Source organism: Pinus tabuliformis, chromosome 6, assembly GCF_031772625.1.
Source record: "Pinus tabuliformis cultivar Carrire ecotype Pingquan chromosome 6, CPIR1, whole genome shotgun sequence".
NCBI classification, from domain to species: Eukaryota; Viridiplantae; Streptophyta; class Pinopsida; order Pinales; family Pinaceae; genus Pinus; species Pinus tabuliformis.
This window is the reverse complement of record NC_142292.1, coordinates 366,558,499-366,630,587: the sequence shown is the minus strand read 5'-3', so window position 1 is coordinate 366,630,587 and position 72,089 is coordinate 366,558,499. Positions and strand designations below refer to the sequence as shown.

Below are 72,089 nucleotides of genomic sequence, written 5' to 3'. Positions count from 1 at the left end.
AGGGGGATGCAGCTAGGGGCTAGAGGGAGATCGAGAGGGAGGAGGGCCTCTAAAGGCCATGGTAGGGGACGAGAAGGGGGTTCGAGGCCATAGAATGGTTGGAAGGCTCCTCCAAAGGGGGTGTGCAGACATTTTAGGCCCGTGAATAGCCCTAAACATTTGTGGCCTATGCAAAGGAAAGGGTTTGGGGCCCTGGGAGGCTCGTAGGCCTTTTGGCTAGGTTGAAAATGGAAAATAGCTAGGCCCAAGACCTTGAAAAAAAATTCAAACCCTGAAAACCAAATTTTGTCCAAAAATTTGCTACAAAAATGGCTGACGTTGGGCCTGGAGGATGAATGGAGACTAGATCTTGCCTTCCTAGGCCTAGATCTGCCTCAAAATGCTAGTGAAAATCTTCTAGAGAAACTTAAAGTTCACGTGCAAAAATGAATCAAAAATGTCAAACACCAAAAATATATACAAAAAATTAAAACCCTAAAAATAATAAAACCCCAATTGTTGCAAAACAAATACGTTATAAATAATTTACAAATATACAATATTTACAAAATTTTAAAATTTTTGGAGAAATAATTTTGGATAAATAGGAATGGATGAGTATATTTTCAAAAAATAAATATTGGTTGAATCCCTCCTACAAAATCAAATACCATAAAGAAATCTCAAAGCCCAAACATAGTCATCTTTTCCCCGTAGTCTATGAACTTAGAGCCCAAGGGCTAGGGTACCTGTAAATATCTATTATATTCTCAAGAAAATTGTTAGATCATATAGTGAATCAGATCACCTAAGATAGAATGTATCAATAGAACGTTCTTACCGTCAATAAATGAAATAACAATTATTAATCAATATTCAGCTCACAATTTGATCACCGATATCTAATACATGCCACAGATCAGTGGAAGAAAAATGTTATGAATATTATATATAAATAATACAAATATAAATAATACTAATAATACTAATAATGATTAATTAATTAGTGATTAGTTAATGAAGATGCATGTCTCTAAGGATATGACCATTGGTGAGCAGGTACCTGCCTAGGGTATATAAGTAGGCCCTCACCCTCATTTGTAATCATCTCATCAATTATTTATACACTATTCAATATACATTATTTGACTTGTAATGTATGTTTACATCTTTGAAGTATTTTGAAGATTATTCTGTTGTGTAAACGAACTTTGTTCGTTACATTGGTATCCTAGAATTCCTCTGAGTATGCGAAATTTTTTTGTTACATTAGTATCAGAGCCACGTTCTCTAATTCGAGCCATTGGCCATTGAATTCTTCTTCAACGTATTTGTCATCGCAATTAAGAATTGTGCTATATAGTTGGAGGTTCTCCATTCTACCAGATTCGCCATCAGGGATTTGGGCATAAATTTATTAATAATAATAATAAAATCAAAGATCTGAAAGGAAAAAACAAAATAATAATAATAAAGGAGAGCTACTTATACATTCATAAATAAAAAGAAAAAGAAATTATATAATAATAAAAAAAAATTAAAAACTAATAATATTATTAAAAAAAATGGACTTGAAAAAATTAAAAAGAAAAAAAGAAAACAAAATGACAACTTAACTACCTGAGGTCTGTAGAAATTTTGAATAATAAACACTTATTCACAGATATTATCCCAATTATACACTATTGCGGAATACATGCATAATACATAAGCTCCTCTACATTGATCATCAATTTAGCAGCATCAAAAACAATGAAACATCAATAGCATGCACACATTAACACAGTATGTAACCCGGGGAAAGCTTACAGCTGAAAACCCCACACTATCTGTATCTTAATGATTGAGAACATGTAACAATACATAGTACAATACTCCTCACAAGTACTCAGTACTATCTCCACCTGTTACACACAAAACTAGCTCAGATCTAAACAAGTCACAGGTTCAAATCTTCTCCACTGCTTTGCCTGCCTCTATTTCACAATACCAAGTGAAAATCACTCAAACTGGAAATCACGTGAGCACAGGCTATTTCACTGGGAATATACTGAGAAATACTCATGGGCATACTCAATCCATTGATTGTGCAAGATCTCATGCACAAGTATAGTCACAACTGATAGCAATCTCAACCTCTAACACCTGTCTCCACTGAACTATACATGCACTGAGTTAAATGATGTATTCTTCATTTGCTTTATGAGTTAATAATTAGTGAATTAATTTAATCAATTAATTCACATCACTCATCACTAGTCTATTTGCAGTTAGACTAATTACAACTAGTTTAACCAAGTCAAATTGACAAAACTCCACATCCAACTCCACAGAACTCACATGCATGAGTTCTAACTGATGTCCTACATGCAATAGCTCAACTGACTCATAAGAAAAGCGTATTTCCTTCTGACAGCTGCATGTGCCACATCTGTAGCTCAAACTGAAGTGCTCCAAGAGGATAAGATAAAGTTTATAGTCTAAATATTATTATGAGACAATAATATTTGACTTTTCTATTTTTAGCCTGGCAGTCTAAAAATAGACTTTGATCACTCCGTTGTGAACCAGAAATAGAAGTTCATCTATTTTTCCCAACATGACCAATCATCCATAAACAACATCCTGCAACTCATAGACCATGATCCATATGTCTAAAAATAGACATAGTCTAAAAATAGACTTTGCGCCAAAAATACCCTGCGAGCCCACTTAGTGAAGGCGACTTCTTTCCCCTAAGCTCCATCATCTTGTTTCATTCTCAACACTCCCTCTCAACAAGATATGGATTATCAGCAACCCCTATCCTACCTCAGTGGTATTCGAATTTGCTCCTGGTGAGCGCCTTCGTCAAGATATCAGCATCCTAATCCTCCGTTGGAATGTATGAAAGTAACATGATTCTCCGCTGCACACAATCTCTGATATGATGGTACCTGATGTCAATGTGCTTAGATCTATCATGAAATATAGGATTAGCTGAGAGTTTAATGCAACTATGGTTATCACAGCAAATCACAGTAGAATCCAAGTGAGAACCAAACAAACCAACCAAGATCTTCCTCATCCATATAGCCTCGCATGCAGCCAAACTTGCTGCCATATACTCGGTCTCTGTTGAACTGAGTGCCACGGATCTCTGCTTCCTGCTATACCAAGAAACTGTTGTCGACCCGATACTGAATACCCCTCCTGATGTGCTCTTTCTGTCCGTTGGACTCCCTACCCAATCTACATCCATGAAGCCACATAGCTTCACCTCATCCTCCTGTCTGTACCACAATCCATATCTCGATGTGCCTCTCAAATAATGCAATGCATGCTTGCCCGCCTTCCAGAAGAGCTTGGTAGGCTTAACCATAGCTTGTGAAAGTTGGTTAATAGCATAGCATATACCGGGTCGTGTATTGACCAGATACATAAGCGACCCCACCAACTGTCGATAAACAGTGGCATCCACTTCTTCTGCCGAGGTGGCATCCTCCTTCCTCCAACCTCCAGGAAGAGGAGTATCAACAGGCTTGCAGCCATGCATGTTGAACTTCTCCAGTATCTCCCGAGCATACTTACCCTGAGAAACAAATAGTCTATCACTGCGCTGCCAAATTTCCAATCCTAGGAAATAATGAAGGAGGCCCAAGTCCTTCATTTCAAACTCCTTAGCAAGATCATCCTTGCATGAAAGTATCAACATTTCATCACCCATTATAATCAAATCATCTACATAAAGTACAATGATAAGCAGCTTACCCTTCACCACAATCTGGTATAGGTTAGGATCCGCCTCACTCTTAGAGAATCCAAGTCCGGTGAAATAGATGTCTATCCGTGTGTACCAAGCACGTGGTGCTTGTTTCAACCCATAGAGCACTCTCTTAAGCCTGCACACATGCGACTCACTGTTGAAGATCTCAAAACCTTCAGGCTGCTCAATCTACACCTCCTCCTCAATGACTCCGTTGAGGAACGCAGTCTTCACATCCATCTAATGAATGTGCCATCCCATCTGCGCTAAGAGAGCAAGAATCGTCCGTATGGAAGAATACCTTGCGACAGGTGCAAAGGTCTCCTCATAATCAATCCCCTCTATCTGTGAAAAGCCTCGGGCAAAAAATCTTGCCTTGTACTTCTCCACACTCCCGTCAGCTGCCTGCTTAACTTTGTAGATCCATCTCGAACCCACCATTGATTTCCCTTCCAGTCTAGGAACAATCTCCCATGCACTGTTTCTGACAATCGAATCACACTCTTCCACCATGGTGTCTACCCATGCAGGATCCTCCACAGCTTCCTCGAAAGAGGATGGCTCAGTCACAACACATTTGCTCACAAGAGCCATGTATCCAGTGTACCGATCAGGTGACTGTCTCTGCCTGCGTTGGGCTGTAGGTGGTCCTACAACTTTCTCTGCATCTTGAGCCAGTCGCTAAGCTTCTGTCAAGCGCTTTCGCCCTCTGATGGTTGGCACTGCATGAGTGGTTTCTTCCACTCCATGAACCTCATCCTATAGCTGATCCACGTCCTGAAGCTCATCCTTAGGAACTAATAGCTCCTCATCTGCATGCAAGTGTAGCTCCCTCTCAAGCGAACACTTCATGTCTTTCTCCTCCTGAAATTTTATATCCCGTTGCACAACAGTCTTACCACTGTCTAGCAAATACACACGATAGTTGTGGGGCATATCAGTGTACCCCAAAAATATCCCAACCTCTGCAGTCGGCTCCAACTTCTTCCTAGCATCCTTCGTCACATGCATGTAAATGTTAGCACCAAAAATCCTCAAATGAGAAAGATCAGGCTTCTTACCAGAATAAGCCTCCTCGGGTGTACTCATACCAAGTATCCTGTGAGGATAACGGTTCTGCACATAAATTGTTGTATTGCATGCTTCCGCCCACAAGTGAAGGGGTAGGCCCTGATCATGCAACATCGCCCGTGTAGCACCCATGATCATTCTGTTCTTCCACTCAGCAACCCCGTTTTGTTGTGGGTTATGGGGAGCTATGAGCTCTCTTCGAATCGCTTCTGCACTGCAGAAATCCTTGAACTCACCAGAGATGTATTCACCACCATTATCTCTCCTAAGAGCCTTCACCTTCTTCCCCGACTCCTTCTCGACCAGTGCTTTGAACTCACAGAACTTTGAGTATGTTTCACTCTTCTTCTGCATGAAGAAAATCCAGCACTTATGAGAGAAATCATCAACAAAAATCACATAATACCTGTGTTTTGTTGTCGAAGCTACTGAGAAAGATCCACATACGTCTGTGTGAATTCTCTCCAGGATCGTTGTGGCGCGACTATCCTTCTCGTGAAATGTGGCTTTCACAAACTTTCCCAAAGTACACCCCTTGCACTGATCTGACTGTGCAAGAGTGCCTTTAGGAATCCCTGTAGTGATCTGCTGCAGTATCTTCAAGGCTCCATGGTGAAGGTGACCCAATCTCCTGTGCCACATCTCACCATCATCCCAGCTCACCAATCCTTCTGCCTTGCATGCCATTTCTGCGCATCCATCTACATGCAACTGATAAAGGTTCCTCACTCGAACCCCTATCTTCCAGGTTTCTCCAGTTGTCTTGCTGCGCAGGAAAGCCTTTCCCTCGCTGAAAACAACATCATATCCCTTGTCTTCTAACATCGCCACAGAGATAAGATTCTTGTCCAATCCTAGAACATGCATCACTTCCTTCAATACGAAGGGTTTACCAGACTCCCTCTCAAAGGAAATGGTACCGATACCAGTCGCACTGTATCTACCATCGTCGCCCATCTCGATGTGCACTCCAAGATCTTTGTCCTCCAGATCAGAAAACAAATCGCGATCTCCTATCATGTGAAAAGACACACCACTGTCCAAGAACCATACCGATCCCATCACACTTGAAACTAATCATGCGATCAATGAAAAATCAAGCTCAAACTGCAAGGCTAGAGCCTCTCCTGCTGCAGATCCAACAGCTTGCTTGTTCTTCTTCTTTTGCGAATAATTAGTGGCATAGTGTCCGTGCTGGTGAAGTGAAAGCACTTCACCTTGGACATGTCCTGCTTCTTGCCTTTTGCACCAGATTGAGAAGCTTTCTTGTTTTCCCCTTCTTTGCTTTGGCAGCCAAAGCGCAATTTTCTTCATCAGGTCCCTTTGATGAAGATCCGTCCCTGGTATTCCGCCTAATCTCCTCCTGCACAAGATCGGACCAAAGTCTCTCCCATCCTTGCAATTTCTCCCGACCATTGACAGAGTCCTGATAGGAATGCCAACTCTTCAGAAGATCAAGGAGAGCCAAGCTCACCAAGTCCTCATCATCAACAGTCACCCCCACACTTCCCAGCTCATCCCTTCACTGAGTGAACTTCATGAGATACTTGGGCATACTGTCTCCCTTCTCACATTTGATGTTTGAGTTTATCCTTGAGCACCAGCTTCCTCTGATCGCTCTTGCTTTGGAATAGATCTGTCAACGCTTTCCACATCAAGTATGGAGAAGCCTTTCCATGCAGGCTAGACACAATGTGATCCTTCACGCCCTCCAACAGAATCCTTCGACACTTTGCTGTATTCTTTTGCTAAGCATCAACTTGCGCAGCATCAGTAGGCTTTGGGACATCAGCCTCTATGAAATCCTTCAGCCCATTATCATCCAACACTACCTCCATCTTGTCCTTCCATGCAATATAGTTTGAGCTGCCCTCAAGAGCATACTCCAATCGCAATCCGTTGAAAGACATTGCCATGTTGATACCAAGAAAACACTGCTGCAAAATCGAATTCCACCAGCTCCAAACTCAACCGCCTCTGATCTAAGATTCGTGAGAACAAAGTATTTCTCATACAGAGATTGACTGTATGGGCTTTTACTGGATATCTCACCTTCCAAAGGAAGGATGAATCCAGAGGCTACCTCGCCCGATTACAGACTCTGCCTGAAGAAATAGAATGCAAACACTTCCTGAATAGTAGATCCGATGATCAACAGCTCTGATACCATGTAGAAATTTTGAATAATAAACACGTATTAATAGAGATTATCCCGATTATACACTATTGCGGAATACATGCATAATACATAAGCTCCTCTATGTTGATCATCAATTTAGCAGCATCAAAAACAATGAAACATCAATAGCATTCACACATTAACACAGTATGTAACCCAGGGAATGCTTACAACTGAAAACCCCACACTATCTGTATATTAATGATTGAGAACATGTAACAATACATAGTACAATACTCCTCACAAGTACTCAATACTATCTCCACCTGTTACACACAAAACTAGCTCAGATCTCAACAGGTCACAGGTTCAAATATTCTCCATTGCTTTGCCTGCCTCTATTGCACAATACCAAGTGAAAATCACTCACACTGGAAATCACATCAGCACGGGCTATTTCACTGGGCATATGCTGAGCAATCCTCATGGGCATACTCAATCCATTGATTGTGCAAGATCTCATGCACAACTATAGTCACAACTGATAGCAATCTCAACCTCTAACACCTGTCTCCACTAAACTGTACATGCACTGAGTTAACTGATGTATTCTTCAGTTGCTTTATAAGTTAATAATTAGTGAATTAATTTAATCAATTAATTCACATCACTCATCACTAGTCTATTTGCAGTTAGACTAATTACAACTAGTTTAACCAAGTCAAACTGAACAAAACTCCACATCCAACTCCACAAAACTCACATGCATGAGTTCTAACTGATGTCCTACATGCAATAGCTCAACTGACTCATAAGAAAAGTGTATTTCCTTCTGACAGCTGCATGTGCCACATCTGTAGCTCAAACTGAAGTGCTCCAAGAGGATAAGATAAAGTTTATAGTCTAAATATTATTATGAGACAATAATATTTGACTTTTCTATTTTTAGCCTGGCAGTCTAAAAATAGACTTTGATCACTCCGCTGTGAACCAGAAATATAAGTCCATCTATTTTTCCCAACATGACCAATCATCCATAAACAACATCCTGCAACTCATAGGCCATGATCCATATGTCTAAAAATAGACATAGTCTAAATATAGACTTTGCGCCAAAAATACCCTACGGGCCCACTTAGTGAAGGCGACTTCTTTCCACTAAGCTCCATCATCTTGTTGCATTCTCAACAAGGTCATCGTCCATGTTGTCGTGGCCATAGTTGCCCAGCACCATTGTTGTCGGACACGTCCACAAACGTTGCCTCAACTACAGTGACAATTGTAGTTGCAGCTTGGGTACCACCAATGTCAAGAAGAGTTTTGGTCACAATAAAATCTTCCAGCATATGCAGCAACAACACTATTCTACCGGTTGAAACACTGCACAGTCCCATTGTTTCCGTATTCAGCCTGTAGACTCCATCCCAAGCTGACGCAGCCACCCGACCCCTGTCGAATGCCCAACTACCACTGCCGCCTCCAACAAATCCTTGTCTCAATCATCATCCCCTACATGCAATGTCTTCAACCCAACTTTCGTTCCAACCTACCACCGCATTTTCCATCACAAGCATCCATTCCCCCTACTTAACAGTCGCAACTCCCCGCGCAACCATCACCCGACAGAGTCATGACCTTCGCCATCTGATCCATCTTGGCTTGAGCTTAGTCAATGTATGGTTGAATAATTGTCATTCATCCCTTCTGTGTTGTAGAAACCACCACCATTTGCCTACTCTATCGCCAATTTCCTTGCAGATAAGTCACTACACCCTCCACAAGTAGTTGAGCCACGTCCATGCAAAACCTATCTATAGTTTGCCTTGACCTTGCTCTGTCATCGTTGTGCCACAACAATTTCATTGTCCGCAATTTTGAAATTTCATTTGGTATAAGACACGACATTCTAACCACGTCATTTGGAATCTTGCACTTGAGTAAACATTGAAATTATTGATTTAAATAACTTATGAAAACTTCATATCATAAGAAAATAATTAAAAGGAAGGCTTACATATATATATTTTTTTGAAGGAAAAAAAGATTATTTAAAAATAAAATAAAGTGAAAAAATAAATATAAGAATTAAAATGTATATTAAAGAGGGAGAAGAATATTAAGGAGTTTGGAAGTCTTTGAAAATAATTGGAATCAATTATTTAAAATAAAATAAAATAAAAAAGATTTTAAAAAATGTGTTATATTATAAAATAAAAAATAAAAAAAGGGGTCAATTGAAATTAATAAATAATCTTAGAATTCAACTCAAGAGTGTTGATCAAGTTGTGAAGTTATAAGGGGAATTTAAACTAAAGATGAATTCCATAAACAAGTCAATATTTTGGACTAGATGCCCATTTTGTAAAACATAAATTGGGTACCAGTGGATTCAAAATATTGCAATTTATGTTGTCCAACATGTAGGAAATTATTTAGTATAGAAGAACGTCAAGATAACGAGCAGATGCAAATGAAAAGATTAAAGGAAGATCTCTCGAAACTATAACAAAGGAATGAAGCATCGGAAAAGAAATACAAAGATCTCAAATATCATTTTTATAAAGAATCAACAAAAAGTAATAACGAAATTTGGCATCTAAGGGACCATAATCAAAAATTACTTGAGAAGGTTAAGAAGTGAAAAGTTACAAAGAATAAATTAGGAGAATAAAAAGAATGTCTAGAGAAGAAATTCAACAAGAATCTATTAGAAAAGAAAGAAGAAATTTTTAGTTTAAGAACCCTTAATCAAAGGTTATTAGAACAAATCAAATTTAAAAGGTGAGGAGGATACTAAGAATAAAATCAACAATCTAGAAGGCGAAAAGATATTACGCCTAAGGAATCATAACCAATCCCTTCTTACCTAAATATAGAAGCTCAAAAGTGACAAAAAATCACTAAATGACAAGTTATAACAACTTACTCAAGAAGAAGTAGTGAAGTCTCCAGTGGTAACAATCCAAGTAAAAGATAAAGGAACAAATACCGATGCATTCAATATCACAACTCAAGAAGATGAGAACCCAATAGAAGTTAAAACATATTCATATGTTGTAGTTCAAACAATGGGAATTCCAAGTGATGATTTAGTAGTCAACTCTACAACAACAATACCTGAAGTAAATTGGGTAAATTATTGAGGGTCTATGTGTAAAAGTGTGTTTAGGAATAATTTAAGCACATTTGTTGATGAAATAGTAGAACACAAAACTAGATCTCAAATATTATCCATCCGCTTCTATAAATATCAGCAGTTCCGTTCATCGCTAGACTTTCCACCATGCCACTCCTCCGACCTCTGATAAGCGATCACTCTGATCGTTAATTGCCAATCGGCACTTTATCACTATCAGTGTATCACTATTTTGGCCATCGCACTATCGGCGTTCCATAGTCTGTCATTGCATTGTCCCTTGACTGCTCCGATATGCGATTAGCAATTAGATCTGGACCATCGATCTGAATCTCGATCCGACGGTTCACGATCTATTGCATCATCACAATCGCAATCGCCCCACGGCTGGTTCCATTAATAACCAGGGCCTTCCACCGATGCGATAAAGCCTTACGGACCTGATAAGGGTATAGGTTCCCGTCTATAAAATTTCAAGTCCAGATTTCCAAATTCGACTGTGTTTTGTGCTAAATCTTAGTGTAAGTTGGATTTACGTTCGCGGAACCAAAACTATGTCAAATGACTTCACCGACGCGATATGACTCCTGTGCATTCATTCTTCAACCCTTCACACTTCTTTTGATGGATTTCTGTGTTAAACATAGTTCTCTGCCATGCTCTGCTACGACACACACAACATTCATTAATATATATCTTTGGATCGCCATCGATCCTTCAGTGATCGATGGTCGATCAACACACTCACAACTGGGATTCAAGCTCTCAATGCACATATACATAACAGAATTGAAAAAGGCATAATTACATAACACACAGGTGCACACTTAAACACACACTTTCTATTATACACGACATAGTTACATGCTAAGGCATTTCAGCCTTAGTAACAGTTCTCCTCTCAACTACATTGGGAATACTCTGTTTTCACAGGTTTTTGTCTATTACTCTCTATATCTATCACACACACAGACTTCTCTTTTTATAAGAGATTACAACAGTCGTGGATCATTTAAGATGCACGATTTCTCCCCACAATTACTCAACTAACCTTAATTCTACCTGTATGCATACATGCATATGTGGGAAATTACATTGAATTAAGTCTTTGAGAGACTTATCCGCTCCATCATTTCTCTGTTTTAAACAGAATTATCCCCTGTTTTTCTCGATGGTCCACATCCTCCTTGCTTCCTCTGCTTTGTATTCCTCTTTAATGACAAGTGCCGGATTCTCCTGCATCATTTGTAAAGTGATGATTCTGCCAATAATTTACCCAATTTAGCTAAATGTGCTTAAATTATTCCCAAACACACTTTTACAAAGACTCGATATAACACTAGGACTCCCCAAAGACGTTGTGAATAGATCCCACCCTAGCTTTGGGGTTTAAGCTGGAAGAAAAACTTTGTCGATTATCCGTGTTTAGAAACACACATAATTTAGTGAGGTTAAATAACTTCCTAGTGTTGTAAATACTAAGCAGGGGGGCTGAATCAATATTTATTTTATAATTGTTACTTTACCGGTATAGATCACTTATAAATAGAATATGAAATGAACAATATAGAATAAATAATTTTATTAATCAGGTTGACGAGGACTCTAATCCGATATTTGTTTTAATATATTAATAAATGAATATTATAATTTAAACATTATTGTTCAAATATAGCCGTTACTTGAAATTATGTCTCTACATTGCTCTCTATTTAAGCCTTTGCCATGGTCTGCCTCTTCATCTAGTCCTGATGATGAACCACACGTGTTGGTTCGAAACGCGTCGTCCAAAAAATTCTCTCATGTGATTTCTACCAAAAGACTTTGTTTAATTCATTATGGATCACAGAAGCTTAAATACAGAAAAGAGACTCTAATCCTCTTTACAAAAAATTAAGAACAATAATGCTTTAGGGCTCCAAACCTAGATGAAGAATCCAATCTTCAATCTACCACGCTCCAACCTGTATGGTGCCAAGCTCCAACTTGTTCTTTTTCTGAGGATCAAACCTTGTCTTTATGAGGCTCCAACCTCTAGAGATCCAACCCTCTTCATTGATACAGGCTCCAACCTGGTCTTTTTGTGGACACCTATCCTCTAGGACACCAACCCTATCAATCTGATTCAGCTCTTTAATGTAGGTTGAATGGTTCTTCAAGGCCTTCTAAAAACTTCTGCAATAAGCCTTACCAATGTCTTCAACAATTCTCTCAATCAATCTTCAATAACCCTTCGTTCAATAATGACAACTTTATGATACACAAAAGGTATCTTCAAAACTCTTCATATTTCCTACCTAATTTTCTTCAAGGTCATTCCATGAGAGCTTCAATCATGCTCCAAAGGTCTCCAAGAATGCTTCAATTAGGGTTTCCAAACATCTTCAATGTCTAGTTCCAATCAACAAGCCAAACGTATGTTTCTTCAGTGCTTCAAGAAGTGATTTACTAGTGCTCCAAGTTCTGCTATATAGGTCTTCAAAAATTTTACTTAACGAATGCTAAAAAAAGGACTACAACAACTCTTTAGCTTCAAAGTCTATCAAAAGGTTCTACACATATAATTTATAAAGCATGCTTCATCAAATATCGCCGAGAGGGATTCTCCAAAAGTATTCAAGTTTGCTTCAGGTTTCTCCAAGTTGAGTTTGTTCCAGGTTAAATATGCTCTAGGTCAACTCTGCTCCAAGTCAAGTCACAGATATGAGGTATAATCACTGGTCCTCTACTCAGTTCCACGCTTCCACAAGATTGAATCTATTACTTTTCAGATTTGAGTTACAAGACTTTGTCCACAAGGCTGCAACACGTTGTCTTAAGATAATTACACTATCCAATAGACTCAATTCTATAGGTCTTGTGACAAGTGTTAATACTTTTCCACGGGTCCTCTTGTTCCACGCTTCTTTCTTTCAATAGAAACAAGGCTTCTGTTTGAATTTTTTAACCCTATACAGCAATTTCTTGCAAATTAATTCTTAAAATAGAAAATATACAAGGGCAAGAACATAAAAAAAATACATAGAGAATTTCCCGTGGATCCCAAAATTGGGGCTACCATATTTACTTTTCATTATATTCCTTTCAATGTTACAATACATATATATACATGTCGAAACATTCATAAACCTCAATCCATTAACCCTGGATTAGAACATAACCCTAGTTCCCTTGACCAGATCTACAAAACACAATGGGTAGAAAATCATCATGCCGAAAACCATGTGCAAAACCCATGCACAAAACCATAGATAGGTCCACCCATGTTAGGGTCCCTCCCTAACCCCCTTATTTATGTAATAGGATCGAGTCATAGTTATAGTTAGTAAAGAGTCAATAAAGCCCATATTAATAATTGTAAGTGGTTAACCTGGATTTAATGATAGGACCACAGTTACTTGCAAATGGGCCATGGTATTAGATAGATGGTATTAATAAGAACCATGGTATTGCCCCATGGTATTGCATCTATGAATCCTATATAAAGGATAGCGACTCCCTGCGAGGAGCATCGTGTCTTATTTTGTAATTGAGCGTTGCTCTATTGGAGGTTGCCCCCTCCAAGAGGCAAGTGAACATTGCTTCTGAATAATAAAATACTTGATGTTATTTCTCACTGTTCTATGTTCTGGGTATATTTCTTCGCATAATTGGTATTCTGGTATCGTCTTGTAGGTTAAGAGCATAACAAGTGGTATCAAAGCACTTTCCAGGGCTGGAGGGATCTCCATTTTTTAGCAATTTTTTTTTTGGCTAGAGACGTGTTCCGGCATCTTTAAACCACGGGATCTGTCATTGAGCACATAAACCTGCGGATTTGGGGAGGCATGCGCACAGGAAATACAAGAGGTGGTCATGCTTGTTGGACTCCCATGTAACCCCTGTGGGTACCCCTTCGAGTAGTAGCGCATTAGACAGAACCGCGCACGGACTATCTTCCAAGTACCTTCTGGGTATATAAGAAGCCCCCTAGCTCCCTTGAAACCTCGCCATAGATAAATCGTCGGCCGTTTTGCTGCTACAGTACACCGAGAACAACACTTGGAGAGATTACTCGCCCGTACGATAGGGTAGTCGGGTTGTACAGCTAAGGGTACGGTTGATCCTCCTTGGTTAGTGCCCTGAAAAATTGGGCCGAGTACTACTGTCAGACCCTTATGTATATTGCGATCTATAGCACCTGACACTCCTGGAGACCATAGTTCCCTTCTCTATCTCGGGATCACGCATAATCTCTACCAGATCAGATCTCGCAAGTGGGGTTTTGCAGCAGTAATAGCAATCAGTTCCGCCGTTCAGATTTATCAGAACAGCCATTCAGATCTATTAGATCCATCAGATCCGCAGCAGCAATCAGTTCTGCCATTCAAATCTATCAGATCAGCCATTCAGATTTCTCAGATCCCTCAAATCCGCCATCCAGATCTGAGTAGTTGTGTGGGTTCCTATACCTAGGTGCAATTTTCGCAGGACTTTTGGCAGCATTGACATTTCCGGGATTCGGCGACTGCAGTATTCCTAAGCAAGGAGTAAAACTCCGTTAGGAGTAAAAAAAAAAAATTCTGAGACCCCCCGGGGCGCTTATTAGTGACTTAGCCCATAAGAATCAGGACGACGAGTTGAGCAAGGTGGTACCATTCAATTGTTAGTGCCAAAAAATTCGGGCGGTCCCAAATTTCAAGTAAATCGGCTCGGTGCATGGTACAAACTAGAAATCAAGCTATGGTGAATGAGAGGATGGACAACCTTGAAGCATCCTTGAAATACATCCAAGCACAGCTGAAGGGAATAACTACAGCACTCTCTATGGGCAAGGCGGAAGCCCGCGAGGAGGCATATATTGGCACTGAACACAATGAGGGTGAGTCTAGCCAATCTCTTCACCTCTTTGGCACCCACCAACAATCTCGTCCATGGCCACCCAAGCTGGACATGTATAAATTTGATGGCTCTCACCCGGCAGCATGGATAGCACAAATGGAGCAATATTTCAATCTGAATTACATCCTGGATAATGACACTCAGCTTAGTGTATGTATCATGTACTTGGACAATGAAAGATGGCAATGGCATCAACATTGCTATGGAAGGCCCTTGACTTGGGAGACATTCAAAAAATCTCTTATGGATCGCTTTGACCATGACTCTACCTTTTTGGGTCGTCTCACTAAGCTTCAACAAACAGGAATAGTGGATAAATATATTACAGCCTTTGAAGCCTTAGCTTTCCACACTGGAGGTCTACAAGATGAGTTCTACACGGAATGTTTTATCAGTGGTCTAAAAGAAGCCATACAAGCCCACGTCTGACTGCACCACCCTCCCTCATGGTTGGAGGCTTGCAGGATAGCTCGTGAAGTAGAACGTACGTTAGCGGCCTAGTTCAATCACCCAAATTTCACCAAGGGTCGCCCCCCATAGGCTCATAGCACTACCCAAACACTCAAGGTTCAAAAGGTGTCACCTGTAGAAATGGCGAAAAGAAGAAAGCAAGGATTATGTTACTACTGTGATGAAAAATACTCCCCAGGGCATAAATGCAAGGAGCCCAAATTCTTTCAAATTGATGCTACTGATCACAGTTCATCGAAGGAAGCCCCACCACTTGAGGAACCAGAGGAGGAAGAAGAGGACAACCAGAAGGACAATGTACCTGAAGAACTAGTTATTTCGCTGCATGCCTTGGCAGGGATTTCTTCGCCTCAAACTCTCAAAATCAGAGGTTTTATTAAGCATCGCCCAGTAGTAGTCTTGATTGATAGTGGAAGTACACATAATTTTATCCATCAAAGAGTCGCGGAAGTAGTGCATTGTTTTGTACGAGCAGTTTCTAACTTCCAAGTCCAAATTGTTGATGGGGGAACAATGAAATGTGAAGGCCGCTATGAAAATGTCAAACTTCAAATGGGGAATTATCAGTTAAAGACCCACATGTTTTCCATACACATGGGCGGGTGCGACATTGTCCTAGGTGTTGAATGGCTTCGCACACTTGGCCCAATCACAATGGATTTCCAGGAATTATATATGAGCTTTAAGCAGAACAACCACACACATACCCTCTGCGGACTCCAGGCGGGAGCTCCCTCTATCATCAGCTCACATCGGATAGAAAAATTGTTAAAAAAGGGACATCATGGAGTTATAGCTCAATTTAATTCCATCTAGGCCTTCGAACCCAATTCTCTTCAGATTCATCTTGAGATGCAACAGATCTTAAATAACCATCTGCCAGTCTTTGACAAGCCTCATGAGCTTCCACCCTCGAGAGGGGAACATGATCATAGCATCACTTTGGTCCCAGGGGCCCAACCACCAAATGTGCGCCCATATAGGTATCCGTTCACCCAAAATAATGAAATAGAAAAAATAATCAAGGAACTTTTGGAAGCAGGCGTCATTCGTCCTAGAATTAGTCCTTATTCATCACCAGTGGTCATGGTGCTCAAGAAAGATGGCGAATGGCATATGTGTCCAGACTTCAGGGCCCTTAATAAGTTTACAATCAAAGATAAATTTCCCATCCCGGTTGTTGATGATTTGCTAGATGAACTAAATGGGGCTCAATTCTTCACTAAGCTTGATCTTCGCTCAGGCTACCACCAAATTCGCATGAAAGAAGTCGACATTCCAAAGACTGCTTTCCGAATTCATGAAGGCCATTATGAGTTCCTGGTCATGCCATTCGGACTTTGTAATGCCCCATCCACTTTTCAGAGCCTTATGAACCACCTGCTCAAACCATATCTCAGAAAATTTGTCCTTGTTTTCTTTGATGACATCCTCATCTACAGTCGCACTTGGGCCGCACATCTTCAGCATGTAGATCTGCTCTTGCAACTGCTCCGCGAGCATAAATTATTTGTTAACATGTACAAGTGTTCTTTTGGCATGGAAGAAGTTGAGTATTTGGGCCACATTGTGTGGCGTGAAGGTGTTAGGGTGGATCCCAAAAAGATCCAGTCAATGCAGGATTGGCCTCAACCTAAGACCTTGAAGAGCTTGAGAGGATTTTTGGGTCTCACGGGCTACTATTGCAAATTTGTCTGCAATTATGGTCACATTGTGAGGCCTCTCACTCAAATCCTCAAGAAAAATTCATTCCTCTGGAATGATGAAGCAAAACAGGCCTTTACAGCTCTCAAAAATGCCATGTGTTCCACTCCAGTCTTAGCACTACCCGACTTCACCAAATCTTTTGTCATTGAATGTGATGCTTCGGGTACGGGTATTGGGGCGGTCTTAATGCAGGAAGGTCAACCCTTGGCCTTCACAAGGCAACAACTAAGTGGGAAGAATCTGGGACAATCTACCTACGAGAAGGAGATGATGGCCATCTTACATGCAGTAGATACCTGGCGACCATACTTATTGGGGCGATGCTTCCAAATCCACACAGACCATCAAAGCCTTAAATATTTTTTGGAGCAATGCCTATCCTCACCACAACAAAATAAATGGATCGCCAAAATGTTGGGATATGATTATGAGATAATTTACAAGAAAGGGCGCGAAAATATTGTAGCAAATGCATTATCTCGCCAATTTGAGGAGGAAAGTACCCTGCTCGCAATTTCCCTTCCCATTCCAGAATGGATTGAAGAGGCTCGCAAGGAATGGTTTTCACATCCCTAACTCTCCCAACTCATTAATCAATTGCAGGTGGATCCAAATTCCACAGAGGGCTACTCGTCGCAGGATGAGATTCTTTGCTACAAGGACAAAGTCGTAATATCACCAACATCCACCCGCAAAAGCCGTATTTTGGCGGAGTTACACTCATCTCCCACTGCAGGACATTCAGGCTTTTAGAAGACGTATGCTCGCACTCGAAGATCATTTTTTTGGACAAGCATGAAAAAGGACATTCTTACTTTTGTAGCTGAATGCGACATCTGTCAGTGCCACAAAGGAGAAACAGTCAAAGCACCAAGCACATTACAACCATTTCCATCCCGGCATCAATATGGATGGAGGTTTCTATGGATTTCATTACAGGTCTTCCAAAGTCAAGAAATAAGTCAATCGTCATGGTGGTTGTGGACAGACTTTCTAAGTATGCTCATTTTTGCACCCTACCCCACCCTTTTACACCGACTTTGGCCGCTCAATCTTTCCTGGATCAGATCTTCAAATTGCATGGCATGCCCACTTCCATTGTGTTTGATCATGACCCGGTCTTCACTAGTAACTTTTGGCAGGAACTCTTCCGACTACAAGGTACCCAACTACAACTCAGTACTTCCTATCATCCACAAACTGATGGTCAAACTGAAGCAGTCAACAAATGTCTGGAAACCTACCTTAGGTGTTTCACTTTAGAAAAGCAACATCTCTGGGTACAATGGTTACCTCTAGCTGAATGGTGGTATAACACCAACTATCATGCCACCACCAAAATGACTCCATATGAAGCAGTTTATGGTCAACTCCCCCCTTCCCCTACTTCTTATATCAAGGGGTGCTCAAAGGTACAAGCAGTGGATCAACTCCTACAGAACCACACAACCATGCTGACCCATCTTAGAGAGAATCTTCATCAAGCTCAAAACCGCATGAAGCAACAGGTAGATCAACATCGCTTAGAATGCCAATTTCAAGAATGGGATCAGGTATTTTTGAGGCTGCAACCATATAAGAAAACATCACTCAAAGACAAGGGTTGTCAGAAACTCTCTCCAAAATTCTACGAACCGTATCAAGTACTTCAGCGCATTGGAGAAGTGGCCTACAAGCTAGCTTTGCCACCCACTGCAAAAATCCATCCAGCTTTCCATGTCTCATGCCTCAAGAAAGTGATTGGGAACAATTGCAGAATTCAAACTAGTCTACCTGAACTAGATGAAGAAGGATCAATCTGGCTCCAACCTGAATAGGTCCTGGACACACGAGAATGGCACCTGCGTGGAGGCATGATCAAGGAAGTCATAGTCAAGTGGAAAGACACCTCTCCAGAAGATGCAACCTGGGAACCAGCCACTATTCTTCAGCAGTTTCCATAGCTTCAGCCTTGAGGACATGGCTATTCTTATGGGGGAGGGCATGTTAGGGTCCCACCCTAACCCCCTTATTTATGTAATAGGATCGAGTCATAGTTATAGTTAGTAAAGAGTCAATAAATCCCATATTAATAATTGTAAGTGGTTAACCGCATTTAATGACGGGACCACAGTTAGTTGCAAATGGGCCATGGTATTAGATAGATGGTATTAATAAGAACCATGGTATTGCCCCATGGTATTGCATGTATGAATCCTATATAAAGGATAGAGACTCCCTGCGAGGAGCATCGTGTCTTATTTTGTAATCGAGCATTGCTCTATTGGAGGTTGCTCCCTCGAAGAGGCAAGTGAACATTGCTTCTGAACAATAAAATACTTGTTGTTATTTCTCACTATTCTATGTTCTGGGTATATTTCTTCGCATATTTGGTATTCTGGTATCGTCTTGCAGGTTAAGAGCATAACAACCCACCTATTATAGGGTCCAAAAAAAAATCTAGGTGTTGCCCCAAACCCCGTGCAAGGGGGTACCGCCCCACTACTATACCCAGCGCAATGAACTAGGGAAGTTGTCATGTGCGATTAGTCATGGAAAGAATATAACACACACCCAACATTCTCCTACTTGTTGTTTTCTTTTCCACACAGGAGGTCACAGGAGAGCTTAGTCGTAGCTCTTTAAGATCTATTAAAGACCCTATTGATGCCAAATGCATGAAAGGTGTTTATTTAATTTTTTGTTCTTCAGGAACCCCCTACATCGATGAGACTAGTCGTTCCATTTCACAAAGGATTCAAGAGCATGCAGCGGACCTTAGGCACTGTAGGACCTACTCCTCTGCTCTAGTTGAACATGTTGAATTAACGAAATACCATATATGCTTAGAGGTTTCTAAGGTTCTCGTGAAGGTTGATCATTTCCATCACCAAAAATTAAGAGAAGCCATTGAAATTGAAAAGAGGAGTAAAACTCTTAATAGGGACGATGGATGGAAGTTAAGCAGCTCGTGGGTCCCTTATCTTTGTTCATACCCCCCTTAGTTTCCTTCTTCTTTCTTGGTTGATTTAAGTTTTGTTTTAGGGCTTTTTTTTTTAAGCAATCCCTAATTAAATTAGTATAATTCTAATTGATAATATAGTTGTATTTATGAATATTATCATTTTTTTAAGGAATCCTTAAATAAATTAATATAATTCTAATCGATAATATACTTGTATTTATTAATAATATCATTTTTTAAGCAATCCTTAATTAAATTAATATCATTCTAATATATTTGTAATTATTAATAATATCATGTTTTTTTATAATATAATTGTATCTTAAAAATATAATAAAATATAAAATTTGTTAATAAAAAATTATTGTAAATTGTTAAAATCTATCAATTTTTATAATTAAAATTCAAAATAAATTAAATTAAAATAAAATTCAAAATTAACTAATTTGACTTTTGTACTTTAACGTTTCTTTTTATAATACTTTTAATTTTTATTCTTTGACCGTTGGGAATTTACCATTGCCTTTCTGAGGTTTATATATTATTGGTCAGTTGATCTTTCTCCTTGTCCTGGTCTTGATGATGAACCTAGATCTATGTTCGAAACGGGTCAACCCTTTGTTATCTATGTGATTTCTCTAGAAAATCTACGCATTATATCATGAATCACAGAAGCATAAAATATGAGCTTTAGACCTACAGTCCTTTTTGTAGTGCCCTTCCTTTCCGCATTTCCAACATATCTTTACATGTTTTCTTGGAGATTTAGATCTCCCTCTAGATTTAGATCTCCCACTCAAGGACTTATTTTTATTTATATTCGAGGGCCATCCTCGTACAGATAAAGCATCTCCATTCTGGCTCTCCAAATTTTTCTGTCTTGTCTCACGTGCGACTAGTTGTGGAAAGAATATAACACACACCCAACACCTTTTTGTCCATAGGGTTGAGATTTTCTGTCACAAAATAAGTCAAATCAATAGTAGAAGGGTCGATTTGCAGAGGTCTATGAAAGTTGCAAATCTGCAATTTCATGGTCACAAGACTGAATTAAAGGCTTGTAATAGGGTGAATTGCAAACATGCCATAAAGTTGAAATTTCAGGCCTTTTCTAGGCCAAAATCGCAGGTACAAGATGCTAAGGCTACAAGTTGAGATTAACCTCTTTTAGATATTATAAAATTTGATCCAAAACAAGACCTAGGTTCTGGCTAAAATTCTGCTTCAATTTACAAATGATCTACTGCAAGAAAGGGCCGAAAAAACATTTTGATGATAGCTCAAAAACCTTAAACAATATGACCAGAATTCTAATAATAAACCCATGTCTTTCTCCCTTACTCTTTGGCTCACAAGTTGTGAAATTTTCTTTTTCTTATTTCAGATCAGTTTTCTTCATTCTTACTTGACCAAGTAGATCATGGAAATGGAGCATAGGCTCCTATTTATACTAACCTGCCATAATGAAAGGACATGTATATTGAAAAGAGCCTACATTTGGGTTGACTTGAAGTGAAAGAGTTCAACATGTGGGGTCAATTAATTTTAATTAATTGATGACCAGTTGCATTTTTTTATGAAATATAGAACCAACTAGAGGAGGACTTAATACTAGGGCTTTGTTTTAGGATAAGGATTTGATCATAGGATTAGGATTTTAGGAATTTTTAATGGAGGGATGGTATAATAATTCAAGAATTAATATTAGGGGATTAGAGGATTAGGAATAGGAATTTATCAAGCAACCTTTAGGAATTTATCATAATGCTACAATTTCATTAAATAATAAGTCATTAGGGCTTCAAATAGTTTAGGGTTTTCCATCATCGATAGTTAAGGTTTGTATTTAGGTCATCAACAAAAGTTTCATAATATTTTCATTTAGAATTTATTCCTAGGCATAGGTTGTTCAATAGTGCATTTGGCATCAAGGGTTTGCACATTAATGTAAGGGTTAGGATTTAACAAGTTATGGTTTCAAGATAAGGGTTGCAACCATTAGGTATTTTCTTGAACACAATAGCACAAGGAAAAATATCTTGGGCATCAAGGCCATGTTTCAACAAGGACTTCATAATCATCAACAAGTAGCTAGGTTTTAAACATAGGGATAGGATTACAAGACTTATTCAATAATTAATGTTAGGTTTTTCTCCAAATGTTTACTTCAACAATGCACCTGTCACGTTGACATCAATGACAACTTTATCCAACACCTAGGATGAAATTCGTTGCCAAAATCAGAGGCTTACCTAGGTGTTGTTACATAAATATATGGTCATATTAGCATCATTTACAATATAACTTGAAGAAATTAGGTTTACAATGATAAAATGTGTTGGCCAATGACTTTGAACTTTGAAAAAAATATCTTCATGCCCTCACATTCTGCTTCCTTGGAATTTTTGACAAAGTGTGGTCAACATGACAACTCCCTCTTGAGTTGTACTTCATTGTGCACACTCTGATTCATTCGCCCTTCAAAGTAGTTATGATCCCATTTTGTTTTTCCATGGCACTGGAGAATTTAGTTTAGGGTATTAGAATCTCTAACGCAACCAATTCAAATGCCACAACAAACTAGTTTGCATAGCGAAATATAAATAACAGTAAATTAACACATGCACAAATATAAAACTTTTTACAATTTTTTCAACAATCTAACTGTAATATTCCTAATGGAAAAATTTACAGTGATAACAAAACATGCAACACAATTCAGCACAAAAAAATTCATTAAACACCAAGAAACCAAAAATGCTCCAAACATGCCAAAATAGGCCCAATTTTATTATGTAAATTTGTTGGAGTACAATATGAAATATAAAGAGTGTACCTGGGCTTGCACAAGGAAAGCTACAAGCCTCAGGTTAATGATCTATCAATGCCCAACTGCTGCAAGAGCTTCCTCTATAAAACTCTTCATTGTCCCTTAGAATTCTACACTACTAGCTGTGTTGAGACCCCTGTTTGACCCCTCAAAAATACCCAAAAAAAATTTCCAAATTATTTCAAGAATCCTTGTCAAAAACCCATAAAGGGTTTGCTATAGTTTTGACACTCCAAAATTTATCCTAAAATATTTGACCTTCCTCCACAGGTAGATAATATGAGCTGAAGCAGATGCTGATTTTGATGCACCACCAAAGCTTGGAAAATTCTCCCAATTCCCCTCCAATATAGCTCCCACAAATCCCATCTCCTAAATCCCCTTCACAAGCCACCCCAAAAGCTACCTCAACAAATATTGTGCAGTCCTTGGACAGGATGATGTAGGCCCACTTCTAGAAATTTAAATGGCTACAGAATGATGCTCTCGACCCCTGTAAATATTCCTTCTTTTCCTAAAATTGATTAGAGAATGCTCTGACAACACTACAACCCCTAACTCTAGCATTTCTCTCCTCCATTCACTGCGTGGCTCCAAAACTGGGTCCCACAGACCCAGAATTTGTACCACCTACGTGGTCTTCTCTCCCACTCCAAAGGTTGATGTGATATCCCTCCAAGGGTGGCACTCGAAGTCCACCGAAGAAAGGTTGAGATTCCTCCTTGGAAAACTCTAGTGTTGAACAGCATTATGTGACTCTACTAAGCAGCTAGAGCAATAATTGACTTTCAAATTATCAAAAGGCCCCCAAATGATGTTGTGCCCCTCCTATTTATACTTTTTTGCTCTCTTCCTCATGTGGGTCCCTCCATCAAAAATTCGAGCGCCCTTCCTAATATTTATGAATTTCCTCCACCAAGGGTAAATAATTTGTGGGTGAGTGGCCCCCACATTCTATTAAGGAACAAATTTCGACCCTCTTTTCCTAAGTTTCTCTCCAAATTTTACTTTAGGCCCCAAAGTCACAAAATTGGAAAATTTGTGATTCTTCTTAGAAAAATATTTAGGAAGGGACATTATAGTCCTCCCCTCCCAAATGTTGCTTATCCCCGAGCAACTGCAAAGCTGGATGTTATAATATTTGCTTGCTCTCCCAAGTCGAATCCTCATCCGGCAGATCTTTCCATTTGACCAAGTTCTCCCAGATGACCTTATTCCTCAACCTCCTTTCTCATGTGTCTAGTATGGTATCCAGTGTCAACACTAAGCGTCCCTTATCATTTAAGGGAGGCAACTCAGTAGTTGTCTAACTTTTTGTCCCAATGCCTTTTTTAGGCATTAGATGTGGAACGCGTTGTGAATCCGGCTCTCTAAAGGTAGCTCCATCTCATAAACTACCTCTCCCACCCTCATGGTTGCTCTGTATGGCCCATAGAAACTTGGCTTGAGCTTCGCTGCCCCTTTCTTCTTAAGTGAAGATTTTCAGTATGGCTATAAGCGGAGGTAGACCATGTCCCCCACCTAAAACTATATCTCCACCATGTGCCTATCAACATACATATTTTGCTGATTTAGTGCTACCTGCAAGTTGTTCTTGAGAGCTTAGTGAATCTCCTAGCCAGTCTCTTGAACTAGTCCCTTATCCCTGGGGCACACCTATCTCCAAATATCATATCAGAAAAAGTAAGTGCATATATCCATATAGTGCTTGAAAAGGGGACATACCAATTGACAAGTGATAAGTGGTGTTGTAGAAGAACTCTCCTAGATGAATCCACTTCACCCACACCCTTTATTTCCCCACCACATAGTTGTGTAGATACCCTTCCAGGCATTGTTTTATTATCTCGGTCTTCCCATCAGTCTGTGGGTGATAGTTGGTGTTGCATGTGAGCTTGGTCCCCACCAGCCGAAAAAACTCCTGCCAGAAATCTCCCATGAATCGGTTGTCCCTGTCACTCACAATGGTCTTGGGAAGACCATGCAATCAGAATACCTCCAGAAAGAAGAACTCGCCCACCTAAGAAACTGAAGATCTTGATGAGATGGTGAAGAAATGGGCAAACTTGGTCAATATTTCTACCACAACATAAATACAAACTCACCCCTGTGTATTCAAAACCCCTGTGATAAATTCCATGGACATGCTCTCCCACTTCCTCTCTGGAATGACGAGCGGTTGTAGTAAACCTATAGGATGTGACAGCTCCACCTTGTTCCTTTGACAATCTATGCACTCCTACACCTATCTCAGTACATCTCCCTTGAGTCCTCGCCATGCAATCCTCTCCTTGATGGCACGATATGTCTTGAGGAACCCAATATGTCGTGATAGAGGGGAATCATGGGCTTCCTACATAATCCTCTCCTTGAGCTGAGATCTTGGCACCAAATATATTTTTTCCTTATAGTACATCACATCATCCATCACCCTGAACCTGTCACCCTTATGTGTTCCATCCAATATCTAACAGGCCTTCTTATCCTTAGAGTACTCAACAAAACGTTGAGCCTTCCAATCATCAGTAACGTCCATCAAAGATAGTACTGCGAGCCTCCAGGAAAGTGCATCTGCTACTACATTGTGATTTCCCTTAATGTACTCATTCTCAAAGTCATAGGCCAGGATTTTTCTCACCCACTTGTGTTGCCTCTCCTCTAATGATTGTTGCTCTAAGAAAAATCGAAGAGTGTTGTGATCAGTCTTCACCTCGAACCGGTTTCCCACCAGATATTTCTTGAACTTGGCCAACGCATGCATCATGACCATCATCTCTTTGTCATAGACAGAATACAACCAAGCATGGGGTAGCAGTTTTCTACTCTTGAATGCAATAGGATGGCCTCCCTCTGTCAACATGGCCCCAACTCCCTCACCAGAAGCATCACACTCCTGTACAAATGGTCATGTGAAATCTGGCAAATCCAAATCAGGACAGTTGCTCATAACTTTCTTAAGACGCTCAAACATTAGGGGAATTTTGAGGTCTAAAATGGGCCTCCTAAGGAAATTATAAAATAATAGTCGAAATAATAAAATAAGTTAGATTACATCATCAAATTTTAGAGGGAAAAAAGAAAAAACTATTTTTTCAACTTGTATTTTCAACTTATCTCCTGATGGGTTTACTCAAATTTCGAGTGGAAACACTTGTTGGATGCAAAATTTGATTCCTCATCCAATGAGTACCCATGTTTCATACTTTCGATGCACCTTACTACATGAAAAATGAGAAATGCATGAAAAATGTGATTGCATTCACATTTTTTCATGTATTTCTCATTTTTCATGTAGTAGGGTCCATCAAAAGTATGCAACATGGGTACTCCTTGAATGAGGAATTAAATTTTTCATCCAAAGAGTACTCCCACTCGAAATTTGAGTAAAACCTTAGGGAGAAAAGTTTAAAATACAAGTTTAAAAAGTAGTTTTATTATTTTATTATTTTTTAATCTTTTTACTCTTTTACCCAAAAATGGTGAATCATCCCCCATGGTTGACATCGTCATCTTAAATCTTATTATTTCTTATAAAGTTTATTTTGGTTGTACATTTTTCTTAGGAGGCCCATTTTAGACCTCAAAATTCCCCTAATGGGCCTCTTGTGCTACCTGCGTACACTCAAAAGCCCCTTTCTTTTTCAAATCGATGAGGGGCGCTGCAAGTTGTGAGAATCTTCTCAAGAACCTCCTATAGTAAGTGGAAATTCCTAGGAACCCTCTCAACTCTGTCACATTCCTTGGTTTTGGCCAATCCAGGATGGCCCTGATCTTCTCCTAGTATACCTTAACTCCATCCTCCCAAATCACATGTACAAGGTACAACATCCTTGTCAGTCCAAATTCACATTTGGACATCTTTGCATATAGTTGTTTCTCCTCTCGTATGAGAATTAATACCTCCAAGTATTGAAAGTTCTCCTCCCAAGTTCGGTTATAGATGAGTATGTCATCAAAGAAGACAAGAACAAAGAGTTGAAACTACCCACGAAACATGTGGTTCATACAAGACTGGAATGTAGCTGGAGTGTTGGTTAGCCCAAAGGGCATCACCAAAAACTCAAAGTGTTCGTAGTGGCAATGAAAGGCAGTCTTAGGGATGTCCTACTCCCTCACCCGGATCTAGTGATACCCCAAGCCAGATCTATCTTAGAGAAGTATTTCGCCCCTCTGAGCTCATCCATCAACTCATCAATGTGCGTGATAGGGTATCGGTTCTTCAAATTCCTCTTTTTGAGGGTCTATTAGTCGATGCACATGCGTAGTGCCCCATCCTTCTTCTTCACCAGCACCACAAAAGAAGCGAAGGGACTCGAGCTAGGCCTGATGTGCCCCATCCTTAGCAACTCCTAAATGGCCATCTCTATCTTCTATCGATAAGCTTGTTGGTGCCTATACAAAGTAGTGATCACTGCATTCACTCCCTCTTCCAACTCAATAGTATGCTCGAACCCACAATCTGGTGGTCTACTTGGTGGGATCTCCCTAAAACTCCATGTTGCCTCTCCAACAAGGCCAATATGTTTGGATGCACAGGTCATGTCAAAGCCCCTGTCTCTGAGATCATCAACTCCACTACCCACTTTATACCCCATGTCACATATCTTCCTTCATCTTGTGAGTGGAGACCATCTGGGGTGGATAAGAGTGCATCTACCCCAACACTACCAGCTTCCCATCTAGGCCTGTAAACTCCATCTCTAACTTCTTCCAATCTAAGTGGTGACCCTCCCTAGTGAATACAACCATTGGACACCCAACACTATGTTGGTGTCTTGGAAATCAACCACAAAGAAATGATCAGTAACTATGTAGTTCCCCATCGTCATAGTCAAACTAGGGACATACTTCATGCACTACATGGTCCATTCCCCTACCACTAATACAGAGAACCCCTCAAATTTCTTTGTGTGAATTCCCCTACACTCCACCATCTAGGCATTGATGAAGTTTTGGGTTTCCCCACTGTCTACCAAAATTGATATTTGTTTCCCCTACATAGTCCCCCTAATACTGAGGGTCAAGTACTTCATAACTCCCCAAAGTGAAGCAAGAGCTCCCCCTGATGAAGCAAATGGTCCTCCTCTAGGTGGTGGGTGTGGTCTTTCTCCCTCTAATGATGTACCTCCCTCATCTCCTTGATATTCTCCTACCTTGAACCCCTCATCTGGAGAGAAGTGTGATAGTTTATGTAGACCCCTGTGGAGACTTTAAATCTCGTGCACAGCAGTTCCGTATCTTGACCAATTAGTGCAACAGTTGCGCAGTAACCATGTACCTTGATCTTAAACCTCCTCCTTCAATAGTCTGAAACCTTCTTTCAAACCTTAAACTAGTTCAGAACTTGAATTTCCCTTTGGAAGAAGGAGAAATGAGGGAGGGCTTGAAGAATTTTTTAATTTTATGCCACCACAAGCCCTCTCATGTCATGATGATGAAATTTGAAATGATGGAGGTATGAGAAGTATAAACTACTAAAAACCCTGTGACATGATGCCTTCAACTTTAATAATGACCCCTCATGGACTATTAGACCTTTACTAATTCGAATTAGGGCTAAAATACCCCCTTATGACATGAAAAATTACAATGGCCTTAACTCACATGACTCTTTATACAATGACCCTTTAGACTATGACACTTAGTGCCTCATAGGCTAAACATGACAAACAGACCCCCAAAATGAAATAGTAAGATAGGAAAACACACTTTGATTCCTAGACTATAGCACCCTAACATTGGCTCCAATGGGGATGGAAGCCTCCTAGTGAGGTGCCAAGAACACTACAGAATATTAGCCTAACCATTGGGAAATGGATTTAAACACAAAAAGACTAAAACTCAACTGACTAACTAATTTGACCTTTACCTTACATATGGCAGTAGATCACTGGAACCTTAGGGCCTTCTCCTCAAGCTTCAAGTTCCAATGATGACTACACACACTTGTAGTACTTGGAAAGTAAAATGGTATGTACAATAGAGTGTTGGATCAGCTGAATCTCAAGTGAGATAGTGTTTTAGCAGCCTGCCATTGATAGGCCCTCCTCCAAGTAGTTCATATGTCAGGTCCTTCAGCAAGTAAGCATTTCTCCTATGGAAAGAAGCGATTTTGAAGGGCCCCTTCCACAAATTCTCAAACTTCTTGTGTTTTCCTTTCTCATCATTCCTGGTATTCCATTTTAACACTAAGTCTCCAATCTAAAAATCATCTTCCTTAGTTCTCTTTCCTGTTGCAATCTATAAACTACAACCCTATTCTGTAACCAAAACCATTTTACAAGCTGAAAATGATACTGCTCACTAACTACTAAAATCAAACTGAAAATATTGCATCCCAAACTGAATAAATGCTCACCCAACGAGCTTATTTATGTACATACCAATCTACCCTAACAGTTGAGAACCAAATGCTTGATTCAAGCAATATGAAACCTCCAATATAACCAATCAAAGAGTTGATCCAATACCCGGGCTCCTTGACTATGCTTATGTGGACCATCTATTGGCAACTCAGAATAAAAATTGAATCCATTCTCCTATAGAAAACACAAAAATTGCCTTAACTGATAATTGCAACAGACTTACCATTGAATCTTTAAAATCATGAAAAATCACCTCTTTTGATGACTACAGCAAATCAAAAAAAGTATCCTTGAAAACACAAAACATTATCATGTCTTAATGATCCAAAGGGTACTCTTCATTCACAACTAGTCCTTGTTCTATCCTTTCATTCTCAAGTTCAACTTCAAAGAAAAGGGAATCAATAGATTTGTCTATAAAAATGTCCAAACTTTAATTAGCATCTTCAAATATGATAGCCATATTATGTGTGTCAGGATTGTCCTTTTTTTTATCAAACAATTGTGTTGTGGTCTCATTATATAAATTTGTTTGAAAACTATCATTCTGATTTTCATGATAGGAGACAATTTCTGGAACCTGGTCCTCTTGTAATTGTGGAATGCTGCCAACATGAACTAGTTCACTACTTGCATCTTGATCACACAAAAACTGAAAAATTGGCTGCAAATATTCACCTATCTCAGGAGAAAGGACATGAATATCTACATCAAGTTCTTGATTGATTTCATCTTCAGCTAAGAGAGAAATTGTTGTATGTTGTATGTTTTCTTGAATGTGATGGAAACTAGTTTCTATTATTCCATCTTGATGAAAAGATAACTCGAACAAAGCTTCTTCAATTTCATCATACATTAAATCCTTATCATAAATGTCAACTCCCATATGTTGAATAAGATCATCAAACTTTCCACAAAATCTTTCTATCAGCACTATAGAAGGGTAATTTTTCTTATAATTTTTACAAAATGTTGGAGAGAAATCCTTAAGCAAACATAGACTAATAGTTGTAAATCTTCATACTATTATCTTGTGTTGTCCTCTAAGGTTGAAATAAACATATTCATTAAGAAATACTCATGAAACTCAACTCCAAGTCTACATACATGCATGTGAAACTTAATTAAATGAAGAGCAACATCTTCTTCTTTTTTATCTCTAAACATTGGGAGATATGTTAACAAATCAACATGAGGCATAGGATTTGAAATCCATGAATATGAGACCTATCCATAGGAGCATACATGGTTTTTTTTCTTTCATTTTAACCCATCTTGAAAACATTTAAGTTACCCAGGACTTCTTGAAACTACTGACCTTTGAATAGTGGAGCCGCCATGAAAGTTTGATCTTCTGGACCCTTTGAAATTGGAGTCATCGGGTGAAAGATGTATAGCCTTTTGATGTCCAACTCTTGTTCACCATCAACAATTATATTTTATCCTTGACATTCACACCCAAAGAAAATGTTACCTCTTTCTCCACGACAATGGCACCAAAATGTTATCACTCTGTAAATTTCCTTAGGTTGAGGAGATAAATTTCAAAGGTAACCACAAACCTCTTTTAGGCTAGGGTCTAGTCTCCTCTAGTCTTTGAGAGGGATCTCTCACTATGCTCTTCTATCAATTAACTAGGTGACTGATAGGATCTAGATTTTAGGTTGGTTATACTGATCAAGATTTGGTTTTTTTTTTTTTATTGAAGGTGCGTGTACAGGGAAGAACTACTTAGGATCAAAGCATTGCTACAAAGCCAAATGAATAAGGGATATGATGCAAGTGAAATAGGGGCAAGATGGGTAGAATTAATAGAAATCAAGCAAAATTCATTGTAGCAGAAGGATGAGTGAGGTAAGAGAAAAATGACAAACTAAGCATCAAGCCACAGATGAGTTCAAACTTCCATAGAAGAAAATGACACATCTATGATCAGCTGAATCAATCAGAGAAATACATGTGTTATGGAAAAGCTCCTTTCAAGTTGAGCATGAGGAAGTTATATAGTATGAAGTTATATATTAGAAACATATCTAAAATAAATACATATCACATCATAAGAGAAAATACATACCAATAAGTATGACAAAGGTATCACTGTCCAAATTACATTTTCCTTCTTCTATTCATTTGGCAAAAAGATACAAAATTTCAAAAAAATGTAGTCTAGCCTCTTACACTACCAACCAAAACTATTTTCCATGTCTTTACATCATTATATACAATGAGAAATTTGAATTACCACTCTAGGTGGTCGAATTCACTCCATATAAGTCAAATGGGCTAGATACAATGCATCTTTACTAGTTATACAGAAAAATAGGAACTGATATATCAAGACTAATATAATTTAGAAACATCAACCAAGTTTGAATATTTGTTTAACAACCCAAACTACATAAATTTAAACTTATCGACACTTATCCAACAACCGAAATTAATTTTGGAAGTTCCAAAACTCGAAATTTTCCAAAATAAAATTGACTGATATGTTTGCGTAGCAGTTAATCAAAAGAGGGCATAAGTCTTCAAATTGGCATGGTCGCATATTGTTCTGGACAAAATTGATAAAATGGATCTAGTTGAGATGATGGTGTTTTGGTGTAGAACCTTTGAAATACTCTTTTCTACTTTTGTAGACCTCCCAACTAACTGATCCCAACTTGCGTAGCAGTAATTGGGCTTTGAGCTTGTTTGAACCTTCCCTGCTTCAAATTGATTGAACATGACCATCTACTAGCTGCATTCACCTTACAACATTCCCAGCATACTTCAAGCCTTTGAAAACCTTCACCATTTCACCAAAACATGACATTATGGAACTTTATATAATGGGTTCTTGGTTACACAGGTTCAAACTTCAGCAAAATGAAGGAAAATAGAGCATATGGCCAAAACTTCACAAATGAAAAAATGAGCATGTCCTCCTTATACCACCTTAGCTTTGGGCAGCCTCAGCCAAGATGCCAAGGCTACTAGAGACTAGATGAAGCTGAAATTCCAAATACTAACAAAATTTCATAGCATAAAATAATAAATATGATTTCTGAAAAAGCATTTAACTCTTTTTTCTCGCCTTTTTTGCAAAAGCACAATTATGAGCAGATACACCATCCAATAATTTGTCCTCTGGTAAATATGGAAAAAAACGTTGATGTCTTCCTTGATTTTTTTGGTGTTCCATTTTCATCTGCTAACATAGGATCTTGAAGATTTTCCTCCTGAATAGGACCACTTTGATGATTTGATTCCAAAGCTTTTGGTTCCAAATTTATCATATTCAATATTTCTTTTTATTTTTGCTAGACAAGATTTAATTTTCCATCTTATACCTAATGCTTCAACTTTCTCTGAAAAGAGAAATTTGGATAGTGAAGAGTTGCATATTTGTTCATATATATCATAGCTTGTTGTTGCAATTGTGCCTATAGCATATAATAGTGTGGTTAAGGGTTTATGAGATGATAAACAATCACTTCTCACTTAAATTTTATTTTCCATTTAATGAAGAAATTTAGCTGCACTACAAAGATCATCAAAAGTTTTCTGTAAATTATAATTATGTTTTCAGAGTAGTTTGGCATCCATAATCCTCTGATTGAAACCCATGTATTCAAGCTCATGGAGAAGAGTCTGCTCTTCTGTCTCTTTCCCAGAAAAAAAATGATTTAGATCCTACAAGATATGGAGAAATGGAAGACACGGTGATATGTCCTCGAGATACATCATTAACTGGAAGTGGAACTGATTTAGCAGGTGATGGGTAACAAGCTCCTAAATCGGATGGCGTTACTTCAACATTTATGTTGTTTTCTCCTTGCATTTCTGTTGGAAAATCAACCCTTTGATATTGTGTAAAATAATTACCCACCTCAACAAGTGAAGATGGTTGCTTACCCTTGTCCGCGACCATGGATGAGCATCCAAGCTCATTGGGATCCAAATCCATCTTACTGTCACCCAAATATGGCCTTTCAGAAGTATCTTGAGAAGAAACATTAGTTGTCTTCTGTTTGGTTTTATCTTGAGATAAATTATTTTGTTCAACTTCATTCAAAGTTAGAAGAGAGTCCATTAGATCGGGTAGACATTCCTCTCTTGGTGGTACTACCTGAATAAGGACCCACACTTGTTGCCCAAACTTTTGACCTGAAGGTGCCATCAGACACCAGTATGACACATAGCGTCCAGGTTGTATGGGGGCAAGAAAATCAACTGCCGCATCAAGCTCATCATCTACCTCATACCCTTCCTCTTGAATCTCGAGATTGACTACATCTCCAACCCCCAAATCATCTCCACCAACTCGGACAAGCTAGGTTTGATGTGGCCACTTTAGTGTACCATTGTTGCGCAGATGCCAAATCTTGGTAAAGGGTGTCCCTGGAGCAAACTGTGTTCCATCAAAGATGGTGACATCTTGAATGAAATGGCAGTCAAGCTTTCCAGGTGCTTTATTAGCCAGTTTCCTAGCAGATGGGCCTTGTGAGCAATATATAGATGTAGGAGAGTTCCAAAGATTACAACCAAGAGAAGGGGTAAATGCAGGACATTTAGAAGGATAAAAAATAAGCGACTTATGAAAGTGACGTCTCCCATGAAAAGAGCATTCCTTGTGTGGTGACCGGTATAAAGTTGGTGGCCTGTATAAAGCACAATCAAGTTTCATATACTCTTCTTCATTGCCAACATCCGAGAAGCAGCTTTGGCACAAGTCATAGTCATCTCTCACTAAAGACTTGTAGTGGGGGCCAATAATTGGATGCATCCCACAACCATCACATTGTACACCTTTGTGAAAGGTCTGATGCATATTCTCACCAAATCCATGATTCCCTTTTAAACAAAAACCATGAACTTGTCCAAATGGAAGTGGTGGTGAAGGAACAAAGCGCTCCCCTAAAGTTGGTTGAGCATTTCTAGTGCCCTACTCCACTGAGACGTTAACGAAAGGAATGGTGCTATTTGTTTGAGTGCCACTGCCTTCTCCACCTGTTAGTTTCCTTTCCATGAGAGGTCTAAGATTAGTAGAGATAATCTTGATGACACCTATAAATTATGCCACTATTGTGGTGGAGGCAAGATTTGCAATTTCCTTGGTACATTTTAGAATTGCCTTGCATAAAGGCTTAGGTAATAATTTCAATTTTTCATCTGAACAAATACTTCTTAGATCAAAAGCTTTCCCTTGCTCCTTGGGTATTGAAAAATTTCTTGGGTTTGAAGGTTGGTTTTGTGCCTTTTTTTATGTCGCCCTATTATTCTAACTCATCAGAGACACCTCCAAGCGCAAAAATTCAAACCTTGATTCGAGACATCAAGAAGATCATTGTCATATTCCGTAGTTACAATATCATTGTCTTCATCAACATATGTTATAACAAACTATGCAAATGGATTGAACTGGAAAAGCTCGTGGATTTTAGATCTTAGCCCAGCTAGGGAGAGGTCCACACTACCATCTTCCATTGGAATCACATTGAATCTCTTGAGAGAAGTGTTATATTTTACATAGACCCCTGTGGGGACTTTGAATATTGTGCGTAGAAGTTGCGTAGCTTGACCAGTTAGCACAGTGACCACGTACCTTGAGCTTAAACCTCCTCCTTTGGCATTATGTGACCTTCATTGAAACCTCAAACTAGTTCAGAGCTTGAATTTCACTTTTGATGAAGGAGAAATGAGGGAGGGCTTGAAGAATTTTTTAATTTTATGCCACCACAACCCCTCTCATGTCATGATGATGAAATTTGAAATGATGGAGGTATGAGAAGTATAAACCACTAACAAACCCATGACACAACCCCTTCAAATCTAATAATGACTCCTCATGGACCATTAAACCTTTACCAATTCGAATTAGGGCTAAAAGACCCCCTTATGACACTAAAATTTACAGTGACCTTAACTCACATAAATATTTATTCAATGACCCTTTAGACTATGACATTCAGTGACTCATAAGCTAAAGTTGACAAACAGACCCCCAAAATGAAATAGTAAGATAGGAAAACACACTTTGATTCCTAGATTATAGGACCCTAACAGTATGTATACTTACATAATATTTAACAGAGGTCAAGACTTCCCCTCGACATGTGAACATGATATGTGGACATGATGACCTAGACACAGTGGCATGGCAACACAGTCACATGTGTCAATTATAAGTGGACCCATAAACCCTCAATGTTGACATGGCACTCTGATGATGACGCACAAGTGGAAAACCAGTGGTGCATAGTAGCAAAATATTGGTTCACAATGTTAATGTGGACTTGGTGATGTGGAAACATTGTGATGATGTCGCAGTACAGTGATGATGTGGTAGTGTGACAAGGTGTCGCGTGGCTTGAAGATTCATAAATTTTGGTTGGGCAGTAGGATCAAAATTAGGTGACATGTGGAACCACTCAAAGAGTGACAAATGGCATTTATGAAATCATGTTGACGTTAGCATCAGTTTAACTATGGACCCCTAGGTTCGAGTCACATAGTATGGTCATATGGAGGGTTTAAGTGCCAAAAATCAAACTCGTGTTGGCCTAAATTTTTAAATTTGTGTCAGTCATAACCTAACTCGATGAGGCACTCACACACACACATATGTGTTTGTGTATGTGTGTGCCCAAGAGGTGCAAAAGTGTTGTGTGTGTGATCATTGATTTATCTGCAAGAAATGGAAAGGCCCGAAGATATTGTTGGTATTTTGGTTTTGAGGCCAGAAAGTGTTGTTGACATAGTGATTATGTCATGAGGCCCGAAGGCTCTATTGGAATATTGGTGATGTTTGTGGCCCAAAGGCGCTATTGGCATACCTGTTGTGTTGCATGGCCCGAAGGCACTATTAGTGTTTTTTTTTTTTTGAGGCCCGGAGGCGTTCTTGGCATAATGGTTATGTCATGAGGCCCGAAGACACTATTGGTATTTTGGTTCTTATAGAAATAACTTGAAATTTGCAGTTGCTAATGAAATCAAGCTTAAATCAATAAACACAAATTTCTTCTACTAAATTCTGCGGAAGGAAAAATGAAAATACAAACATATGTAATCATTCAATCACAAGAACACAGTTTTTACTAGGGAACCCAACTGGGAAAAACCCATCAGACGAGAACAATGATCTCTTACAATGACAACTTCAATGCTTGAAGCTCCCTCTGCAATACAATATTGATCTCCTCCTCCTAAGTCTACTCTACCTAATACTTAGGAAATATAGACCTCATGCTTCCTCCTATTTCCTTACGCAATACCCACTCCTAAAAGATAAGGAAGCTCTTGTTTCCTTACGCAAATCCCCAGAGAAATAGCTCACTTGTTCAATGCAAACATTGTACACTCACTAGTATACAATCATGATTGCAATTTTGTCTTTTCCCTCCACTTCACTAGGTAATTCGAATTGCATGCATGACTAGAGCTATTTTCAGTAAATTGACTATTTAGCTGAGAGTTAGATGAGATTACAATAGTTAAGCTACTAAATTGAACTCATACTGACTCAATTCTAGACTATACCTTAGATAACTGACTTTCGCTAAAGATAACACCTTGTTGTAGCAGCTACAACCATCCTCCAAAATTTTGGTTTAGCTTCATTCTGGAGCCTCCCTACCAACCATCCTTAGCAGCATGTCTTGCACTAATAGGTACTTATGATTCAGTTGAGTTTTTGTGGCTTATCAGCTTGTGTTTGCTATCTTGTTTTCCTTTCACCTGCAAGATGACCTCCGGTGACTTGGTCATCAACTGGCTCTTGTGCTCACTTGAAAAACTACGAAAAACTGGAGGGAAACCATCCTTGCTCTCCAAAATTGTGGAGAGCATCAAGGCAGCTTGCTGCTCCTCAAAAATGTGCAGAGCTAGTAGACTGCCTTCCCTCTGAAAATTATGCAGAGCAGCCCATCACTGGGCTTTCTCTCAAAATTTACACAAATCTGGCTGACATCCTTGGCTTCAGTCCAGAAATTGCACAAAGCTTAAAGGGTAGCCAAAGACACTCAACCCAGAAACTGCGCAGAAATCATCTAGAGGCTTGCATTTCATTGCATGTGCTCCCAAGTTGATCGATTCCCTCCATGACTGAGCAATTTTGCTTTTCATGCATGGGCTCCTTTTTTCGCAAAAAATCAAAAAAGAAAAAATATCCCTATATTTTAGGGATCTATTTTTAGCAACTTTGGGTTACATGCAAAATTAGTTTTAGAAACCTCCTGCCAAGTGTCTTTTTTATCCTAGATTTATGGCATGCGCATCATAAGCCTCGATCTTATCAAAACTATTTATTCAAAGCTTCAGAGCTCATTCTTCACTTCGATCTTGGAGCTCTGGCATCCCCCATTACATCTAGGAGCATTTGAGACACTCAACTCAGCTTTTTCTGGGTAAGTCTGCTTTTCATGTTTTTTTCTACTTTTCTGTCATTTTTGGCATTTTGGTTTGTGTGAGTGTTGTTTTCTTGGTTTTGTTTAATGCTTGTTGTCGTTTTAATGCATGTTTGCATGTAGAATCACTATTTCAAGTCTTTCTTTGCATCTCCTTGATGTTGCATGCATGACATTGTTTCTACACTCACGGTCGTCGTTGTGGCGACTCACTTCACACACTTACTTGTTTTCCCGTTTACTGAATCCTACACTCATTATTTGTATGCATGTTCATTCACTCATGTTTGCACCCATCTTCACACATGCATTCAGTCTTTACTGTTTGCAGTCACCCATCCGCAGTTCTGAGCTGCCTTGGCCCGGACCTTGCCTAACCTGGCATGCACTACACATTTCTGGGATGGAAGGCCTTGCTGTGCTCCCAAGAATTGTGCAAAGCTTGCCTCACACTAGCCTCCTAGGCTTTCTCTGTGAAATTCTGAGAGGTAGTGCCAAGACAAGTTGGACTGTGCTCTATGCAATTTCAGTAGTCAGTTATCTCACTGACAGTCAGAACTATGTTTTGTGCAATTCTGGTAGTCAGACTCCCAGCCTCTCGATGAAAATTGCGCAAATCTTTCAATCAGTCACCCAGGTGTGTTACATGTCAGTACTCAAGTTGTTTTGGTTTTCAACTGACATTGTTCTTTCCATGAGTGTTGCTCTATCTCCATGTATCACAAGTGTTCATCAATCTCTCAGTAGTATAGGTAAGAGAAGGTTCAAAGGACACCATTGAGAGTGCAACTGGAGATGTGGTCGAGCAAATGTCTATGAGCTTTCCCATCTATGAAGACACTAAGTTGTTCATAGCCAAGGAGATCAAGAAGAAATGGTAGGACATAAATAACATATTTCAAGCACATTTTAGTAGAATCTGGAGGACCACAGAGACTATGTCAACATACAAAAATCTGGCTTACACTGGATTGCATTCAAGTTTCCTGCGTTTCAATGCATAGACATGATCCACTAGATTGTCTCACATACTAATCCAAAGACAATGATGTTGAGTAGTGTCAATGGAACAGAACTTTCTACCTTCAGGGAAAATGACTTTTAGGAGATGTATCACTTGCCATAGTTGGTGGTCATAATGGAAACACCCTTCACCAGGGCCAGCAGCAGTGAAAACTCAAGAGACATATTGAAGAGTTGGATGAAAGATCCATCTAAGTTGGTCATCTTCGCATGCTTCTTATATAGCCAGGAGATTACAGAGACCTTCCCGCAGAGTTGCGTGATTGCGTTGGATTAGTTGGCGAATGAAGGAAGACCTTTCAATTGGTCTGACATGTTGGCTCTCCAGCTGAAGAGACAAGTAACAGAAGCCTGACATCTGCCCAAGGGTCACAAAGCAATATTTTCATGTCCGCTTACATACTTGATGCAATTTGTGCCTGTCAGTAGTTCCCAGGCTCAGGTTGGGAATGGACACCTTCAGAAACCTCTGTGCACACTTATTGCAGGTTGTTCTCTGGGTACAACTTCCATGGAGTTATAATACATCTATCAAACCACTTCGTCACCCCAGTGTACAGGATGATATTTGAGTAGGATCCACCTTGCATGTCATAGGCAACGATGGAGGCATTAATTGACATAACATATTGGTATGCCTCACCCCTTGGCACCTTCATCCTGATCTACAGCGCAGAGAAGGCTTTGCATCTATTACCGAAGTTTGCCATGGATAAGTTGGTCATGCAAGAGGTTTCATACCACATCTCGATAGGGTTTTCAGCAAGACTGCATAGGAAGAAGAAGGCACCTTGGTCTTCTCTTCCTTTGCGGATCGGGTTTTATGAGATCCATAATCTCAAGCATGTTGAGGTCGAGATGGAGGAATTCAATAGATTCACCTTTGGCACTAGAAGTTTCAATCGATATGACCCACATTTCTTAGTGAAGGACCACTGTGTGAGAGTGTATTATCCTTGGATCCATGGGGCGTGTCATTGGGCTGAGGAAGACCCATGGAGATACTGCTATAACTTCTAAAGGCTCAATGAACTAGTCAGAATGGCTGTAGAGTGGTTAGCAATGTAGAAAGCAACAGCATCATCAGCTGCAGTAGAGGGTAGAAGACATACACTTGACAAAGCCAAGAGGAAGGTTGTTGATAGCGCAGAGGCGAAGCAACGTTGCAAGTTCAAAGTAGATCCACTTGTGTTAAGAGAAGATTTGGAGATTGAGGCAAAGAGGCAATAGTGCAACAGAAGGATCGCACAAAGACAGAGGGAGAAGTAGAAGATGGAGGAGGTAGAAAAGGAGTTGCAGGAGTTGAAGCAACAACTCAGGGAAGAACAAGAGTTGTCTAGAAGAGAGAAGGAAGTGTAGTAAAAATAGGAATAGCAGGAGATGCAGCATGCACAGATTGATGAAACTGTACTGATACATGTTATTGATTCATCTGAGCAGTTGGAATGTAGCAGATAGGGTGAGTAGTTATTGAAGTAGAACTTTGCTTAGGAGATTGAACATATGTTGGAACATATGGACACGGATGTGGTTCAGCCATAGTAAGATCAAGAAATTGACCTCATGCCTCAGAACCAAGAGGTCACTCCACCAGCTTCACCAAATCTAGGAGTATAGCAAGTCCCAAGTGATCAAAGAGACACTGAAATCCTTGAGGACAATTCGAAAGAGGATGTGCACAACATATCTTTCAATGAGTCACAACACAGATTTGTGCAATCATGCAGAGTGCCCACTCTGAATGTCCATGTATCTCCTCTGTGGTTTGAAGAACGGGTGATCATGTCCAATGTGCGTAGACATCTAGCTACATTGGCTGATGCTACCAAGGCATATGTCAAATCCACGAACTCGAGTGTTAGATTCTTGATAGTTGAGAACGAGCACATGTCTAAGGAGCTACAAGCATCCAAGCAAGGGGAGGAACAAGCTACAGCATCCACCAGAGAAGAGTTGACGAAAGTGATACTTGATGAAGTATCGTCTCTCGAGACAGTCATGCGGAAGTTGTACTTTAGGTTCGTCACCGTGCATAAGTCAGTTGTCCATGTTAACGATTGGAAGCAGTGTTATGCTAGGATAGCACACATATTGTTAGATATACACACTTCTTTCAATCACATGCACATATGGACCATCAGGTAGAAGGGAGCACCATTGCACTTTCCAAAGATGATGAAGCCAAAGGCAGTGGAGTTGAAAGCAGGCATCTAGAGTCAAATCTGAAACTACGAGGAACTCTTGCACCTCATCACCAGCTTACAGGATTCACATGCACGAGTGTTCAGGAGCATGGATGTCATTGTGCACATGCATGCGATCCCATCGATTGGCACACTCACTGAAGCGAAAGCAAAGAACCAAGTCTAATTAGAGCTGGACATGTAATTTCATCAATTGATGCACATAGCCACCAGCGCAGACACTATGCACCAGTATGTCGTTGGTTCGACTATACTCAAGACCATGATGTGCATGTTATCCGACGAGTTGGACAAAGGTGTCAAATTAGTGTACCCAGATTCAACGGAGGCAAGAGTTTGCTTTCAAAAGGATGTCACCATAGAGTACGCGGACACCATAACAGACTACCAAGCTTGGCAACAGTTCGCCATTGTCGATCATTGAGAGTATGTCAAAGAGTTAGTCTTGCCACAGTGGTCCGAGTCTTAGTGATGTCTTGCATGGCTTACTCAAGCCCATTTTTTTCTCACATGGGTACATGTGCAAATTGTATTGTAAACATGTTTTAAAGTGAAAGACCAAATGTCAATAGTAGAATGTAAAAGTCATGTGTAAGTTGAAGAGTCATGAGGGTAGTTTAAGAGTCACAAAGCGAAATGTCAAGTGTCACCCCACCCTTTTTTGTATATACAATCTCATAACTCATTGTACAGGCTTTTGGTATCCAAGCTTCCTATAGGTATAACTTATAGAAAGCTTGGAGTGTATTGTAACGAGCCTTGGCTTCTCCATAGTGCAGAGCTAGTACATCTCTTTGGAGGAGCAGGCATCAGTGACTGTAATGTTCTGCTATCAAGGCTAGTTGTTGTCATGGTTGTATGTATGATTGGATATTTCACTCTTTTAATATAACAGAGTCAGTGCATTTCATGCACATTTTTTTATTGTAGTTCAGTTATCCCGGTTACTCTAATGATGTATGTAGTTGTAATTTATGCATGTATGTATGGAATATCTCGTATATGTTTGTATGAATCTTATTGAAGCGTGTTGTTCATATAACCCATCACTTTGGACTGTCATCTATCCTTATTTCCATCTTGTGATGTCTTTCTGCTCGCGTGTTCCCTTTCAAGTTTCTTGCTATCACAGGCTATAGAAATTTTGAATAATTTAACACATATTCACAGAGATTATCCTGATCATACAATTATATGCGGAACATGTATAATACATAATCTCCTCTACGTTGATCATCAATTTGAAGCAGAAACATACACAGGCACACATAGAAGCATCAATCAAACTCATTAACACAGTATGTATCCCAGGGAAAGCATCTCGCTAAAAACCCCACACTATCTGTATATTATATTGATTGAATCATGTAACATTACAAAGTACAATGCTTATCACAAGCAATCCAGTACCAGCTCCACCTGTTACACACAATACAGCTCAGATCTGATCTCCAAATCTCCCTCGCTGCTTGCCTGCCTCTCCAGCTCAATACCTGCTCAAGAACTGATGAGAATGGCTTGCCAAACTCATATTTGACCTGCAAATAATCACTCACACTCTGTTGGACGTGAGCACAGGCTACAATTCTTGATATTGGCCAATTCATTGGCATACTCAATCCCTCTGATTGTGTAAATCATCATGCACAACTATAGTCACAACTGATAGCAATCTGATCCTCTAAGACCTGTCCCTGCTGAACTGAACATGCACTGACATGCAACTGAGTTAACTGATGTATTCTATAGTTTCATTATGAGTTAATAACTTGTGAATTAATTAATAACTAATTCACCCAACTCATCTCTAGTCTATTGATCAGTTAGACTAAATACAACCAGCTTAACAAAGCTAAACTGGACACAACTCCATCAACTGCACCTCCAGTCCACTAAACTCAACTCACTTGAGTTCTAACTGAATTCCTGCATGCAAATATTAGTCATCCCATAGGTAACCACGTATTTCCTTCTGGGATCTGCATGTACCACATCCGTAGCTCATCCTGAAGTGCTCCAAGAGAATAAGATCAAGTTTATAGTCCAAATATTATTATGAGACAATAATATTTGACTTTTCTATTTTTGACAGCCAGTCTAAAAATAGACTTTGATCACTCACACTGTGATCACTCACACTGTGGTCACCCACACTGTGATCACTCATACTGTGATCACCCACACTGTGATCATCCACACTGTGATCATCCATACTGTGATAAAAAATAGAACTTGCGCCATAATTTGCCTGCGGGCCCACTTAGTGAAGGCGACTCTTTTCACTAAGATCCATCATCTTGTTGCATTCTCAACAAGCATTTCTTGTTGCACGTTTTTCAACACTCCCTCTCAACAAGAAAGGCTTCCTCTCAAACCCGATCCTGAAACTCTGGAATGTTCTCCATGCAACACATCTGGCTGGTCCACTTGCTCTGTCATCAAAGTCTTTGATTGCTATTTCCTCTGTCAACTGAAGACTCTGCATCTCTGTGCTCTTCAGTATCTGACTGCCCTAGCCTCTGTCACTTTGATCTCTGACTGCATCTGTGCTGCTGCTAGTTCTATCCCCCAGCATTGCATCCGCACTGCACCTCCCAACTGACCTCCCTGTTGGGATAGAAACACCCTCTGATGCTAAAGCTCTACCTGCTGCTGAAAAGTGCTCCCTCTCTGACATTTGCGCTACTGCAACATCTCCATGCATCTCGCACCATTGCACACCTCTCTCTGCCACCTAGCACTGTGAAAAACACTTGTGCCTCTCGCATTGCTGCAGCCTGCTAGCTATGCGCTGTCCTGGGATTCCCTGCACTGTCGCTCTCTCTGCCGCTCCATCCGCATCTGTCTCTACCCAATCAGTCAGTTCCTTCTACTACACATCTGGGGCTCCCGTAGCAAGGTCTCATCCAAGAGGTTGGGTACCTCAAGGATCTTGCCCCTCCTCCTTGGGACGATCAATCCACATCACCCCACCTCCTACCTGGAGGTATGGCTGCATGCGATCCCTCAGCCCACCTGGCTCGAAGTTTCCCCCTACTGGAGGTCTCTGGATGAGTAGATGTCTCTACTCGATCTCCTCTCAGCTTCCCCTGTTGTGGCTCCTCCACAACCTCCTGAAGCTGTTGCACCAATCATGTCTCCTCCACAATCGTCTGAGACTTCTTCTGGCTCTGCATGTTGAGAGGTAATATACACTCCCTCTCAACCACCAAGTCTCCATCAGTTGCCTCGCTGCTCAAGGCTTTGCATGCATCTTGAACCTCAAGAGCATACAGGTTCCTGACCCGTGAACCAATCTCATGACAACGAAAGCATCTCACCTTCGACTTGTCAACCTTCTTCTCATCACTGGAAGAACTGGATTCGGAAAGAGAGACCTTCCCCTTCCCCTTCTTCACCTTACTTGCTAAGGCACAGTTCTCCTCATCATGCATAGATGAAGAACTGTCTTTGGTGCGCCGTCTAATCTCCTCCTACATCAAATCCGACCATAGTCGTTCCCAATTTGGCAGTTTCTCCCTTCCATTCACCGAGTCCTGGTAGCTATGCCAACTCTTAGGAAGGTCAAGGAGTCTTAGACTCACCATCCTCATCCGACAGTCACCCCCACACTTCCCAGCTCATCCCGGCATTGGGTGAACTTCGTGAGATACTGGGGCATACTGTCTCCATTCTCACACTGAATGTTTCTGAGTTTATCTCTTGCTTTGGAATTAAATCCAAATTCCACCAGCTCAAAACTCAACTGCTTCCGATCTAAAATTCGTGAGAACAAAGTATTTCTCGTACAGAGATCGACCGTATGGGCATTCACCGGATATCTCACCTTCCAAAAGAAGGATGAATCCAGAGGCTACCTGGCCCGATCACAGACTCTACCTGAAGAAATAAAATGTAAACACTTCCTGAATAATAGATCTGATGATCAATCCTCGCTTTGATATCCTGTAGAAATCTCTTCTACAAATCAAGCAGCTCTTATACCATGTAGAAATTTTTCTACAAATCAACCAGCTCTGATACCATGTAGAAATTTTGAATAATTTAACACATATTCACAGAGATTATCCTGATCATACAATTATATGCGGAACATGTATAATACATAATCTCCTCTACGTTGATAATCAATTTACAGAAGCAGAAACATTCACAGGCACACATAGAAGCATCAATCAAACTCATTAACACAGTATGTATCCTGGGGAAAGCATCTCGCTAAAAACCCCACACTATCTGTATATTATATTGATTGAATCATGTAACATTACAAAGTACAATGCTTATCACAAGCAATCCAGTACTAGCTCCACCTGTTACACACAATACAGCTCAGATCTGATCTCCAAATCTCCCCCACTGCTTGCCTGCCTCTCCAGCTCAATACCTACTCAAGAACTGATGAGAATGGCTTGCCAAACTCGTATTTGACCTGCAAATAATCACTCACACTCTGTTGGACGTGAGCACAGGCTACAATTCTTGATATTGGCCAATTCATTGGCATACTCAATCCCTCTGATTGTGCAAATCATCATGCACAACTATAGTCACAACTGATAGCAATCTGATCCTCTAACACCTGTCCCTGCTGAACTGAACATGCACTGACATGCAACTGAGTTAACTGATGTATTATATAGTTTCATTATGAGTTAATAACTTGTGAATTAATTAATAACTAATTCACCCAACTCATCTCTAGTCTATTGATCAGTTAGACTAAATACAACCAGTTTAACAAAGCTAAACTGAACACAACTCCATCAACTGCACCTCCAGTCCACTAAACTCAACTCACTTGAGTTCTAACTGAAGTCCTGCATGCAAATATTAGTCATCCCATAGGTAACCACGTATTTCCTTCTGGGATCTGCATGTACCACATCCGTAGCTCATCCTGAAGTGCTCCAAGAGAATAAGATCAAGTTTATAGTCCAAATATTATTATGAGACAATAATATTTGACTTTTCTATTTTTGACAGCCAGTCTAAAAATAGACTTTGATCACTCACACTGTGATCACTCACACTGTGGTCACCCACACTGTGATCACTCATACTGTGATCACCCACACTGTGATCATCCACACTGTGATCATCCAAACTGTGATCAAAAATAGAACTTGCGCCATAATTTGCCTGCGGGCCCACTTAGTGAAGGCGACTCTTTTCACTAAGCTCCATCATCTTGTTGCATTCTCAACAAGCATTTCTTGTTGCATACTTTTCAACATAGGCTTCTATGGGGCACACTTCTCTCCCCTCCCGTGTGTTAGAGCCTTTCATGCACCTTCCTTGACGTGTTGCAAGGTCACATCCTTGCTTCCAACAAGGAAATCTTGCTTACCTCTACACGCAACTGCAGTCAAGGCAATATTTTACTACCCACTGCTGGGACTGCTACTCCAAATGGTCTAAGGTATAGTTGGGACTTCTTACCGGGGAGATCCCCTGACGTGTTAGCGGGTCTAGCACTGTCAACATTTCTTATGCTAGAAGGAGGACCAGATGAAAAGTTGACTCCTCACATCCTGTTTTGAATCTTTGCACATCTATCATGGATATTGTTGTAGTTAACCCTCCATGATGTTTGTCCAATGCACATCCCTTCGAAGTCACAAGCAATTTTTTTATCACTTGTCGGAACTAACGTATGATGGTGAAGGTGAAGTGGTCTGGCCTGAGCACTTACATGACTTCCTTGCATTCTTGGAGAATGAGGAATATTTTGATGAAGTAGAGGTCAGTATGTTGCTTGCGTACACACTTCGCAGGTTCTCGGAACTATGGTGCCACAACTTGCCTCCTAATTGCGTGCACTCATTTAAGAAGTTCAGTGATCTAATAAAATATGTTCTCCATAATTTTGATCCTGAATCTCTTGACCAAAAAATTTTAAGACAATGGAAGGCCCCGCATGAATCGCCTATGGATTTTTGGAAGCAATTTTGTCTACTCATGTTTGAAGCCCCGAAAAGTCAGATTAAATTCCAATATCTTATAGATAGATTTGAATATTACTCTCACAAATCAATCTATCCCAAAGTGAAGAAAAAGTTCAAACCCCGCTCAACATAATTCGGTGATGGAGCTATGCAATCTCAAATAGACATAGTTGTTGTCACAAGTGACTGCTTGCTTTCCCCTCATCAAACAGCTCCAACCCCGAAGAGTGATGTGGGAGAGCGTGCACACAAGACTATTCAACTGGTACATGCTTCCACCCTCGCTACTCTTAATTTCTGTGCAGATTTGATTGGGAATCCCATGGGTTTTCATATGCAATTTTTACCTCAACCTCCGTCCCCACGTTGTGTTGATCCTCTAGATTGCATTGTCTTGTGTTCTTCCATCCCGGACTCTACACCTCTTGTGAACTAGGATCAAGCTATCGACGAAGTTGATTTTGTACAACTAACATGTGTTGTCATTTACGATGAGTATGACTGGGAATATGAGCATCAACCCATGGTGAAGGATGACCTCCTTCTGTCCACGCCCCCTCTGTTTTTTCCTTACATCTTTGGTGATTCTACTATCTCTAATTTTCCTTGTGTAAATCCTTCCACGAATGCATCTACTTCCGATCATTCGCAGAGAAGACCCGATGTGAGTCCATCATTTGAAAGCAGAGAGGACAAATTCTTCATTGAAAATCCACTCTTTTTTTTCATCTACTTTTTCCAGAAATGCAAAGGGTGAACATTCTTGCTTCTCATCTACCCCTCTGTTTGATTCATCATATCATGAGGATGCCGATGAACTTATTGATTTTTCTAATTGTAGGTGTCGTGATCTCTTTAATCCTATATTCAATCACGATGTGAATTCAATCGTTGTTGATCATTCAAAGCCACCTATTTATGATGATTTATCTGTCGATGAAGTTAGAACCCCGTAGCTTTTCGAGGCACTTCAGCCTTAGATGATCGTTATGTTAGGCCCTTGTTGTCCTGAGGTTAGTCTCACTTCCGATCAAGAAATTGTTAAAACACCCAAGGCTCCTCATCACTCATCTGTATCCATTGAAGATAAATCCAATACACATATTTCGCTTCCTCCACTTGAATCACATGATCCCATTGATCATGCATTGGAGGAATCATATACAGCAAGCACACATGCAAGACGTAAGTTGTCTCTTTCTCATGTTTGATTTCCTGTCATAGTCAAGAGAGTTCATATGCTTATCATCTGCAGGAAGTGTATCACAGCACCATGGTAAGTCCACAAAGTGCTTGTCTTGTGCTTTCACTCTTTTATTTTCTGTGGAAATTTAAACTCAAAGTGTTTTATTCTTCATTGGTATATCTTTCATGTTTGTTGGTTCACTTGAATGTCCTTTTCATGAACCATGCCTTCACTAACATGGGTCAATCAATGCTGATGAGCCTCATAAATGGGTAATTATATGGGCTCATTTTACCTCCTAACCTAATCAAATCAACCATTCTCTTAGCTTATTGTATGATTTTCTGGTTATATTTATGCCTATAGGGTGAGTTGAGTTAGTTATTATGCCATGTGGTCTAACATGTATTTAATGCAGATTATTGATGGATTTCGAGGTCAAAGTCAAGGATCTAGTGGTCAAACTACAGCAATAACTTGAATTAGACAAAGGAGAGGAATTATAGGAGGCAATCCCCCTCATTTATTGTTCCTCACTTCGAATTCCCCTTCATTCAGCTCGGAGTACAAGCAGCTGAATCGTGCACTAGAAGGCAGCCGAGCAAGTGGAAGATGATTGATAGTTATCTCGAGTTTTGGAAGCCAAGCCTCCCTGATTTTAAGGAAGTTGTTGGTAGCTTCAGATGTATAAGTAGAGAGGCCTAGGGCCTCACTAGGTTCGACTTTTTTCTTATGTAAACTCTGCTCAAATTTCGAAATTACTACTTTATGACAATTTTATGTAATCTTGCTATTTTTTTTATAATGAAGACGGAATTCTTTTTGAGCTAGCACTGAGTTACCTCAGAGGGATGAAGCTCTTGGGTTAGGGCCCAATCCAAGTAGCCAAGCTTCTCTTCAATTGTATTTGTATACTTCACCTCAATTTGTAGATTAGTTTGTTATTAGATGCATTTCTCTTATGGTTAAGAATAGGTTGCTTTTGATGATTTAGTAGTTTGCTTCCATTTGTGATTTTTGTAGCAGGTTAAGCAGTGATCAGGGAAGATTCAAAGGGTTAGCAACAATGCCTTTGCCTCTCTTCCTCCCTCTGGGACCATGATTTGAGGCAAAGACTTTCTTGTTGCCCCAAAAACACAGATTTTCCTCATTCCTAGGACTTCTAGTGTTTGCAGCACTCTAGTAGGTTAATAGTCCAGTTTTTCTTTGCTTTAGATATTAGTTATCATGTTCACTTCCTAATTTGAAATATTTTTTTTTCATGCTTTCCTTTCTCACAGCATTTCCCATCATTTCCTTCTATGCATCATAGTTTAGGCCATTTTAATGCAAAACTCTGTTTTTCCTAGGATGCACTCATTTCATTGGTTGCTTGATTTTCTTGGTTGACTGTCAGTTTCTATGTATAAGATCTCTTCCAGAAGCAGGCCAGCTTACCAGCAACCACACCCTCTAACTGATCCATTCCCTATAGGTTTCCCAAACCTCACCTTAATTTTGCCCTAGTTTCCTTCATTTTCCATAGAACTTCTTCCTCTTTCCTTGAGAAAACCCAATCATCTTTCTCTCTCCTAGTGATTCATGGTAGATCTTAGGTGCCCTAACACCTCATTCCAACCTTCATCCACCTTTTCCACCCACTTTCACACCCTTAAAACAACAAAAATTGCTCTCATCCTCCTCCTGTAGGCCTCCTGTAGTTTCCCTGTTTTCCTCCTATAGTTTTCTTGTGTCCTCCTGTAGTTTTTGCTGTAGGCTTTCTTTTGAAGTTTGAGTGTGGGAAAAGCCTCCAGAGGGCCACCTAATACCTCCTAGGACCCATCCACACCATCCTACATCCTTCCAAGCTCCAAAATCACCCTCTAACGCCACCTGTTCGCTGCCACACTCGCACACAATAAATTAGATGCATGTTAAATTCACATAAAAACACATAAAAATCCAAAAATATGTTTTTTGCTTATCTACTTCCAGAAATAGCATGGTTAGATATTTTTTACTTCCATGAGTAGGTAATGGCATTTCTTTCATGGTTTTCATAATGTTTTTGGCAAAAGTGGAATTAGCTTGTTAATTAGGGCTTACTAGGTTTTGCTTCACATTCCAGTCTTTCTCCTTTCTGCAGTTAGAATAGCATCTGTAGAGTAATATTTCTTTCCTTTCATCACACATAGAGCTTCTTCTGAATTGACTAAAAGTTGGCTTGAGCTCCTAGTCATCTCACACCAGCTGCCCAAGTGACAACTTGCAGTGAGAACTAGTACTTGTGCATATAGCACCAATGCTTCTAAGTTTGTTACAAACTACCAGGTTGATAAAAGTAAATTTGGCAGCCCAGGAGTTGCAGCATTCTTGCTGTAATATTGGCACTCACCACTTTTTGGTGTCATTGCCGGGGAAGTGTCAGAGTATTCTGTGATTACTGCTTTCTTTTATTTCCTATTGCAACATTCTGCTAATAGTTTATTTCGGCAAAAGTAGAATAGGCATTTCTTTTCTTTCAGTTTTGCATTTCCTTGCTTTCATTTTCAATTCTACAAATTTCCATTCAAGAAGTTCATTTCAGTAGTTGCAATTTGTTTTGTTCAGTTCACAATTTCAATTTATGCAGGTAATTTTAGTGTGGGGAAAAAGAAACAAAAAACCAACCAAAAATATTTCCTTTCATGCCTCCTACAAATAGAGATAACTTAGGAAAATTTTTGCCCAACACCCCCACTGCTTCACATAGCCAGCCTTCTCTATTCTTCGGTGGCTGTAATCAAGAATAACCCTTAGGTGAACAACCAGACATATTTGAAGAACCTATAGGGGAAGAAAAAGAAGAAGAAGAAGAAAACATTCCTCTGGAGCCAATGGCTGAAAACAGAAATGCTAGGGGAAATGAAGAGAGAATAGATGGTACCTTCCTCATTTGGGAAACCAATGGGGACACCAAAATGAAGAATATAATTCCTTCATCCCTACCTCACTTCCATGGTCTGCCTACAGAATATCCTGACACTTTCTTGTTCGAGTTTACTGTCATATGTAGAACTTATGACTATGCAAAAGACCAGCAAAAGTTGAGATTGTTCCCTTCTACTCTCAAGGATGTAGCATTGCACTGGTTCATGGGATTACCTGGCAATAGCATCACAACTTGGGCTCAGATGCAGCAGGCCTTTAACGACAAGTATCGAGACTATTGTAGGTCAAAAGATACTAAAGAAGAAATCTTTTGAATGACCATAGGAAGTGATGAATCCCTAGAAGACTATGAAGAGAGGTTCCAACTCAGTTACAAAAGGGTCAGGTGTACACTTGACCCTGAGTCTTTGAAGTTGGTCCTACTTAGGGGAATTCAGGAATACCTTTTAGACACCCTCCATCTACTGGTTGGGGGAGACATCTACCAACTATCCTATGAGGACATAAAGACTACTTTTAGAAACCATTCTACGACAGCCAGAAAGAAAGGTAGGGGGAGTCAACCCATAGCCAGTACCTCTTCTTCCAATTCATCCATTAAAGGAGAAATTGGAAACATGCCAGAAGACTTCAAGAGTGAGATGCTGTAGACTCTTTCCATGCAAATGGATACCTTACATATCAAAGAAAACAAGAGGAAGCAGAGACGGATTTGGCCATTTTTTTCCCTAGATGCACCAGGAGGCATCTTAAGAATGAATGCCCATTGAACTCTATAGAGGTTTGTTCAGTCTGTGAAGAAGATCATTTTACAGATAAGTGCCCTTCCTTGCCCATACTTAAAGCTGTATACCAAGGGGCCGAAGGAGTCACTGAATAGATCTATTACATAAACCAAAGGAGGTCGTATGGTCCTAGACCATACCAGCAGGGGATGCAAGGGACATCTCAGGCATACTACAACCCCAACCAAGTCACCTCCATACCTTCTTGGGGCCCCCTTCTCATCCTTCCTGGTCCACACCTCCTCCTTGGTCCTTCACATCTCAATATCATGCCCAACCAGCCACCCATTCATTTCAATCCTATGCTCAGCTGCAACCTCAGTGGAATGCATCTCATCAGGGGTGGAGGCCCCAATACAACTCTCTTCACACTCTTCTACCTCCACCACCTGTCCAACCACAATCGTTACCTTCTGCTCCACCAAGGTAACCCCAAATGCCTACCCAACCAAATCCAAACCCGAACAACAGACAGGCTCAGCAAGTGTATAGTAGGGAACCATCATGCCCAACTTATGTTGTGGAGATTCAAGAATTTAACTTGCAATCCGGGGAAGTTCTCCTAGATAGCCAGCCTCCACCTAGGGAGGTTGAGGAAGATAATGAGGAAAGAAAACCTACAGCAAATCCACCCTTTCCTAAGAGACTATCCATGACAATCCAGCCTACCCCAAAAGAGACTAAGCTCCTGGGAGAATTGAAACATTTATGTGTGAAGATACCACTTCTCCAAGCCATAAAATATGTGCCTTACTACAATATGTTGATCAACGAGAAGTGCTTTAGGCATCCAGGAAGGTGCAAGAGAGATGCCCCAACCATCAATGTCATAGGACAACTGTTCGACCTGATGTTGGGGCAGACAATCTGCCCGAAGCCCAGTAGTTGATGTCCACATCAATGACACAATGGTCCCACATACCTTGACTGATCTAGGAGTTTAAATTAATGTGATGACAAAGGAAACAATGCTTAAACTTAACCTCCAGGGCTCCTTGAGGAAGACCACGACAGTGCTGCAGCTAGCAGACCACTCCACAGTGACCCCTAAGGGGGTTGTGGAAGATGTGATGGTCTTCATTGATTCTTGGGAGTACCCTGTTGATTTCTTGGTTCTCCAGCTAAAAGAAAAGCTCACTGGGTATCCTCTCATTCTGGGAAGACCCTGGTTGGCTACAGTCGATGCCTACATCAGCTGCCAAGCTGGAAACATGACCATAATGAATGGGCACATGTCCAAGTAGTTAACCATATATCCTCCTCCCCAACCCTTTCTAGAACATGATCGACGTCTTTGGTTGGAGGAGGAAGATGAGGATGAAGTTTATTATGCACCACTTTGTACATTAGAAATCGCCATGGGGGAAAACCACAAGATGGGGATGATAGGATTGAAAATTTGATTTAAAATCCACCTCCCAGTGTGTCACCATTAGAAGACACAATAAGAGAAACCCAAAACAACCCCTCAACTGATCTATGTGTGGCCGACCCCACTTCTCTCCATGTTAAAAATATAGAATTCGGCCTAGAAAGAACATTGAAAATCAATCCATCCCTATCTACTTCCCAGGAGAAAGAGCTATGCAACATATTGAGAAAACATCTAGATGCCTTCGCCTGGAGTTATAAGTAGATGAAGGGGGTGCACCCTTCAGTATGTACTCATCATATATACATCAAGGAAGATTCCAAGCCAGTCAGGCAGCCTCAAAGGAGGATGAACCCAGCACTTAAAGATATTGTTAAGGAAGAACTGCAGAAATTGCTTGATGCAGGATTCAACTGTCCCAGCTCTAACAGTGAATGGGTCTCTCCTTTGGTGCTAGTACAAAATAAAAATGGTAAGTGGATAATATGTGTCGACTATTGGGAATTAAAAAAGGCCACTAAAAAGGACCATTTTCTTTTACCTTTCATAGGTCAAGTGTTAGACGGTCTAGCAGGGAAAAAGTTTTTCTCCTTCCTAGATGGGTTTAGCGGGTACAATCATATTCAAATCAGCCTGGAAGACCAAGATAAGACCACTTTCACCTATCCTTGGGGTGCCTTTCCATATTGGGTCCTTCCTTTTGGTTTGTGCAATGCTCCAGCCACTTTCCAAAGAGCGGTATTGAGTATATTTTCTGAACTGGTTCATGATGTAGTAGAAATATACATGGATGATTTTACTCCTTATGGCTATGACTTTCAGGAAGCTTTATCTAACCTAGGAAAATTTCTAGATAAGTGTATTGAGATGAACCCGTCCCTTAGTCTGGAAAAATGTGAATTTTTGATGACTGAAGGGACCGTGCTAGGTCATGCAATATCTCAACAAGAACTGCAAGTGGACCCCAACAAAATTGCCATCATCCAAAGGGTCCCACCTCCTCAAAAGGTGAGAGATGTCAGAAGCTTCCTAGGCTTAGCTGGATATTACAAGAGATTCATTAAAGACTTCAGCAAGTTAGCCTCTCCTTTGTTTGGCCTCCTAGGCAAAGATGTTGAGTTCATATGGTTGGAAAACTGTCAAGAAGCCCTAGATACCTTGAAGAGCAAGCTAGTGACTGCCCCAATTCTTAGAGGCCCAAACTAGGCCCTACCCTTTCACATTCACGCAGATGCCTCGAACAAAGCAATAGGAGCAGCCTAAGGAAAAATTGATGGAAATTTACCTTATGCCATATACTTTATAAGCAAAAACTTGTCAAAGGCAGAGTTAAACTATATAGTGACTGAGAAGGAACTCCTAGCTGTCATGCAGTCCTTAAACAAATTCAAACATTATATCACAGGCTATCAAACCTTTTTGCACACTGATCATGCTGCAATTAGATCTTCAATGAACAAACCAGATGTAAATGCTTGCATTATTAGATGGTTGATTTTACTGTAGCAGTTTGATCTGACCATTATTGATAAGCCTGGTAAAGAGAATGTTGTTGTTGACTTTTTGTCTAGAGTAAATTTGCCTGCAGGTGAAGAAGGAATTGTGGATGACCAAATGCCAGATGAACACCTATTTTCTATATCAGTACTCTCTCCATGGTTTGCTTATATAGAAAACTACTTGGTTTCTACATAGTTCCCACCACACCTATCCTCAAAAGAGAAGAGCAAGATAGTAAGGAAAAGTGTCCCTTTCACCTAGATTGGAGGCAATCTCTTCAAACATGGCCTAGATCAGATCTTGAGAAGATGTGTCAGGGAGGAGGAAGTCTTTGACATCCTCCTGACCTGTCATGATGGGCCTTGTGGAGGTCATTTTGCAGTAAAAAGAACCGCCTTCAAGATATTGCAAGCAGGCTACTACTGGCCCACTCTTCATCAGGATGTGAGGAGATACCCGAGCTAGTGTGATCGGTGTCAGAGGATGGGGAAACCCACTCGAAAGGATGAAATTCCCATGCAACCTCAAGTTACCTTTGAGCCATTTGAGAAGTGGGGCATGGTCTTTGTGTGGCCTATCAAACCCCCTTCAAAGCAGAAGCAGTACATCATTGTGTGCATCGACTACCTGACAAAGTGGGTGGATACAAAAGCAATCAAAGCAGCGACAGAGGAAAAAGTAGCTGTGTTTTTAAGGGAAAACATATTCTACAAGTTTGGGTATCTGAGAGAGTTGGTAACAGACCAAGGCATTCAGTTCACTTCCAACCTTATTGAAGACCTGCCCACACATCATAAGATCAAGCACAGGACTTCCACCCCTTACCATCCACAAGCCAATGGGAAAGTGGAGGTCACTAATAGAGCATTGGAAGGGATCCTAACCAAGGTAGTGTACAGTAGCAGAAAAGACTGGGCTGATAGATTAGTTGAGGCCACTTGGGCCTACGACACAACATGGAAGACCACCACTAGGTTCACACCCTATGAAATGGTCTATGGGAAGAAGGCTTTGCTGTCAATAGAGTTTGAATTCAATACCCTAAGGATGGCAGCTCAGCTAGACCTAGACCTCAGCCATGCATAGAAGGAGAGATTACTTCAGCTCAATGGATTGGATGAATATAGATTTCAAACCCTTCTCCATACAGAGGTAGTTCAGCTTCAGAGAAAGATATGGCATGACAGAAATATCAGGGAGGAGCAATTCCAAGAGGGAGATTGGGCACTACTCTATGATTTAAGATACAAGGATTTCAAAGGCAAGCTGACGACAAGATAGTCGGGACCCTACATTGTGGAGAAATGCAATGACAATGGTCCAGTTCTGATCAGAACCATTGATGATGAAGCCATCCCAATGCTTGTCAATGGACATCGTTTGAAAGTCTACAAGAAACCCCTTTCCAAGCAAGAGTTTATTGAAGATTTGAATAAGACAGTGATGGTAGTGGAGCATGTCTTAGCCCACTCACTCACTAAAGAAAAAAAAAATAAGGACTCAAGTGAAAACCTCCATGAGGCGCTTGAGTCCCATCATTGGCTTGAAAACCTCTTCTGAGACGGCCCAGTGATGTCAAAAAAAAAAGGATAAAATAAAATCCCTGGGTAAAAACCTCCCTTGGAGGAGCCCAGGGTAGGCAATTAAGGTGAAAAACTCTCTGAGGCACCCTAGTTGTTTTCAAAAAAAAAGGGGAAGAAAAATGAATTTTTATTGCATTGCAGGTTTGCAGGAGGACTACAGGGAGCATGAGAAGGTGTCAAGGGGACCCTGACATTCATACCAGCGTCCATCTCATCTTCTTCACACCTTCCTCCATCATTTTTGGCATCTCTTTCACCCCACTGTACCTCTTCTTCCAAAACTGTGTTTTCTACAGGAGGCTCCTGTAGGAATTACAGAGAGCCAGAAGTGTCTACAAGAGGTAGTTTGAGGGACAAGAAAAGCTTCATGAGGAACCTATAATCCCTCTTACCATCTTCAAACCTCCTTGCCATCATTTCCAAGCCAGTGTCACACTCCAAGCATCATTATCATTTTTTTCCTTTCCAAGAAAAAACACAGAAAAACAATTTTTCAGTTTTGAAAAAAACAAAAAAAAAGAATAAAGGGCACCATTCACTTTACCTGAAGCTTACCTACTATCCCTCCATCATTCATCTCCACCTCTAGCATCATTCTCGAGCTCCAAGCACAGGGAAATAGCTGAATTTCAAGGGGAGAAGCAGCTACAGGAGCTCCTGTAGGAATTCTTGTAGCAGTTGATCCCATAGAAGTCCAGCACGAGCAACAAGGGACAGCACATCTAAAGGTTGAAAAGGCACATGCAGCTCAGCTCCAGCAAAAGAAGAACCTGCAAAAACACACAACAACCCATCAGTAAGTAGAGACATCATTCATGAAGAAAAATGAAGGCATGCAGCAGAGAAAGCTGAAGCACCTCACAGTCGATGGCAGCAAATACACTTGGATTACAAGTAAGTAGCTAAGTCACTCCTTTATCTGCATTTGTGTAATTGGGAATCATACGAAGGCAATGAGATGGTTGAAATTGAAAGAGGGAAAGGTGGCCAATTAACTTGGTCACCTTCATTTATTTGACTACACTTAACAAAAATACCACCCACACGTGCGCACAGTCAACTCAAGCAAAAGATACGAAGGACAGGTAGTGGGGAGGAAGAGTTAACTCTGATGCAGTAATGAGATGATGATTACGAGGGGGGTCATGATGACCAAGCAGGTGGGGACCAACGGTCCTAATCTGGGTAAAGTACACATTTCCAGCTCAGCACTCATAACCGAAAACAGCCATAAAAAATAATGAGCACTCCTCCCCTCGTATTCTCACCACCTTTTCTTCTGTTTCTCCTCGTAACTCAGCCACAAAACATTCTTCTTGTGCCCCCACAGCCTCATATCCACCATCCTCCATCGATTTCCTCCATTTTATTCTCCCGGCATTTTCTATATGAGCACCTACAGGAAATCTACAGGAGGGACAACGGGCTTCTACAGGAGGGGCAATGAGTCATTTTGAAGGGAGGAAACGTGATTTTGCGCACGAATCTTAGTCTGAAGAGGTAGGTTTCATGAATTCCCTCTGTTGAATATCAAAATATGAGAGAGTTAGGTTCAAATTGAAGATTAAATGAATCTTTGAGAGGGTAGAAAAACATTTAAAAAAAAGTTCTGTTTTTTTTTTTTTTAAACACAGTCCCCTCTGTTTTCCTATTTCACTCAAAATTCTTTATCTCCACCTCCATATATGGTTTGTCAAAAGGATTACAGGAAGTATGACAGGGGGGTTTATGAGAAAAGAGACCACTAACTCCACTAGACTCCATGCACATCCTCAAGTGGTGGAAATATTTACAAGGGCAAACTGGATGAATTTCTTTCAGAAGTTTAGAGGGTTTGATGATGAAATTGCCCATGAATTTGCTCTCTCTCTCTAGTCTCTCACACAATAACTCATGCTATTGTAACCATTAGAGGCCTCTCCATTGAAATAACCCTTGAATTCATCAGTAGGGTCACTACCATTCCTCTTGGGATGCCTTGGAGTAAAGATGAGAAACCAATTGGCTAGGCTGCCAAGAAGAAATTTTTTCAAGATAATGAAACCCCTGTTGAAGACAAAAATGGAATTAGGAGTGTTATAGACATATTTTGGCACTGCAACCCCAAACTCATATGTCCATAAACTAAGGGATCGTTAGTCCCTAAAAGTGTTATTTCATACCCTAAAGGACCATGGTCAACTGATTACATCATTTCCCAAAAGTTCCACCTGAAAAACTACTCAGAACTGGCCAAAAATGGACCATACTAACTACTCCATGGACAAGGTGTGATGCATACTGGCTGCCAACTAGCCAGGTGCAATGCATATTAAAATGGCCTTCTGTAGGGTGCGATGAGTGAGAATAGACAAATGGCAGAGACACTTTGCTAAGTGGATGATCATGGAATCTTCCAGAAACTTCTCCTGTGACACTTGCCTCTCTGAATTCGCCCAGGGATGAGTAAGAGATCAATGAAATCTCCAAGTGGAACCAAGAACTATCAGTGGAATGACACTAATCAAAAAGTTCCCTCATCTGAGAGATCTAGAGGCTGGAATTTTGTATTTTGTAAGGAAGTGTTGTTGGTTTATCTGTGAGAAGAGACATTGCATTTTTGGGTGATCTGATTGTTCATGAGGTGAAGAGGGCTTCTACACTGGGAGGATGATGCTGGATCAGACAGCTGGGTTGTAATCCTCTCTTTCACTACTATTAATAAATTTCTTTAAGTTTTCCTCCATATAATCGTGTGTTTATGAATCTTATTGTTTACGAATACAATTGTAAGGTCAATGTGTTTCTGATTCCGCCTTGTTTATGATGTTTTAGATGGAGATGCTTTGATGATTTGTTGTTACTTTGACTCTACAGGTACTCTTTGAAGTGGGACAAGTAGGAGAGGAGTGGCAAATTGTATCAAGGAAAGGAGAAATCAAGCTAGGATCAAAGCAGAAGATCCAGGTTGGTCCTCTTTTCTTCCTTCTAATCTATCACACTTAAAGGAACTCTTGAAAAGCTTTCATTGTTTGTTTCTAAGATAGCTACCCATCTTAGTGGGACTAGTAGTTCAAATTGACAATAGTTTTCCCTGAAACAAGGAAGGCTAGTATACCATATCCCTGGGATGAGGTTAGCTACCAAGTAATCAAATACATTTCTTGTGAGGGGAGGTATAGCATTTTTTATGGATATCATTTCATAATCCTCCAAGAATTGAGATATGGCATGGAAACCCCAACACATCAAAAGCTCAGTATCCCTTACTTTCTCCTTCAATCCCTCATTGACTCTAGCACCAAGTTACAAGAAGGAAATTCATAGCAGCTAGCTCACCCTGGCCTAATCAAAATCCTAGTAGAGGAAGCCCTCCATACCCTTACAATCCCTATAGCATGGGAAGTTTTCATAAATATGACAGTTGAGGATGAAATCAAGGCATTAACCTTTGATGTCAGTCCTGCTATCAGTGAGGAGGGAGAACAACAAGGAGGAGAAGATGAAGCTAGTGGTGAAGAGACAGACCAGGAGGTAGAAAAAGAGACAAAAGAGGGAGAAAAGGAGGCAGAGAGGGCAGAGCAAAGAGAAGAGTCCCCTGAAACTTTGGAAAGAGAAGCAGTAGCTACCCTCACTGCCCTAGGTACACCAGTCAAGCAGAAGTAGAAGAGGAAAAGAAAAACCTCCATGTATTTCAGGGCAAGGAAGAGTACCAGAATTAAAACAGGCAAACCTCAGCCCTCATCAAAAACTCCCATTAACATTGAAGATTCACCATCTACCCAGGTGAAAGAATCTCCTTCCAAGACACCCATAACCTATGAAAGGAGGACTACAAGATCTTCTACATGGAAGGGGAAGGCAATTCTACAAGACCCTAAAACAGTCCTACAGGAAACACTGTCCAAACTACAAGAGGCACAAAAACTTGAGGAAAATATAAGGGGACAGCCAGAAGTGGAAGAGGAAGCACAAGAGCTACAAGAACTTGACCCCCAGCCTAATCTTGACTCCTATTATAGACTACTTGAGGGAGGCAAGATAATCCCCCAAAAATTTGCAATTCCACTGTTTTTCGAATTGGAAAAAGAGAGAGTAAGAACACATAGGTGGATGCAGATAGCCAAGTCCAAAGGAGTTGAGGATACTGGCCACATGGAAGACAAACTTAAGGGAATGGGCAGGGAATTGAGTGCTCTCAGAGATAGAGAAGCCATTACAAGAAGCCACCTTGAGAATGAAAATGAATTACTAAGGAGGTAGCTACAGGAGAAAGAGACTCATTTGGCATACATGGCTAGCTTATCCATGGAAGCATTACAATGCATAACACCAGAAAAATATTATGGCCTCGATCTGAAACATCAATGGCTTCAATTCCAAATAAAAACTTTGGCACAAAGAGGCACAATGCCTTTCCAAGACTACAGGAAGTTGATGGATTTGTGTGACCAAAGCACCTCCGAGGACAAAGCAAATATGGCAGAGTTCTATCTACACAACATGGCCCTCACATACCTGAATGTGTGGGACCCCAATGCCAAGCTAGGGGATTTGCAATTAATGGCCATGGCATCATGGATGAACCATGAAGAATTGAGGGCAACAGAAACGAAAAGATTGTTAATAAAAGAGCAGAATGAACCATTGATGATAAGAGATGAGCCATCAGATCCTATGGCACTCATCAACACACACAACCTGCTTTCCAATGACCCTCATATCGCCCCTAAATATCTATCCAATCAGGAACAAGCCATTGCACACTTTGAAGATATGCTTAGGCTACTTGGTGATGACTGTGTGCATGCATGCACGAGAAGATGGAACATCCTACCCCACATCTTGCATATCAGAGAATACCATTCCCCCATGAGGCTGAGGGAGGCATTGAAAATAGTTCCCATGTACAAGCACTCCATGAAAAGGTTGAAGGTCAACTGGATTGGCCTCAAACTGAGTCCTCCACTGATATTAGGCATGCTGGAAGGAAGAAGAGAAGAAGAAGAGAAGGAGAAATGGAAGTACATAGACAAAAAGGCAGGATTTTATGAAGAACATGAAGAGACCACATCAAAAGCTTGGAATGCTAGGGAGGCCACGAGGACCATGAAAGACCAAGAGATTGACTAGGTTGCTCAGAGGATGAGCAACACCTTCAGCAAGGGGGTGATGATGAGCCTCATAAATGGGTAATTATATGGGCTCATTTTACCTCCTAACCTAATCAAATCAACCATTCTCTTAGCTTATTGTATGATTTTCTGGTTATATTTATGCTTATAGGGTGAGTTGAGTTAGTTATTATGCCATGTGGTCTAACATGTATTTAATGTAGTTTATTGATGGATTTCGAGGTCAAAGTCAAGGATCTAGTGGTCAAACTGCAGAAATAACTCGAATTAGACAAAGGAGAGGACTTATAGGAGGGAATCCCCCTCATTTATTGTTCCTCACTTCGAATTTCCATTCATTCAGCTTGGAGTACAAGCAGTCAAATCATGCACTAGAAGGTAGCCGAGCAAGTGGAAGATGATTGATAGTTATCTCGAGTTTTGGGAGCCAAGCCTACCTGATTTTAAGTAAATTGTTGGTAGCTTCAGATGTATAAGTAGAGAGGCCTAGGGCCTCATTAGGGTTGACTTTTTGCTTATGTAAACTCTGCTCAAATTTCGAGCCTACTATTTTATGACAGTTTTATGTAATCTTGCTATTTTCTTGATAATGAATATGGAACCCTTTTTGAGCTAGCATTGAGTTACCTCAGAGGGATGAAGCTCTTAGGTTAGGGCCCAATCCAAGTATCCAAGCTTCTCTTCAATTGTATTTGTATGCTTCACTCCAGTTTGTAGATTAGTTTGCTGTTAGATGCATTTCTCTTATGGTTAAGAATAGGTTGCTTTTGATGATTTAGTAGTTTACTTCCATTTGTGCTTTTTGTATCAGGTTAAGCAGTGATCAGGGAAGATTCAAAAGGCTAGAAACAGTATCTTGGCCTCTCTTCCTCCCTCTGGGACCATGATTTGAGGCAAAGACTCTCTTGCTGCCCCAAAAACACAGATTTTCCTCATTCCTAGGACTCCTAGTGTTTGCAGCTCTCTAGTAGGTTGATAGTCCAGTTTTGCTTTGCTTTAGATATTATTTATCATGTTCACTTCCTAATTTTCAATATCCTTTTTGCATGCTTTCCTTTCTCACAACATTTCCTGCTATGCATCATAGTTTAGGCCATTTTAATGCAAAACTCTGTTTTTCCTAGGATGCACTCATTTCATTGGTTGCTTGATTTTCTTGGTTGACTATCAGTTTTTATGCAGCAGATCTCTTCCAACTGTAGGCCATCTTACCATCAATCATACCCTCCAACTGATCTATGCCCTATAGGTCCCCCAAACCTCACCTCAATTCTGCCCTAGTTTCCTTCATTTTCCATAGAACTTCTTCCTCTCTCCTTGAGCAAACCCAATCATCTTTCTCTTTCCAGGTGATTCATGGTAGATTTTAGGTGCCCTAACACCTCATTCCAACCTTCATCTACCTTTCCCACCCACTCTCACACCCTCAAAACAGCGAAAATTGCTCTCGGCCTCCTCCTGTAGGCCTCTTGTAGTTTCCCTGTTTTCCTCCTGTAGTTTTCCTGTGTCCTCCTGTAGTTTTTCCTGTAGGCTTTTTTTTGAAGGCCAAGTGTGGGAAAAGCCTCAAGAGGGCCACCTAAGACCTCATAGGACCAATCCACACCATCCTACATCCTCCCAAGCTCCAAAATCACCCTCTAACACCACCTGTTCGCTGCCACACTCGCACACAATAAATTAGATGCATGTTAAATTCACATAAAAATCCAAAAATGTGTTTTTTACTTATCTACTTCTATAAATAGCATGGTTAGATTTTGTTTACTTCCTTGAGTATGTAATGGCATTTCTTTCATGGTTTTCATAATGTTTTTGGCAAAAGTATAAATTGCTTGTTAATTAGGGCTTACTAAGTTTTGCTTCACATTCCAGTCTTTCTCCTTTCTACAGTTAGAATAGCATATGTAGAGTAATCTTTCTTTCCTTTCATCACACATAGAGCTTCTTCTGAATTCTATAGAAGTTGTCTTGAGATCCTAGTGATCTCGCACCAGCTAACCAAGTGACAACCTGCAATGAGAACTAGTACTTGTGCATATAGCACCGACACTTCCAAGTTTGTTACGAACTACTGGGTTGATAAAAGTAAAGTTCGCAGCCCAGGAGTTGCAACATTCTTGCTGCAATACTGGTGTTCACCAAATGTTTCAGTGGTTGCATCGGAAATATCACTTCACGTGAGTAGACCCATGCACCGTTAGCGTAGGAGTAGGAGTAGTGGTTGCTTTATGTTTTGTTTGCTTGCATGCATGTTTGCTTTCTTGCTTGGTTTTTTTGTTTGCCTACTTGCTTGCTTTGTTTACTTGATTTTCTTTCACATCTTCTTATGCCCTTTGCTTTATTTATTTTTTTTGCTTGCTTACGTCCGTAGGTTAGTTTCGCATGAAACAATGTGCGACTCTTAAAACAAGCAAGGTAAAGTACAAGAGGAATGGTATACCTATCAAAATTTGGTTATATGTTGTCCTCTCTCTTTATGCAGAATTTTTTGTCTTCAGTCAATGATACACCAATGGAAGATACATTTTGTTTGAAGTGAATCTAGGTGAAAACAGAACACTTGCGTTATAATTGGTACCACCTACTCTAGTCGGTTGTTTTGGGTTAACCCTTGTCAGCTCAATCAGGTAGAGTAAGGTGAGAGAGAAAACCTTAACAAGTATGTCATAGGTATATATAACATACTTCTACGAAGGAAAAACCTCTTCTTCTCTCAATAAGTGGGGATCCCTCTTCCACCTCTAAAATAGATAAGTGCCTATGCACAATTCTTTGTAAAATTAAAATATGAAAATTAAAAAAAAAAAAAATTGAATAAGGTGAAAGAAGAGAAAGACTTCCTACGTAGAGAGGTGATGTAAGTAACTCTGTTGGAGTAGTGACCAGGCTCGCTGGTAGCGGAGCGATGCTTGTGTTCCTGTGTGATTCCATCAGGGTACTGTCTAGGCCTGCTGGCAGCGTAGCAACACCAAAGATGAAACTTAAAATATGACAATCATATTACTTGTGCACCAATATACCCCTCATCCCCAACTGAAACAACTAAGTTGAATTGGCTTGCAATTTGTGCTGACCGATCAAGATCATGGCAGGTGTTACATCTTTTGATCAAGCTAGAGTACAAACCACGATGATCTAAGAATCAAACAATACTTTTGGAGGAGTTAGACTTGCTTTTCACGAAACAAGGTCCATTTAGAGAGCTGGAGTTCTACCAGTGTGTCGCAAATGTTGTAACGGCTACAATCATCCTCCAAAAAATTTCCTTACCTTCGTTTTGGAGCCTCCCTACCAACCATCCTTAGTAGCATGTCTTGCACTGACAGGTACTTATGCTTCAGTTGAGCTTTTGTGTGTTTCCTTTCACCCGCAAGGTGCCATCCCATGACTTGGTCATCAACTAGCTCTTGTGCTCACTTGCAAAATTACATAGAACTGGAGGGAAATCAACCTTTCTCTCTAGAATTACGAAGAGCATCAAGGCAGCCTGTTGCTCTCTAGAAATGCGCAGAGAAAGCAGACTGCCCTCCCTCTAAAAATTGTGTAGAGGAGCCCATCACTAGGCTTTCTCTCAAAATTTTCGTAGATCTGGCTAACATCCTTGGCTCCAATCTAGAAATTGTGCAGAGCTTGAGGGTAGCCAGAGCCACTCAGTCCAGAAACTATGCAAAAGTGATCCAAAGGCTTGCAATCTGTTGCATGTGCTCCCAAGTTAATCGGTTCCCTCCAGGACTGATAAATCTTGCTTTGCATGCATGGGATTCTTTTTCTCAAAAAAGCAAAAAGCAAAAAACATCCCTAGATTTTAGGGATCTAATTTTAGCAGTTGGGGGTTACATGCAAAAGTTGTTTTAGAAACCTCCCACCAAGTGTCGTTTTCCCTAGATTTGTGGCCTACGCGTCATAAGCCTCGATCTTATCAAAACTATTTTGACGCTTTAGAGCTCATTCTTCACTTCTATCTTGGAGCTTTGGCATCCCCCATCGCATCTAGGAGCATTCAGCACACTCAGCTCAGCTTTTCCCTACTAAGTCTTGTTTTCATGTCTTTTGCTGCTTTTCTATCATTTTTGGTATTTTGGTTTGTGTGAGGTTGTTTTCTTAGTTTTTTTGAACGGTAGTTGTTGTTTTAATGCATGTTAGCCTGTAGAAGCATTGTTTCAAGTTTTCCATTGCATCTCCTTGATGTCGCATGCATGACATTTTTTCTGCACTAACGGTCGTCGTTGCGGCGACTCACTTCATACACTTATTTTTTTCTCATTTATTGAATCTTGCACTCATTGTTTTCATGCATGTTCATTCACTCATGTTTGCACCCAACTTCGCAAATGCATTTAGTCTTTATTTTTTTAGTCACCCGTCGACAAGTCTAAGTTGCCTTGGCCCAGACCTTGCCTTACCTAGCTTGCACTATACATTTTTTGGATGGAAGGCCTTGTCTTTCTCCCAGGAATTGTGTAGATCTTGCTTCACACTGGCCTCCCAGGTTTAATCTGTGCAATTTTTAGAGGAAGTGCCTCAGTTGGCCCACGAAATTGCGCAATGAAGTTTTACCGGGATGAAGTCATGCTGACTGAAGTTTTGCATTGCGCAGTTTCAATCCTAAGCATTCCAAGGTGGACTGTGCTTTGTGCCGTTTCAACAATTAGTCAGCTCACTGACAGTCTGGATTGTGTTTTGAGTAGTTCTGGTAGTGAGTCTCCCAGCCTCCTGGTGAAAATTATGCAAATCTTCAAGTCAATAACCCAGGTGTGTTGCATGTCAGTCCTCAATTTGTTTTGGTTTTCAACTGATGTTGTTATTTCCATGATTGTTTCTCTGTCTCCATGTATCACAGGTGTTTGTCAGTCTCTCAGTAGTACAGGTGCAATGGCTTCCATGATAGAAAGATCAAAGGGACACCATTGAGAGTGCAACTAGAGATGTGGTCGAGCAAGTGTCTATGAGCTTGCCCATCTATGAAGACACTAAGTTGTTCATAGACAAGGAGATCAAGATGAAATGTAAGGACACCATTGACATCTTTTCAGGCACATTTGAGGAGAATCTAGAGGACCAAAGAGTCTATGTCAACATGCACAAGTTTGGCTTGTACCGGATTGCATGCAGGTATCCTGCGTTTCCATGCACAGACATGATCCACTGGATTGTCTCGCATACTGATCCAAAAACAATGGTGTTGAGCAGTGTCATTGGAACATAACTTTCTAACTTCGGGGAAAAGGACTTTCAAGAGATGTATCACTTTCCGCAGTCGGTGGTCACAATGGATGCACCCTTCACCAGGCCCAGCAGCAATGCAAACTCAAGAGACATCTTAAAGAGATGGGTGAAAGATCCATCTAAGTTCAGGACAACACCCAACCAAGTGTACAAGACAAGGATATTGTGGAAGTCATATCAGCTCTTGGTCATCTTCGCATGTTGCTTATATGGCCAGGAGAGTACAGAGACCTTCTCGTAGAGTTGGGTGATTGTGTTGGATTAGCTGGCGAATGAAGGAAGACATTTCAATTGGTCCGACATGTTAGCTCTCCAGCTGAAGGGATAAGTAACAGTAGCCCAGCATTCGCCCAAGTGTCAGTAAGAAAAATTTTCATGTCCTCTCACATACTTGATGCAATGTGTGCTCATCAGTAGTTCCCAAGCTTGGGTTGGGCATGGACACCTTCAAAAACCTCTGTGCACACTTATTGTAGGTTGTTCTTCAAGTACAGCTTTTGTGGAGTTATAATATAGCTATCAAACCACTTCATAACCCTGGTGTATAGGATGATCTTTGAGTAGGATCCACCTTGCATGTCACAGGCAGCGATGGAGGCATTGATTGACATAACATAATGGTATGCCTCACCCCTTAGCACCTTCATCCAGATGTACAGAGCAGAAAAGGCTCTGCGTGTGTTACTGAATTTTTCCATGGATAAGTTGGTCATGCAAGAGGTTTCATACCACATCTCGATAGGGTTTTTAGCAAGACTGCATAGGAAGAAGAAGACACCTTGGCCTACTCTTCCTTTGTGGATCGGGTTATATGAGATATAGAATCTCAAGCTTGTTGAGGCTAAGACGAAGGAATTCAAGAGATTCACATTCGACACCATAAGTTTCAATCCATATGACCCACATTGCTTAGTAAAGGACCATTGTGTGAGAGTGTATCATCCTTGGATCCACAAGGCATGTCATTGGCCTAAGGAAGACCCATGGAGATACCGTTATAACTTCTGAAGGCTGAATGAACTGGTCAGAATGGTTGTAGAGTGGTTAGTAGTGCAGAAGGCAGCAGCATCTCAAAGAGCAGCATCATCAATAGCAGTAGACCTGTGCTTGACAAAGGCAAGAGGAAGGTTGCTGAGAATGCAGAGGCGAAGCAAAGCTGCAAGTTTGAAGAAGATCCTATTGGAATTATGATGCATGTGTTGTACTTGATGGCAACCCACTTGTAGCAGAACAACTCACTTGTATATGGTAACTAGATGAATCTACAAAAGAGATATCATATGTGACAAAATGCATGACAATGGTGTTTACAGATGTAATGAAATGCAGGGCAGTTTCAAGGAATCAGTTCAGAAGGCAACTCACTCAAATGAAAGATCACAACATAGCATGACAACAGCAAAGAATTACAACTCAGACTACACAGAATGAAGAAAGAGAGGTATACACAGGTTCACCTTGACCAAGTTGCGTATACACGCAGGTTAACAGAACAAAAGGAGCGTATAACGTACACATTCACTTTCACATAAGGAAAAGCGTGTATACCTTGGAAAACTAAGCTTTTGGTCCATGGTATTTGGTCCATGGTATTTTGATCCATGGTATTGGTCCAAGGTATCTGGTCCGAGGTATTGACCCTAGGTATTTGGTCCAAGGTATTGGTCCTAAGTGGTTTTGGTCCATGGTATTGAGAAAGTCCTAAAACTATAAAAGGAGGAGAAGATCATTAGGCCAGCTGTGCAAGTATCTAATATCTGATGAAGTGTGAGATCTAGTATGCAGGTTATTGGCTTATGGTGTTGTGCTTGATCTGAACCAAGGATGAACCTTTACGGTTGATGGAGGATAAGGTCTAATGATGGATCGAGATATTAAGGCTTGAATTGAACTATCTTTATATGTTTTGATCATGTTTATTCTAGATCTGTATACTGACGCATGTGTTGTCCTGTAAATATTATGATCTGGGTATAACTGAAGTCTGGAATAGTTGCATAATTATAAATTAATATTTGTAGATGTATACGTTGTTTGGCTTTGAGAAAAGTGTGTATACACGTAGGTTCGACACATGGAAGTAGTGTATACCTTATAAAATATGTTTCAGTTGTTTCCACTTACTGTTGCAAAATTCTAGGTTCTAGTTTGGGTTCTGGTTACTGCATTTTGGTGATAGTATTCTGAATGATCAGATTGATGGGTTGTCAAAGTGATTGATTGATTCGGTTATGGTTGGTTAAGAAAGTGATTGGGTGATGCAGAGGTATTTGATGATTGAATTACAGTTATGATGTTGTTGATGGATCCAGTCTGAAAATTTATGAAACGTCATCCTTGGAGGGAGAAAGAAGGTCGTAGACTTCTGTAGGTCACAACCTATGTACTAGTAAACATATCGGCTAGTACAAGAGTTAGGGGGTTGTAGCTCCCTTCCAGGAGAAGCTGGAGAACGAGAGAAGGTTGTCACCTTCTGCAGGTAGAAGCCTACATACTAGTATAAGTCTACACCAGTACAAAATTGTAAACAGATTTTCTTATTATTAAAAGAAGACAAAGATGATAGCAGCATGTGGTTTTCACCCACATTAGGTTTCCACCTTATATCTTGGTGTTCATGTGTGTTGCTTATGTGTAATGCTTTATTCTACTTTTACCGCACTGTCTAATAAATTTCTGATATACTGGTTAAAGTTCAATACATGATAAATTGGGTAAATCAAAAGTTCTCTGCATATACGTTGGTTTCCTTAAGTACAGTCACGTATACACGCTAGTCCACTTAGCTGAAGTAACGTATACAAATTTGTTTAGAAAAATAAATTATTGATCTGATAATACTGATTCACCCCCCCTCTCAGTATTATTTCCAACAATTGGTATCAGAGCCAGGTCCTTCAGAAGAAGCTTGATCACTTGAAGGGAGATCCATCATCATGAGTAATCAAGAAACCATGGGATCCATCAAACCTCCAATTCTTGATGGGAGCAACTTTGTTTATTGGAATATAAGAACCATATCCTATCTACAATCACTTAGAACAGATGTCTGGGAAATCGTGGGAGGATATACTTTTCCATCAGCAATTCCTATAGATACGGCAGGTAAAAAGCAATATGAAACCAATGCCAGGGTTGTCAATACATTATTGGGAAGTCTTTCACCATCATATTCTGTCAAAGTTATTCAGCTCAAATCAGCCAAAGAAATATGGGACAAACTAAGCTACGCGGGAGACTCTCAGGTAAAACGTGTTAAACTACAAACTCTCACAATTCAATATGAAACTCTTAAGATGCACAACAATGAAAGTATAGCTAGTTACTTCTTGTGTATAGATGAGGTTGTTAATTGCATGAAGAATATGGGTGAAGAGATAAAGGAATTTACCTTAGTTGAGAAAGTTTTAAGATCCTTGTCTGTTAAATTTGAATCAAAAGTATCTGCCATAGAAGAAAAACAGGATCTACAAACTATCACTATGACATAGCTTCACAGAATCTTAACTGCCTTTGAGATGAGAAAAGGAAGCCCATCAGATATGAGAGAAGCCGCATTTAAAGCTTCAGCAAAATGAACAGAAGAACTCAATGAATCAGGACATATCTCAGAAGAAGAAGATGAAGTAAACTTTGTTAAGAAGCTTCAACAAGGTTCCAAAAGATTTAGAGGTAAACTACCTTTCAAATGTTTTTCCTGTGGTAGAGTCGGTCATTAGGCTACCAAATTTCCTCATAAAGATAAATATGATAAAGGGAAGGAATCTACAAAATGGAATAGAAAACAAAGTGTAAGTAAAAAGAGTTACTATATGATGTCATATAATTAAATTAATTAATTTGGAGAGCGGAGCGATGGAGGCGATTCTGGCAGTTAGGGTTTCAGAGAAGGTTTTTTGCGCCGTCACGGCCCTGAAAGACCTGACTGGCTATGGATCGGCTAGTCGCATGGCCGATGGATACCCTGCATTCGTTGTCTTTCTTCGGTCCTGGGCCGGATCTGCTGAGGTGAAGATTTTTTATGGTTTGAACCCAAATAATATGCACCTGGTATGCTTTCCCTCTTTCAGGATGCAGGTAGTATGCGGCAGGGCGGCACCAGAAAATGTCTGCTCGGAGCTGCTCATTCCAAATCAACAGGATCTTACCATGTACCTTAATGATACGCCCTCCTTAGTGAATGCTATACATTGGTATGGCAAATCTGTTCACGATCATGGAGAAGAGAGGCGCCCGGCAGCTCTCACGCACAAGTTCGAGGCGCTGTGGTTTCGATCTCCCGACTTAGGGCAGCCTTCGATGGGTAGAGCCGAAGACCAAGTGGGGGATCTGCGTTGTGGGGAGTTACTAGTGCTCTTGGCAGCACAGATCTGGGCACATATACTCCCGACGCTGCGTCTTAACAAAGGGCGCGAAGAGCATATCATGCAGAAGAGCAACAGGACAAAAAGGAGCCCCGATCCGGTAAATAGCACATCAGATCGGGCAAATACTTGGAGATCCGGGGTGGAACTTCCTGTTTTGGTCAAATCTTTTGCAGATCCAGAAAAGTCAAAGGAAAAACAAACAAAACCTGGGGCAGATCTGGAGGCCGGCTTACAGCCAGAGCAGGTAAAAATTTATTGTTTTCAGAATCTGATAAAACCCCCTCAGGAGCCAGATCTGGATTTTCGCCACCAGTCAAAGCAGGTAACTAATAACTGTTTTCAGATCCTGATAAAACCCCCTCAGGGGATTTCTCGATTAACATGGGTTCATGCAGGAGATACCCCCATGCAGCTAAAACAACAAATTTGGGCAGAAATGGGGTACCCAGTTCAGGCCCAGCATCTGGTCAGTGGAAGGCGGTCCCTTCAGGACCATAGATCTCTGGAAAGTTATGAGATTGGGCCAGGATCAATCCTTATTTTAAATCTCAGATTGAGAGGAGGGGCTCTGCCTCAGGGACAGCCAAGATCCTCAGGGGGAGGATCTACATCAAAACCTACAGGATCCTACCGCGACGCAGCAAAAGGGAAAGAACCTCAAAATGGGAAAGAACACTCAGCTGCTAATACACCTCCAGGGCAGTATATCGTGGATGAAGTATCAGAGAGCCCCTCCATACCTCTGGATATCCCAGAGGTACAGGGCATTTTCTCAGATCTACAAAAAAAAGCAGTCATCTGCAGATTTAACGGCTTATGGCCTAAAACGGATGCTTTGTACCAATGGATCCACACGGTCTGGACAACAAAATGCCAGATCCATCTATGCTCGAAGGGTTTCTTCATAGTAATCTTTCGCGTTGAAGAAGAAAAGGAAAAAGCACTCACTGAAGGACCATGGTTCTGGGGCAGTGCGGGATTATTTGTTACCCCTTGGTTCCCGGAGTTTGATCCAAATACCATGGTGGTATCAAGGATGCCGGTATGGGTAAGGTTGCATAACCTACCGATACATTTTTGGCACTTCAAGTCCTTATCAGCTATAGGAAACACCCTTGGGAAGATGTTAAAGATTGATACTGAGAGACATTTAAAAGGAATCTTTACCTTTGCTAGAATATGTGTCGAGGTAGATCTCAGCCAAGGTCTACCGGAAAGCATCATTCTGTACTTCAA

At 40.4% G+C, this 72,089-nt stretch overlaps 1 pseudogene; it reads right to left on the bottom strand.

Moving 5' to 3' along the window:
* Positions 1–32,749: 32,749 nt before the first annotated feature.
* Positions 32,750–66,579, bottom strand: LOC149258819 (protein NBR1 homolog; annotated as a pseudogene).
* Between the last annotated feature and the right edge of the window lie 5,510 nt (positions 66,580–72,089).